General features: G+C 39.7%; 4 long non-coding RNA genes across 4 annotated transcripts; 3 read left to right on the forward strand and 1 right to left on the reverse strand.

The window, feature by feature from the left end:
• Window positions 1–28,658: 28,658 nt before the first annotated feature.
• Window positions 28,659–32,328, forward strand: LOC122998500. Its single transcript, XR_006407440.1, has 5 exons — window positions 28,659–30,380; window positions 30,930–31,001; window positions 31,319–31,439; window positions 31,615–31,769; window positions 31,871–32,328. It is a non-coding gene; the product is annotated as an uncharacterized LOC122998500 (long non-coding RNA).
• Window positions 32,329–32,629: 301 nt separating this feature from the next.
• Window positions 32,630–34,549, forward strand: LOC122998501. The gene is made up of 6 exons (XR_006407441.1): window positions 32,630–33,097; window positions 33,181–33,246; window positions 33,343–33,431; window positions 33,836–33,920; window positions 34,001–34,065; window positions 34,441–34,549. It is a non-coding gene; the product is annotated as an uncharacterized LOC122998501 (long non-coding RNA).
• A 5,813-nt stretch (window positions 34,550–40,362) lies between these two features.
• On the reverse strand, window positions 40,363–41,414 carry LOC122998974. Its single transcript, XR_006407549.1, has 3 exons — window positions 41,355–41,414; window positions 40,943–41,055; window positions 40,363–40,857 (listed from the first exon to the last, which is right to left on the reverse strand). It is a non-coding gene; the product is annotated as an uncharacterized LOC122998974 (long non-coding RNA).
• Window positions 41,415–42,598: 1,184 nt separating this feature from the next.
• Window positions 42,599–44,709, forward strand: LOC122998496. The gene is made up of 2 exons (XR_006407439.1): window positions 42,599–42,932; window positions 43,702–44,709. It is a non-coding gene; the product is annotated as an uncharacterized LOC122998496 (long non-coding RNA).
• The last annotated feature ends 27,380 nt before the right edge of the window (window positions 44,710–72,089 follow it).

Here is a 72,089-nt window from a genome sequence, read left to right on the forward strand (position 1 = left end):
ATGTTTGAAAGTCATGACGACAGTCTCGCTAAGTTGGACCCGGTAACATTTACATAACATTGTAAGACAACATGACATAAGTCTGAATTGTCATCTCATTAACATAAAAGCTATGGCAGCAGAACACAAGGTTAAATGTGCTCAGAGAGAGATTAAATGCATGTCTTGTTGTAAGAGCACTGTTATCACTTAACCATAATCTCTAATGCATAAACATGATAAATTAATGAGTAACAAAATAGGTTCTTCAGTTCTTATAGCTACTTTGTGATTGTTATTTGTGATTTGAGATATTAAATTAGTTTTCTGCAGTTTGGTGCTCATCAAGCTTGCCTTTATATTTGCTGCCTGATGCTAATATGTTGCTGATACGAATTCTTAGTAACTTAAATTACTGTTGGGTTAAATGTTGATATTATGTATTTACTCTTCTTACTGTTACTTTTGTGACATCTTTTGAATATTATCTTGTACTTTCTACTGGTCTTTTACTGGTGATACTTTATTCTTTTCATGAAGGACCCTGTAACTAATATGATATAAGTCTACACTTTTTGTGAATCCAGTTCTATTATTTCATTTTTACATAACCTTTGGTGTAAGTCTTGTTAATTGTATCTTATCTTTTTCTGATTTGGTCTAACAATTCACTATCACTGAATTTGTTGTGTTATATCCAATATTGTTTTCACAGCTTCTTTTTTTCCCCACTGCTGTGCGAGGAAAAAGAGGTGCAAAGATCCTCCTACAACCACAACTAATAATAGAAAAACACCCCCTTTCTATATATTTTTTTGTGATCAGATTTTTATTTTTCAGTACTTGAGGTTAGATTGAATATAACAGCAATTCATCAGCCTCTACATACATTTGTAATACTGGACATAGATTATTCTAACATAAGCATACAAACATGATACTCCGTGTACATTACGACATTCAGCAGTTATAAGTGCCATCGACTACCACAGAACAACAATATAGACCATATCTTGATGATGGAATGGACATTTGTATATACGCCCTCTCCATATTTAAAAATGTTTCATTCATCCTAACTGCATGGACCTGGCCCCCACTAAAGGGAGTTGATGATGCTGATGATAGCTGTGGCTCTGGAGCAGGTGACATGGTGATGACATCTCGGCCGTTGTTGTAGAAGGTGGTTGGTTCTGGTGTGAAGTCCCAACTGGTTTTCAAGCTAACTGGTTCCAATACAATTGCATGCAAGCAGCAGTTGTGGTCTGTCTCTGTCAACAGATCCGTCACACTTTCACAAATATATTACTGACATCACAAAATGGGTGAGTGCATTACTGCTTCATATTCCTGCAGAGCTTCTGGAAATATTTACATATTTCATATCTCAGTGTTCTCATTTTTACTTTGTTAGATTACCCACTGTGATGACTTATGGCCTATATAAAGGAGAAAACTCACCCTGAGCGGTGAATGATCTCATTAAATTTAACATGAAAGTCTTAGTTGATGTTATGCTTTGGTTTGCATTTAAGGTGTCAGGGCACTTTGAACTTATGGGGATGGACTTTGTAGGCAAGTTTAAGTGCCCCAACAATGTACACATAAGCATTTCTGCCATGGTGGACTATTTCACCAAATGGCTAGAAGTCTATCCCTTAAAAAGTAAGAGGGCTGAGGAGGTGACAGACTGCATAATAGATTTTTGTTTTGTAAGTATGATGCACCAAAACAAATCCTGCAAAGAATTTGTCAATGAAGTAAGTTGAATTCTGAGACACATGTGCTATTACTGTATTTTTGCACACAGCAACACTGGGAAAAACAACATGGCATGACAGAAAAATGTATGTTTTTCATTTACATATCCAATGCATATTCTAGATCAACCTGGACTTGCGTGCAAAGCATATGTATATATGGAGAATGACTGTATTTTTTTCCAAATTCAGGGATTTGAAAAAAAATGGTGCAGGATCACCCAAGTGCCTGGGACAATTATATCAAACCTACTGTGTTTGGACAAAAAAAAAAACAAACAACCACTAAATATTCTCCTTATTTTCTCATGCATGGAAGGGAGGTCTGTTACCTGTCTGAAATTCCAGACAAGCGGCAGGTATGATGGTATTTTCATGCAGTAAGAGCTGCTTTGGCAACCCTATGTGTTTCTCTGCTATAATGTGTACTTGTGTTCATTTATCTACACCAATGTCACAGATAAGTGAGACAGAAGAAGGTGGGGGGGTCATCTGATCATCTCCAGAAATATGTAGAACCACAGCCATGAATCCCTGCAAAATGGATTACCACCACTTCCACTACTCCTCCAGCACTGCAGCCCAGCCCCAAATCCCCTACTTTCACACTGAGTCTACAATCAGACCCCTTGTCCTCCAGTCTCCAGTCATGCAACACAACTGCCTTTTAACCCTCCATTTCAGTCACCCCAGAGGAGTGTAAGTATAGATGTGAATACAATTTAATTTTAGTGACAACATACTGAAAGACATCTTCATACATGCAGGAATCTGTCATATATCTCAGTAGGACTTGGGTGATCTTTTGGAAATTGATGCTACATTCAATTATAAATGAAGCTTTTGGTAAACAATTCTGTCTTCTAGTTCTCAGTAATAGCTGACATCTGGTCAGTTAAATGGCAAGGTGTAATGTGTAGCAAAGTCGGACCATATAGGATATTTGCCACAGACCTGCAAAATCTGGCACACAGAGGGGAGCTAGAGAGTGATGTAAATGGATGCATAAAGTCTTTTCATTGACATGCATGCATGCATACAATGCATTAATTTATGCTATCGTTGTGAAGTTACAAGAGTAAAGTGAGAGAAAGTTTTTATTTCCAAAATCTGTTCATACATAATTACAATATATAGGAGTATTCATTCAATATGTGTGCATGTTTTCAGCTTGACCCAATGGCCTACAGTGTCCTCATAGGACCAGACTGTGACAAACAGCACTGGCACACCACATAGAGGAGAGTATCGAACCATGCGTAGGAGTGTCCAGACTTTTGTATGGTCCTCTAGCATGATAATTTAAAGTGATAATTCATCCTCTTTACATGTCTTCACATGTATTGTGAAAGTCCTCTATCCAAAGGAGAAGCAGGCGCTTTACCTTGACCCCTTAGGTGAAACCCCTGACCACATAAACAAATGCAAGGATATGACGAGGATGAAGTTATACATCAGTGGTAATAATGTCATAAAAAGGTTCTTTGTTACAAATAGCAACAATATTTTGCTATTCTACAGAGCTTTCATGAGACACAAACACATCCACATCTCACAGTTGACTTGTGATACAGTAAGCCATCTGTGTCAGCAAGACTCAGTGTGCTGTGGGGCATTTGTCTGCAAGGTGTGAGTGCAACTGACCCTTTGTTAAATACAGCTATTGAATGTTGCTGATTGTACTGTGTCTTGTGTAGTTTGCAGAGCTTCTTCTAACTGAATGGGTGCTGGATTTTGTGACTGATGAAGCTGCTATCACTCAGTTGATGAGGGAAATAGCTTGGAGAAGAAGACTGGACACTGATTCAGACTTTTTTTTCTGTCTTCTATTATTCAGCATGTACGCTGTAACAGGACCTGAAGCTTTCTGACAACTATCAAGAAGGAGGAGGAGGAGGAGGAGGACCTGGAACAGACAACTGAGAGCCTTACTCCCACAAAGTGCCGGCCTGTTATTAAGAAATCAAGTATTTATTTTTTTCTAATGCCTTTCTTGCAATAAATGTTTGACAACTGATTTGTTATGATTGTATTTTTGGAGGTCGCTTTGGATGGAATCATTCGATAAAACTCTTAAATAACACTGTATTGATGAGCACTTAATGGCAAATAAAGAGATCTGAGTGGGTGCCTCTGTATTTTACAATACAATATACACAAAAAGGAAGGAGAATGACTCTGTAAATCATTGCGTCCATGCCTTCAGAACTGTTCTGTGGGTAGGATATTACCGCTTGTATTCTGTTCTTCCTGTGGCTCAGTGTTAGCAATTATTTAGTGTATGTTGACAGTACTGTCTGAGTGTTTCTTTGTCATAATGTGTAGGGTCATAGGGGGCTGTAATGTAGTGCTCACTTACAGTATACAATCATATTTGCTGCAGTAGATATGAGATGCGACTTGACAATCGCCACTAATATGCTTGAGAATGTGTGATGAATCTGATGACGGGGCAGACCACAACTACTGCTGTTAGGTGAACACAACACGTGCACATGTACAGTAACCAGTTAGTTTGAAAACCAGTTGGGACATAACACCGGCGAGCGCAGAAGGCTCGTTTGTTGCCATGGCTGCTGCTCCCACAGGTGTTAAGTTTTTTGATTAAGGCAAAGTGATATTAAAATAACCCGTCATCCCTGACAGTGCTGATGGAGGGAATATCTTCCCCACATACAGTAGGTGATTTGTTAATTTTTAACTGGGGGGATGGCCCAAAGGGAGAGTTAGAGTTAACCCTAGGACTGCAGGATCATCATATAGGCCTAATTGTTGGCATTATAATTGCGATCATAATTTTGATTTAATAGAATTGCTATCAGGCTAAATAAACATTTTGTGTAGGCCTATTCTTTTACTGGATGTGGACATTAAGCATTTTAATAATGCTTATTTTTAAAAACACACCTTAGTTTTAACAGTACAAACTTTACCTTGAATTATCTAACTGTAGCAGCTGCTCCACTCCCAATTTACACCTAACATCTATATTAAAAGCTATATTTGTAGTCATGTCTCCTCTAACATATTTTGTTACAGAGGTGGGTTGGTCTGGAGGTATATTTTCAGCAGGACAGATGCTACTGAATGATCATAGAAATATTATAGGAATACTGCAGGCAGCAGTGTGTCTCTATGATCCTCTCGCTCTTCAGCGACTACAAGTTGCTACTTGTCACTTTCATCATGAGGGTGACACTACTCTACAGAGTATATAGGCTACAATAAAGTATAGAATTGAGTATTTATAGTATATAGTTTATAGAATATTACAGATCCAAGATGAAACTGACAGAAGGGCAGGACTGAGAGAAAAAGGCACAATTACAAATCCATCTGCTACTTCAGCACCATGGACAGCACCATGGATTTATCAATACACAGCGCTGTTAGGTTACTGATATTTCAGAGACATGGTCGGGGCTATATATTCTAACTTGCTCGAACCTCAGTCAGATAAAGGATCAATGAGTCAGACAGACTAGACTAACATTCAACTAAACAACCTCTCTGCCCCTGCACTCTCTCTGCTACTAGGGGATGGAGAGGGGGGGTGGCAGGTTAACAAAGGGGATGCATTTTAGTGATTTTGCTAACAAGGGGGATGGCATCCCCCTTCATCCCCCCCCAAATTGCCCACTGCTCACATATCAGTCTCATTGTCAGGTACTGATTTAGAATATAAAGACTATTTCTCGAGGAGGACAGAGCAGTGCAGGTTGATTACCCAGAACTGTGCACCTGAGAGCTGCCTGATGAGGGAAGGAGTGACGCTAACGTTAACTGCTGCCGACCTTGGATTTGCATCGGGACTTGTTAGCTTCAGTGGAAAGAAAATCCACTTTGGAGGCCAAGTATCTCAACTGCTGTGGGTTAGTGGCTCTGCAGGGACACTCTCCTGTCTGCTGCAGATGTAGGCCACCTTATATTGATTTAGGAGACCTGCAAACCTTGATTGTCAGCCAAATCAGATAGATGAATCAGCAGTCCAGTGTCCAAATGGTGAGTCCATTATTTAAAGAATTTAAACCAACAAGGATGTGAGTGAGATTTGATAGGCTGATTATGCATATGAGAGCGAAGTATGGTGTGTCTGTTCTTACTGTTTTTGCTTCTGCAACCCACTTGTATCTGCAAGATATCTGATATTAATTGCTAATGGCAGTTCAGACATTTGTTGTTGCATCAGTGTAAATTCATTTTGCAGCTAGGCAAACTAAAAACAATCAAAAAGCTAACAATACGACAATAGATGACATAAAAGGCCAAATATTGTACTAAATATGTTCACAGGAAAAACTTTAATGACCAAGTTTTTCTGGTTATTAAACAGGAACTTGATGTAATGCCAATGATGTAATGATGTAACAACACCTGCACCCACATTTAAAATATGATCTGAGTCTAAATAAAAGATAAGCTGATACAACCTGGCTCCCTCTTGCAACAAAAGAGGAAACTCACACAAACATTACCTTGAAGGGTTTTACTGGGCCAAAATACGGAACAACATAAACATCAAGCAAAACATGGAAATCAGTTATATCAGTAGTGCCAGGAGTGTATGGATGAGTTTATCATGAGGTGTGTGGAAAATTAAGAATCAAAAAATAATGAAAAAGTGGAGAGCTGGAGTGTCAACAGGGTGTTGCATGGTGAGAGCGAACTAGAGCAGGTCCAGCAGCCATTTTAAATAAAGGTGAGCCGCATCTCCTCTGACAACCCTGCCCTTCACTCCACCTCCAGGCACCCAGGAACATAACCCAATATAAAACAGAGGGTAATCCCAGGGTTGTCACAGAAACAATATAGGATGTGTTAACCAGGCTTGTCAGGTCAATAGAAGCAAAGTTCTGGTTGCTCCTGAAGTCATATGTTGCATTCAGTATTGTAACTATTGAAGCTGCCGTTGCGTGCAGTTTCTGTAGTGTAGTTTCAAAATCCTCAGCGTCCCTCAGCCGGCATATTCCACAGCAGTCAAAACACCTTGCACTTCTCCAACTAACATCAATCCCACTGATTCCTGATAACGGCCCATGTGCCGTTAGTCGACCCTCCTTCACCCGACTGAGGGCCACAATTAGCCAACAAAAGGTAATCTCAATCAATTTCAATTTCACCTTTGTAGAGACGATTGAGAACACAAGGGGTTAATTATCCCTCTGCAGTATTGATTGGTGTTTCTCGCTGGCCTGTTAATTAGGGTGACTGATTTGGCACCGGGGTTGGAGTGAGAGATAAATGATAAGCGGGTGTGAAGGGGATGGTGGAGTAATTCCTCGCCCCTACTCAACAATTTCAAGCCTCCTCTGTTGCTTCCTCTCTTTCTCCCCTCCACTGTTTCTTCCTCCTGTGTGTCCAACTTTGCTTTTATCTGAATAATGTAAGGGCCACTGATTCAATCTTCTTTCTCCTCCTAGTCTATGTCTGACGAATCTGGCTTGATGGAGGCATTTTCTGTCACTTGGATGCCTGAGAATTTGCATATCACATACTATTTACTTATGACAGGAAGATGCGCTGCAATACATAGTTTGTTTCTTATGTTTTTTTTTTTTTTTGATGTGCTGCTTGCAGAAGATGGCGTAAAAGGTTATTTTTCTCTTCACTGAAAGAAGATACCTCTTCAAGCTGTCTTGTTGTCATGTCTCGTTGATGGGTGCGTGATATGGAATGAATAAAACCCATCCGCAGAAACACATATCTTTTGTAGGAGCTTTCCATGGGTGCCAGTCTGCCTGCCGATTGGCTATGCTTGGCTACACAGGTGACAGTGTGGCTTAGCTGTGAAAGCGAGGCAGGCAGAGCTGCAAGGCAAGCCTAATTGAAATCCCCTCTTATGTGAGACAGAGGAGATGGAGCTGTAAAAGGGCCTGTAATTACCGAGGCCACTAATGAGAGATAATTAGGTCATATGGCAATCTCTCTATCGGGGCTCTGCTGCAAGAGATGTGGTTAGGAATAAAAAAGGTGGGCAAACTATGAACTCCTGTTGCTCATCACCATTACACACTGCCATTACAAATGAACAGTTCATTAGTGGCAATAAGTTATGTTCTTGAAAAGCCCATTGCCAACAGAGTGAATACTACCTTGAACTGTGCCACATCTGGCATGAGGTATAAGTGAATTAAGCTGCTGTCTGTGGCCTTAAAACCACTGGAGTCTCACAAACGAGTCCCCAGATGAGCAAATCGCAAATGTGAAGTCCGTCATTTTTTATTATCATAATATAGTCACATATTCATGAAATTCTAATATTCTTGTACAGTTTTTATAGTTGCACTCACTAAATTCCTTAATTTTCTTTCCTTGAGTAATTTTTCATGTAGATATAGTTTGCAGAGATTAATTTTAAAACTAAAACCAGGTGTTAAACGATGAAAAAAAAACATTTTCTGTGAATTTGAACCATCCTGGTACAAGTGGAGAGACAAATTAGTAGCACTCTTATATGCACAAACACTCACGTAGGGTCTTTTTATCTGTAGTCATGCTCTTTAAACCGCACTTTAAACAGCCATGTTTTGCAAAAAGCCCTTAAAAATACATTTGGATTCAACTTGCATGTTGGTGAAGAGACGATGGGGATTCGGGGGAGGTTGAGAGAGACTGCTTCATGTTGAATGTGCTGAAGAGAAGGCATGACTAATATAAGAGATGCTGCTGTGATGTTCATGGTCAGAGAAGCGTGATTATGTAGAACGTTTGTGCATGAATGGATGATTCCCACACACACCGTGTATGTGGAATCCCGTTGAAAAAGACTTTATACACCCAGTCCCTTTGCAGCTGTATATATTGATGTTGCAAATCATGTTTCTCTGGCTGTTCAGGGAAACATTTGTGCATTGTTTAGTTTACCATCTCTTATGCAGAGTTAACCTGAAAGTCGATATTTCTTGGATTGGTTTTGTGTGAAGTGCTCAGTTTGAGGAAAAAATTCATTTGTTCCTTTGTGTTTTTCTTTTGGTTTCGCTCAGTGTTACGGGATGAAGTTTCTTGATAGCTTGCAGTGTATTGAATGTATGACAGTGTGTGTGTGTGTGTGTCTGATTTAGCCCACTGACACACACACACACACACACACATACGCATGGCTGCACATGTTCTTAAGATTCAGTGAAGGTAAAGCATTTAGCAAACAGGCCAGCAGCCTCCATGGAGCAGATTCAGCCATGTGTCTTTTTATTGGAGAAACATAAAACCAAAGTGGAGGAGTCATGGGTCCAGCTTTTGAAAGCCCTAATGGGCTTCTTCAGAGCTCTTCAGGATAATGACCTCTTCAGCTTGCCAACCATTTAAGTGATCTCCAGTTAATTGGGCAGGAACCTCAATCATGTCTGCGTTTTCCCCCCATCTGACCCCGCTCTCTTTTTATCCATTAGCAGTATATTTCTATTTCACACTGTTCAGGGCGCCTTCACTGAAAATCATCTGCGAGGTTGAAGCAGAGTGTCTTGTCAAAGTGTTTACAATTTGAATCACAGTTAAAGGAGGATTTTTTTTTAGGCTTTTTAACAATCTGCTTATTTTATAGTGGAATAGAACAAAGAACAGGCAGTTTGTCCGTATAATTAAACCTATTGTTCGTGATCCCTTCGGAGTGTTAAAAGATAGATCTGAGGGATCACAAGATGATTAACATGGTAGGTTAGGAGAAAAACTGCAACTGGTGATAATTTTCATGATTGATGGGTCATATCTTTTTATTTTTTAATCAATTTAGTTTATTTGATTAGTTTATCTATCAGTTATAAAGAGGGAAGTAGTGAAAATGCCCAAGATGACGTCTTCAAATACCTTTTTTGTTGTCTGACCAACAGTCAAAATGCGAAACATGTTTAATTTACAGTAATTATAAAAAACAAACAGATACAAGCAGCAAATCCTTATGACTGAGAGGCTGGAATCAGTTCATTTGTGGCATTATAAATGGCTTAAACAATGAATTGATTATCAAAATTTTTCAGTTAATCTGCTGTTTATGATGAGTTGAGCCTAAAAATTATAAAAAACAAAACAGAAAAAAAAATCACAAAATTATAAGAAAATATTCTTTTTATAATATTATCATCTTGTGAATTATTGAAGAGTGTTATCTGTTCTTAAATAGTTGAAATGAGAAGGTTGTGAGCAGTAATCAGTCTGGTGGTAACTGTATTATAACATATAGTACAGGTAGTACTGGAGAAATAGTACTGATTCCTCAGATGTAACAACAAACTAAGTTTTTCAGCTGTTTGTTTCAGTTAATATCAGTCAACACGTAAACACCGACATAAACTACACCAAAATACATCAGGGATGAAGGCTGTTATTCACTGTCCATCATCATCTCAACACAGGAGTTACTCGCTATTCTGCAGCTCAAACTTTCTCCCAATTGTGTTTCCTCCCTCTCGGCTTCTGTCTCTGACCAGCTCATATTAGATAAGACCCGTCTTAATAATGTTCGGCAAACTAATCAATTGGACATTGAAAATGATGTGACCGTGACAATATGCAAAGTGTGATGATGGGTTCTAAGTAGGCTTATCTAAGAGGAGAACATTGGGGAAGAACTTATCTAAAGCAGCCATGTGAAAGTGAAACTGAGAGTGGGTACATCTGTCTGTTATAATCCTTTATTGCATTAAAAAAAAAACTGTACGCTCACAACCATAGTAAAGTATTCTTGGTCAAAACTGAACTAAGAAGTAGATCTAATGGAGTTTTAGAAAGCACGGAGTGAGTAATACGTTTTCTTGCCTCTGTTTTCTCTTGAAAAACTATTGAACTCCTTTACACTATTGCCTCAATATATATTAAAGAAGCTCTGTCTATTGAACTTTGACGTATTAAACAATTCATTAGATTTCTTTCCCCTATCCACCTGTCTCCTCTCCTCCTCCTCTTCTCCTCAAAATAGGGTTAAACTGGGGATTTGTTTACAACCTGTGTTGCACTGTTGCAGATATCAGACATAAAGTTGAGTATAAAGCTATAACCAATAGGAATGATGACCAAAAAAAAAACTGAATTTCCCTTATAATTCATCCAGTGTTTTGCCAATCGTCTGCTGCGAGATGCACTCAAGGCCGTGATGGGCAGCAGGGAGAACAGCCGAGGACGGTGTCATCACTGTCTCAGTCTCTTAACACCCATTCCATGTTTCTCAGATGTATGAGCATGTTCAGACTCAGTGGGTGGGGCTCTTGTAGTTGTTCCCATCTCAGCCTTGGCACAAGAAACCTTCTTGTGGGTCCCGTCTCGCTTGTGACAAATAAATAGTGGCATCAGTGAGCTGGAGGCCTCTGTGCCGTGGCGACCGGGGACAGCGGCTGGCTGGACCGGATGAATATTCATCACAGGACGTCGTGTCACCCCATCAGCTTCATGCCGGCTGTTCCCTGTCCTCCGATAGAAACTGAAAGGGAGAACGGGGCAGAAAAAAAAAATGGTAATGAGAGTCAGGATGGAGAAGAAAGTGAAGCAGATTGAGGGAAGGAGAGGGCTTTGCTTTGAAAGATGCTCTGACCAGATGAGAGAGACGACTTGGGCAGGGTGGACGGTGAAAGAGGGGGGAGGTGGGGGGGAGCGGAGAAGAGAACGACTTGGGCAGGGGAAAGGATTGCTTTGGAGAGATAACTAGACAGCGACATGGAAAAGCGAAAGGTGTAGGAGGTTTGAGAGAGCGAAACGGTGTGAAAAGGGTGGGGGCTCGGAGAGAGAAAATGGAGAGGTGAAAGGGAATGCTTTGAAAAGATGAGTAAATTAAACCGGAGTGAGAAAGTGGCGAAAGATGCGGGAAAATGGAGAGGAGAAAAGGGATGACTTCGGCGAGACGAGTAGACAGCGTGAGCAGGGGGGGGGGAAGGTGTGGAAGTTTGGCGTCGGTGTAAAGAATGATTTATCCTCAGATGAAGACAGAAGCCGACCCCCCTCTCCGCCTCCCGCTCCTCCCAGCTCGTCATGCGCACTGGCTGCTTGCTTACCTGTGGACGGCTGCTGCTGCTCTCTGGTCGAGGGATAAGTAAACAAGGCTGTTGCTCGCAGATGGGACCGTCTGAGATGGATGGCCTTGTCTCAGATACACAACACACGTGCATGAACACACAGAAATCCACACACAACGCTCGCTCCCTGTGCCAAAGTTTGGCAGCATGGAGGAGAAAAACAAATACTCACACATGGACAAACTCATTGGAAAAAAAATCACTTTAGGTAAAAACATGTCTGCTCTTTTTTGGTTTTGGTGGTGGGCAAGGCCACAGAGGTAGTGCTTGACTCTGCTTTTGTAGTGGTGAAGCTGGGACAAAAGCTGGGAGCGAAGCTGCACGGCTCGCCTGCTGTGATTGACTGTCAGTGTGTGAGAGAAGGAGAAAAAGAACAAATTAGACGGGCAAACTCTGCACATGCAGGTGTGTCTGTCTGGCGTGTGACTGAGCGCTCAAGGTTTTTCTTTTGTTATACTGCGAGACATCACCTTCACGCTTCCTTTTTAGCATGTCTGCCTGTCTGTCTGTATTGTGTCGTTGTCTTGTTTGCACGGGAAACCTGTAATCTTTCAGAAATGTGCGAAGCAATAATAATGAGCAGGTACCGAAGGCAGGGATCCCGGATAGACGTCTCTAAATCACGGGAGGAAGCGCTGAGAAACAAATGAAAAAGTAGTCATCAACCTTATGTTTTTCATTTGTCAGCGAGGCACAAGCGTGACAGCGTCGCTCCCCACATGAAAAGGAAAAATAGGAATGCAGGGAACTGCAAGCCCTGTCAGTCTGCTACCTCACGCGTCGACCAGCCCTGCTCGACGGGGAGAAGCAGGAGAGGGGGAATTCATTTTCTCTAATGTATTCTAATGCACCCAAACGCCAGGTTTCATCACAGCTGATGATCGTAATACTCCTGTTTTGTTAGCGTTAGTGTGTATGGAAGTTTTTATAGAGTATAATCTGACTGTAACAATACAGCTGCTAAAAATATTTCTATAATATATGCAGCAGCTCCCTCTCTGCTGGGTCTAACATGTTTGAGCGGTTGACAGTTTAGTGATGAATGCGAGTTGATGGATGTTTTTAGCTTCATCCATCATAGAATTTAAGTCACTCCGAGCAGAAGTTCAACGGTCCAGTAATTTCAAAAAAATGACTGCACATGTGCCGTATCAACACAGAGCTATGGCAACCGTATGAAACCGTCTCCTGCGTCACTTTGAGCTCGGCTCAAGTGTTCCTGGCATGTGGCAGTTATAGTTCAGTCTGGCCTGAACGATGACAGCAAGAAGGTAAACGTTAACAGCTGACATGTTTAATTAACTTCTGTCACAGCTGTGTTCAGTTTCTATGTCTCAAGCATAGTAGTGGTTTATTAACAGCTTGTTAATAAAAGTTTGTCTTTAATAGTTTAGGCTATAACTTTGTTTTGTTATAGTGACGCTGCACTTAACTTACAACTAACGAGTATTTTCATCATCAATTAATCTGCTGATAATTTGTTCGATTACTTGTTTAATTGCCTGTTAAATATTAAAAAGTAATGAAAAAAGCCCAAGAGGACGTTTCCACATGTTTTGTTTAGTCTGACCAAAGAGTCCAAAACCCAAAAGCATCAAATCTTCACATTGGAAAAGCTGGAACTAGAAGATTTTGATGTTTTTGCTTGAAAAAAAAAAAATCACTGAAACATTGAATCAATTATTAAAATTGCTGCTGAATGTTTTTCTTTCCATCAACTAATCAATCATTAATAGTTTCAGCTCTATAATGCTCGCAGTGAACAAAACCCAAAAAGTTAGCCAAACTTATTTGGAAGAGAAAACCTACTGTACTGTTGCAAAAATGTTGCCGTCCAGTGAGGGATTGTCTCAGTAATGCTCACTTTAGGTTTCACTTCCAGATAAAAGGGGTTTAGATAATCTGACTAAACTGTTGGCTTGTTTACAATCTTTTTATCATGTTTCTTGCCCAGAAGTGACGCTGCCATGTTCCCAGACCTCAGCAATTACAGTGATTACGATGTTATCATAACAGATTAAGAAAAGTTTAAGATTAAGTTAAAATGTTCTACCTAACAGTTGCACACACAGATCTTTCAAACCTTTTTTTATTACAGAGTTTGGGACAGACTGTTATTTTTCTGTTTTGGCAATAATTACTGTATGTTCATTTCTCTGTTTTCTGTGTTAACAGAGAACAACCATCAGGGACACATGCGGCTGCCAAAATTTGACAAAATGTTTTTTTTTGTTGTTGTTTTGATGGAAACGGTGCTGCATTTTGCATCCTGAAACAAAGTTTTGGTTACTAGCTGCTACTTTAGCAGGGATCTAACACATATCAGTGTGTTCTCTTCCGATAAAAGTGAATGCAAAAAAGGTCTAAATGGTTGCGATTTTGTAAACATTAATGTTCATTTCACTGCTCTGTTGGGTTTTCATTATGGATGTATTAGATTTCATCCCTGTTATACCAGCCAAACAGGAGCAAACTTATCTCAAAGTCTGTAACAAAAATGTTGAAAACTTGAAGGAAACAAATAAATAAGGGTGTCCGACGTTGGGAAGTGCTGCGCAACATTTTCACACTGAACGCACCCTTGGATGTTCAGTCAAATCCCTCCGCCTTTGACTGTCAAGATCAGATGGTCCCGCCCTTTACCCGACCCAAAGCCTTCAGTTAAAATGGGAGTTATGTCAAGAGAGATTTGTATGATTTGCTCAGGTATGCCATGATAGAAATCCCATCTTCTAATCCAGAGTGAGTCAATTTAATACCAAACTGGTCACATTTTACCACAGTTTTTCCAGCGTGTTACCCAGGTATCTTTCTGTGTTACATCACATAAATGGTAGCGCAGGTCCCAGTGAGCTGAGCTCTATGAGGTAACATCCCAGTAACAACTGTCACTTTCATATTATCCCAGAAGAGTCTGACTCACTGAGTTTGATAATGAATTCTTATACAATTTAAGTTCACGCAGTGTAAAGTCAGCCACAATCAGCAATAAATCCAGATGGAAATACCCCTCGCTCTCCTACTACATCTGCATGGGAGAGAGGAGAGGCAGAATATCTTGTGTGTTTATATATTATATATTGCTGATCACTGCAGATTTCATCATCACGGCTGGTGATTTCATTTTTCATTGGTTTCTTCCCTACTGCGTCTCTATTTCCCCTCTTGATCTAACTAGGAGAGATGGAAACACACACACTGCACTTGTTCCCCCAATTTAAACTTGTTTTACCTCCTGTGACACAAATCAGCATTGAATGGAGTCAGGGACTTTATTTAAAGGGAATACTTAAACATTTTGGGATTTATTCTTATTCGCTTTTCTTGAGAGATGAGAAGATCAATATCAATATAGTGTTTTTGTGCGTTAAAAATGCAGCTGGAGTCTAGTTTAAGGCCTAATTCTTGGTGAACAACATCCATCCACCTTGTGCTTAGAGGAATAGACATTTTGGGAAATATGCTTATTCTCTTTCTTGCTGAAAGTCGGATGAAAAGATCGATACTACTCATGTTTGTATGCAAAGTGTAAAGAACCAGGAGACTATTAGCTTGGCTTAGCATAAATACTGGAAGCAAGTAGAAACAGCTAGACTGTCCCAAATGTAAAAAATATCCTGAATAGTTGACTTGGCATTTGGGAAAAACACGTTTTATACCTGAAGTGATGTTATTGTTGTTTATCTATGCAAGCTTACATGTTTTTTTTGTTCACTACCAGTTGATATGTTAGCAGATGTAGGAGAGATATAAATAGGAATCTCAAAAATGATGTCCTGTAGCAGCAGTGATTCAGAATCAAGAAAATCAAAAAACAAAAAAACGGCAGCAGCGGTAGAAGAAAAGGGGTTTCTGCTGAGATGTTTCCTGCTCCTATTAGATAAGCCTCTGTCACAGGGAAGGCACAGACGCGCCTGTTGTTGCTTTTTAATTTCAGGAGCAAGGTGACGCCTAATGGGTGCCGTGAAAATGGCAAGCTGTGAAGTGACAGTATGCCTAAATCTGTTCGCTCTCTGACAGTAGGGAGAAGGTGCTGGATTTTCATCACTGACATGGTGTGACTGTAGAAGGTGGTTGTGTGTTGTGTGCGTGTTGTCTCAGACCACACAAGGCGGTTAAATCTGTGAACACATTTTTGGTCTTCTTTAAAAAAAACACAGTCATCTATAGATCCTACATGCATAACCACAACATTTATAGTTTGAATACAGCAGTGTTCCCATGGCAGCTGACAAAAACACCACATATTGCATCGTTAAAATAACACGAACGCCATCAAAGGCGGGAAGCACGACTCAAACGCCATATGTACTGTGGAGTTACTGGTTCCTCATGTAATCTTGTCATGTCCTCTCACAACACTAGCCGGAGGAAACACACACTGATTCGCATTTATTGTGCAAACATTTTGGACATATGCTTTTTCCTAAAATGCTTCCTAAAAGTTAATGTGAAACTTCAATAGTATCCCTTTCGATGTTTACTGGCAGCATCTGTGTGGCAACAACAGTGGGCAGACACAACACACTCTATTTTTTGAAAAGCATAAAAGATGGAGAGCAGTGTGTCTGTCTCTGGCATCACTACTGTTAGAGAGGCTACTCAGACATTTTGCCCAGATAACATTTTTGAAGTGGACACTTCTAACAGGAAGTAATGAATCAGAAGCTGAGAGTAAAATTCAAACTGCCTGCTAAACAGCAGTGAGTGAAAACTGTCCAGACAAAGTCTGACGAACATTGTTGGATCATTATACTCTGGCTGTTTGGTAAATGTGAGAGTTTTTTTTTGCATGTTTCAGTTAGTTTACCTGTTATCATTTAGGTCTGAACAAAATTGCTCAAACAAGTTTCATTTATCACCTATAACAGTGAAAAATCATAACAATGAAGGTCAATTATAATCTCCCAGAGCGCAAGCTAGTTTCATCAAGCTGGTTGTTTTTTTTCCACATTAACAACCTAGAAGCCAAAAATGTTTAACTTACAATGATATAACACAGAAAAGCAGCAAGTTCTAACATCTGAGAAGCTAGAAAAAGCATGTTTTACATTTTTGCTTGATAAGTTGCTTTACAGATTGTTGCCACTTTAGTTTCTTGTTGAGCGGCTAATTGTTAATCGATAGCCGCTCAGTTATTCGGAGGGAAAGCCCTCAAGAATTAATGCACCAGAGCCCATCATGACCAAATTGTAGCAAACAGAACACCATTACACTTCAGGCTTTTCTTGTAACCTACAGCTTACCACAGTGAATCCATCTGAAATGAAATGCCCTCCCGTCTGAAAACATGAAACATGGGCACATTTAGTTCTCGTGCAGAAGGCTTTTGATCCTGATCCATCCTTTTACTGTGGCTTCCAGGCAGCACAGGCAGCGACTGGTATTTACTGTATATGTCTGTGTGTCTCTGGTGTACTCTGATCTGTCTGTGTGCGCAGTGTCTTGACTGTTCTTTGCTCTCTTTCTGCTGTACAAACTGGGCTGTTTTGGTGATAAAGGAATTTCTCTCTGAGGGAACAATAAAGCATTATCATCAGTCTAGCTTGTTATTTTCATACTGCGTATATTTTCTTATTTACATACATTTTCAGTTCATATATTTGGTCTCCTGCAGTTTTTTTTTAACACTCTCTGCATATGTGCTGTATATCTATTGACTAATGACACCAATGTTTTTGTTCTTTGTTCCTAAAGGGATTATTCAAGTCTTACCTGTTGGATCTATTCTAATCTGCTTCCAAAACTACTGTTGTTACAGCTGCTGATGCTAATACAACTAAATACTGTTATTATGAATTGCACTGCTACTAATACTGCTGTTTCTCCAGCTGCTACTGTTGCCCTAAAACAGTGGTACCCCAGCAGCCCTATCAGATGAGCTCTACACCGCATCATCCACACCAGTCCAAACGGCTTAGTTTGGAATGGATTTTAAACTGGATGTTACTATTCAATGACACTGGAATTGTTGATTTTTAGGTTAGGTCTCTTTTTTTTTAAAGAATTCCTCCTACTTTTTCAGTAGATTTGGTCAAGTTTGCATTTGTACTATTACTATCTGATATGGCGGTAGCTGGATGTTTCAATTTTCATGCATGTTTCCAGGTTTATATTTATATTCTGGGGCTCTACTGGGATATCGTTACATGATTTACAGTTCAAAAACTTCCTTATTTATCTCATACTGGCCCTTTATGCAGCCCTTCAGTTCATCCTTTGTCTGAAACAGGCTGTTTTAGCTCCTGTCTGTTTAAGGCCCGCCTCCCGATGAGCCCACTCTGTTCTGATTGGTTGGCTTCCAGCAGCTTCCCCTTTACAGACCTCTGCTGGAGGAGGCTATGCAAACAAACAATAGTAGTAGGTTTTCAATTCTTTTTATTGTTCTTTACTCAAAATGGAAACTTCTCACATACATCTGTACATGTTTGAGCCCAAATCCAATCCGAGATATGCGAGTGGACAACGTGAACCTGTGGAACAGCGCATAGCAACAAAGGCTACCAGTGGATGACCATTTGTGGGCATGTGCAATTTGACATCATCAGATGGAGGAAGTAGAGGTAACATTGCAAACAAAGAGTTCAGAGCAGGCTGAAGCCCTGGCTTTTGACTTGCAGGGAGCATTTTTATATACGTTCACCACAAGTTTTGAACCTTTGACCGTGTTTAACACAGACGTCCAACAACCAAACCAGACGTGAGTGCATGGACAGCAACGTGTTTTGTCAATTAATTTAGAGGACTTGTTTTTTGGATACATACATTTTTTAAACTTCATAAACTGAATTACTCCAAAATCTCTCCACATACTCCCCAGGTACCCCTGTAAAAGTGTTCACAGGTGGATGATGTACATCATGATCACCTGTAGCTGCAGTAAATATTACCGTATCTTTGTAAGACTTATGTTTTTTTTAGGTTTTGTTGTAACTTTCAGAGTTGTTGATTAAAGTTTTTGTGACATCAAAGTATGTTTTTTATCGTATTGCATCATAATTTCAGGTTCAGGTTTTTGTGTTGGGCGCTGACGGTAACATATGGAAATAACCTGCCATTAAAATCTTGTTACTATTAACTGTGCAGGATGCAGTAACACAACATCCCAAAATACTGAATTAGTTATGCAGGAACACTGCAGGGACTATTAGGGCCCCTGGAAGGATGTAACACATTAAGATCAAAGGATTGGCATAATTAAGCCTTATTAATCCAAAATTTTGGGATTTCCTCCAGATTGCAGCCCTCTTGGAATCATTGACACCTGTCCATTGGCAACATAACAACTCAGCGATGAGCGTCAACAGTCAAAATGATGCAAAATCCTTTGAAACAGATTTCTACTGCCATGGGGTTTACAGATAAAAATGTTCTTACAAACCCCAGTGGAATACACATTTCCTTGTTTTTAAAAGAGACTCTTAAAGCTAAATTGTTCTTGATTATGTGCCAATGAACTCCAATCAAATCATTGGAATTTACAACTTGTTATGGCAAGCAGCGGCCTCTTAGAGGATTAATTTTTATTCTGATAACATGCCATTTCACACCAATCAAGTCGTGGTATTTTAGACCATATTTTGTAACCCTTAAAGCAGGTTTATCGGTGCCGTTCTCAACACACATATTATTTTGTTTCATGTCATGCTTTTTTACCTGCTTTTATATTGCCCATCTCATCTCCCCCCCTTATTTTTTTCATTTCTGTCCCTTGTGATGATGTTCTTTGTTTAAATTTTTATTGAAATGGTTATTTTAATATTTTATGTTATTTCATTTATTTTTAATAATAAGAAACTGATGAAAAAAAATCAATGACGCACACGTCCAAGTGAAATTGAATTACAGAAATACCATTTGCAGTGAAAACACTGTAAATTGTTAAAATAATTGGCTGATCTGCAGTATAATCAGCAGCTCTTTTGTATTTCGTCCCTGATTTCCCTCTTTAGTGTTTTGTTAATTGAAAACACAACCTGAGCTGTAAGGTTGAAACTGCGGTGAAAAGTGTGATGTTGCAACAGGAAACAGCAAATACTTGATGTGTGGGAACAAAAAGTCTGAGTCGAAATCAATTTAAAATAGGGCTGTAACTAATAATTATTTTCATTATCAATTAATCTTACAATTATTTTCTTAATTAATCATTTTGTCTATAAAACATCACCAAATAGTATTAAATGGCCGTTGTTATTTTCTTAGAGCCCAAGGTGACACACTTATTTTCATCGCTGATTAAACTGTCAATTACTTTCTCAATGAACTGATTAGTTGTTTGGTCTATAAAATGTCAGAACCAACCAACAACTCAAAGATATTGAGTTTATATTAAGCTCACAATCATATAAGACTAAAGGAATTAGAAAATATTTATGCATAAGAAGAAATTTGCCATTTTTCATTAACACAACTATAAGCCTAATTACTTCTTACAGTGCAATATCTGTTAACGAAGCACTGAGCTTGGTAACTCTCGCACTGCTTTTACTGAAGTTGATGGACTAAGCTCTGCATGAAAGTCAGACACATTGACAGATAATCAATCTGATGAAGGTATCAGTAGTGGAGCGTTGTTTCTAATAACAGTATTGTAGCTGTAGAGTTCAGTAGACTGTCGACAGCAGCTTTGTCTTCTTCTGTGCATCTGTTTCTATGTCCTCAGGTGTGCTAAAGCTCTGCTACTTAGTGGACTAAATGCCAGAAGCTGAAGTGTGTTAAATATTCCACAGAGTCACAAACATGTCACCGCTCACTCTGATGTTTATGCATCTGAAAATGTGTCTATAAAGAATTAACATGATGAAATGGCCTGCATGTTCTGTGCTTTGGCCTTTGAGGATTCAAATACTTATTCCATGTACATCATTTAAATGCAGCTCAGATAGTTCTGTTAACACTTGAGCCATTAGCTCCCAGCCTCCTCAATTATGCACAGTTATCATTATTAAAAGATTCTTTCAAACATCTTTTGTGGCTTCTAATGGAAGAAAGTACCCCTAATGCATTGCAGCACACATCTCAATCTGCTGTTAGGAAAGCATCTAATTTTCCTTTAAGCCTAGATGGCCTTAATTCTCTTGCTAGCCTGATGCGAGAACACAAATACTAATTTCATTACTTTTCTAAAGCGAGTCCAATACGGCAGATCGTGTGCTGAAAATTGCTACTTTCAGAGTTTGTGTATTTGGTCTCTAGAAGTTCTATTATGCCCCAGTAACTTTTTGCTTAGAAAAAAAGGGTTCATTAGTGTCATTGGTGGAGTGTGGACCAAGTTATGGGCAAAAGTTTAAAGTCCTAAAGTGATATGGCTAACTTACACAGTGCATTTGTACCAGAGACAATTCTTTTTACCTTTACTCAGGCCTAAAAGATGGCAAATTAGTTGTTAAGTCAATCAGTTAGGCAGTCAGTCTTACTGTCTAATGGTTTGGTGCACTGAAGATGGTGAAAAAGACATCTCGAAACCTAATGGCCACAATCTCTGACATGGTGACAACGTGTCATGGTCCTGGAAAGACGAATCCTGATATGTCTTGTGAGCGCCAACTTTTCCCAGAGTGACAGCAGAATACTGTGATATTTCCTGAAGACTTGCATGCTCCTCAAAAGGATGAACCTTTTTTTATTTTTGACTTTTCACTCTTGTGCTACTGTCAGGTCAAAATATTATGTTTGTGCATTGCACATCTCTAACCTAACATACAAATTCTCTGTTCCTGAAAAGCTGAGCCTGAAGGTGAAGGTGCATCGGTACATTCATCTTGCATCCGTCGGGTAGAGACTGAAAGAATGAAATTATGGATACGAGTAGGGCTCACCTTTACGCTCAACACACAGCGGTGGTGTATGATGCATGTCAGAACACCCGGTGATTATTTGCTATGGATGCTTGCATGCCAGCTGCTTTTTGACCAGTATCAGCTCATAGAAAGCAACAATTTTATCACATTTTTTTCCCTTGATCAGCACATTCTGACTTCATCACAGCTATTGTGTCTTGACTTCTGTCTGTGCAGCGTGTCCACTGTGTGCTACGTGCGTCAGTTGATGCACGTCAAATGATGTGACGCTGCATGATGAAGCTGATATATGATGCACTTCAGAGCTCAGACAGACATTCAGACATAACTTGCTGCTGTGTTGCACTGTAAGGACCCAGTTGAGGTGGTTTGGGTAACCAGGACGCCTTCTGGGTTTCTCCCTTTAGGGGTTTTTGGGGAAAGAAAGACCAACAGCGAGGAGACCCAGGACAGACCCAGAACATGCTGGAGGGATGATATATCTCACCCTGGCTTGAGAATGCCTACTGGAGAGATTAGGGCCGAGCAATATAGCTGACAGATTTATCACAATAAAATGTGTCATTTCAGTCGATAAAGATAATTATTAATGACCTATTTTTAATAAAGACTTTAATCACTTTAATAAAGAATTTAATCACTTTATTTATCAAGGCACACATGCTGTCACTCTATGCTGTTTCTGCTGTTGTGTCACATGTCGATGGTGCAACCAAACAACACACCTGTTAAATGATTGGCTGTTTGCGTGTCATTCATAGCATGCGCCATTATCAAGGGATATGATAGGCTGCTTATGATTCAGGGAGGGAGCACGCTTGGTGCAGATTTGTTCATGCAACCGAACCTTGCATATGATGTGCTTTCATGGCGGTTTGCATTTAATGCATTTAAGTGAAGCTATCAAACATTCTCTAGAACAATTTTCTTATTGCTATTCATAAAGTGTCTATCGCCAGTATATATTGCTACTGTTGTATCGTCCAGGCCAAGGACAGATCCTCCAGGACTTGGAGGATGTGGCTTGAGAGAGGAATGTCTAGGCTCCCTCTCTTAGCCTGCTGCCACTGTGACCTGAACAAGTGGTAGAAAATGGATAATATGCAAGTTTTTTCAAGTGCAAGTCCATTATTTTTTGAGTTTTTGTGAGGTTTTTATATCACTCTGTAGCTTTCCAATTGTGTTCCATATGTATTCAAAACCGAAAATTCAAATTTTGGTTGAATTAGGTATGTTTTAGTGTCAAAATGCCATTTTCCCAACTTTTTCCCACGTGACCTGATGTTGCTACATATAAACCAATGTAAAACCCCCATAGCCTGCCTAGCCAGTAGCCACAGAGACGGACTGATCAGTCACTGTTGCTGCTGCTCTGCTAAACACACCAACAGCCACACATACACACACACACACACAGATGGAACACTCACTGTCGCTGTTGCTCAAAGTTAAAAAAAAATAAACTCTGAGATCTCCTCCCGCCAGTAAACGGCTGCGGATCTGAACAGAATCCGGTCTGACTTGCGGGTGTTATTTGTCCTGAAGCTCCAGCTCTGCTCCTGAGTCTCTCCTCCAGAGCTACCAGCACTCGGCAGCTGTCTGTCCCTCCGCTCCGTCCGGTGCATCTATAAACATCTCACACACACTCAGATTCAGTGCTGCAGCATCACTCGTAGTATATCAGGACAATTTTTTAGGCTCTAACATACAGTGAGAGAGTATGTTAGGAAGACTGTCAGCTAACTGCTTGTGTGTGTGTGTGTGTGTGTGAGTGTGGTGGGGGTGGCTGGAGGGGGGGGGGGGGGCATCAGCGCTCTAGCCCACATCACTGCTTTTTGCTAATGGCTGAGTGGGTGTTTCCATTTGAAAAACCTGGAAAAAACACAGATGGAGTCATCCTTTAAGCACATTTATGCTTTTTAGATGGTAAATAAACACTTTTGATTTAAGAGGCTCCTTTAGATTTCTGCCATCCCAAGTGAGGCCCTACCAATAGCAAATGCATCAGTATGTTTTTCATTTGGCCGATGCTTTTGTATTGTGGGATGTAATGATAAAATTCCTCTTGCAGCCTCTAGAGGCCACTAACAGGGCTTTAGACTTTTAGTCTCATCATTTAGGTCAGCAAAATGAATCAATTTCCAACAGAATAAACATCTCATTCCCCTTCCAAAATTAGCATATCTTTCTGATGTGCCTTCTCACGAGTTTTCCTAAAGATGACTCCTAAGAATAAATAAAAAGTGCAGTGGTAGTTCAGTGAGCATACTGTAAAAATTCTGAACTTCCGCAATGAGTTCATCTGCATGTTTCATAAAAGCAGCCTTCATCAGAAATAAATTAAAACTAATTTCATGATTTGTTGCTAACACTTTCCTCTTTCTGCCCTGTTAGCAAGAAAGAGAATTTTCCTGCAGAGATCAGCATTGACAGTGATACTTCTGTGTTTTTATAGTCTATTCATCCTGCTGTAGTTGAATTTTCAATTTGTGGTTTTTGAGGGATTTTTGACCGTTAACGACTTCACCTTGCCCCTAACTCCATACGTAGTTACTGAGAGCTTGTTATCCTTGAATCTTGGGTGTTAAATCTTTTTTTTTTTTTTACTCCACTGTGCCCCATGTTGTTGTGTTTTCTGGCAAAGGCTTTTATTGGAGAGGAGCAGGATGATGGATAAGGTCTATTCCCAGGATCCCCTACCAGGGAATGTATCATCAGTGTCAGACTTTGATAGCAACTCAAGGTGATGGGTGTCAAGGGCCAAAGCAGCGGTGAGAGGAAGGAGGTGTGGGATCAGAGCAATAATGGAATCCTCATCATGACTGAGTCTGCCCCGTGGCTCATCATGGCCTCTCTCTGCAACCGGCCATCGCTTACCTGTGGACTCCATACACTATTAAAGAGGAGGTATAATTTTCTAGTACAATTAAACCATGTACAGTATTTGACACTTTCATCCACAGTGACCTACAAGCAGGGAGGTTAGTGTTTTGCTCAAGGACACTTTGACAGGGCACATGGCTGCTGATGGATGCAACACCGGCTGTAACGGAGGCTGAACTGAACCCAGGACCCACTGCATATAGGACAGACCCCCTGAAAACTGGGCCACCTTCTTCATTGTTTTATAATGCTACAATATTGTAGATTATATTAAGTGTCCCCCCTTGTAGATAGTGGATAGCTAAAAACACATGGGCCCTATTTACACCTCTCATTTCAAGTGTCTTGTATCCACATACATTCTATATGTTTCTGAATACATTTTTATTTACACTTAGCCACATATATGAATCCCTGTTGGCCAGATCATAAATCTTATTGCAATCCATCTGGTTTTCCCAGACTACATACAAATAGGGGCCAGCCCCACTCTAGTCCAGAGGCTGGTGGTGATGCATCTGCAAATGCTAGAAGAACATTATTGGATGCATTTACACTAGCTTTTTTTTGATAGCCAATAGCAACCTGACCCACCTGAAACACATGAAGTGACTGAGTGTAAATGGGGTAATATGCTCTCTAATAAGAAATCCTCACCTTGCATTACCCCCAAGTGGCACTCAAGTAGCTCCAAGCCAGACCCAATAAGAAAAACACAAGCATTAGCTAAATGTCAGTTAGTCTATGCTAGTTTTTTTTGCTAGGTTTTGGAAAAACATGGAAAAATAAGTCTGTGCACAGTTGTCTTAGTTTCTCAATTACAGCCCCAGTGTAGCTCTGATAATAATATTTATTGACCTTTGATGCTGGTTCTTTGTCCTCAACAGTGCATTCAAAGTGCGTTCTATTGTAAAGTTTATTTTTGTAAAACAAGCGATAGTATTTATTTGAATAGTGGCTGGACAAGTAATGTAAGTAATGTCAACTAATGTGAAGTACATAAACTAATCAACTCTTATTTAATTTGCAATTTAGTCCCAAAATGGGCTTTTGTTAGAGACAGATTTTGAGAGTGCTCCAGGACGGGAAAATGAAAAGACAAAGAAAGAGTTAGTTTAGGACAACAGTAACTGAATGACTCATTAGCTTTCAGAACCAGTTTCAATTTATAGTTCAAATGGTCCCAATTACTATCAATCTTGAGTTGTGTAAATGACAAGTGCCATATGTTACAGAAACAGCTCTCTACCCAAATGCAGGTTTGAAAAATGGCCCAGAACAACAATGTTTATAGTTCAGTTGACTATAATTTAATGCAGTTATTGTAATGTAAAATGTGTAATTTCATTGGTCATGACAATGGTTTCATTTAAAACTTTTCAACGGCTTTAAATGGTTTACTGGTGGAATTTCAAAAATGTTTACCTCAACCTGTAACAATCTGTGTGATCTATCTGGGGGAAGTTAATGGCTGAAAATCACTGAAATTGGAGGTTTTCACAAAAGCTACAGTAGTGAGAATGTAAAATTTGATGTCTTGGACACATTTCACGAAGCAAATGATAAACAGCCTTTTTATCCGAAGCAGAATTATAGAGTTATATGGATTTCAGCTGACAAAAGCAGTATTCAAATGCTTTGTGTCCTATTGTGATTTGAAGGGGGATATACTACTTGTGCAGGAGATTTGCAAAAATCACTGTCCATTGTGATGCAGGCTTGTTTCTATCAATCTGTATCAGGCTTACAGCTCCTATAAATATTGCTAGCCTTAAAATACCAATTTGCCAGTTTGATCAGTTAAGAGCTTTTGACAGCAGTGTCATTGAGCAACTTAGATGCAGCGGGGATCACTTCGTTGCCCTCATTCATACTGTACTCTGTTGGTGGGATTAGCTTCAAATCCTCTCCCTCTCTAAAATCCTCTGTAGAGAGCGCAGTCATTGAACCTGCTGTAACGGAGCTCTCTTCTATTTTTATTCCTTTTGCTCTTAGTCAGCCTTGGTACGAAACATCAAAGCACATTTGTAGTTCAGCAAAAGGAAAACCAAACCTCTCATTTATAACTGGTTCACAGCCAAATTCATTATTCATTCAGATTACCATTCACCAACATGAACAACAGGAAGATAGGACAAGACACACAAACACGCACACAAATTCTCTCAAAGTGCTTCAGAAAAGTGAAGGGCAGATAATGAGAGCGGTGGTCGTGTTTTCAGTCTGCAGGAAAAGCTCTCACCTTTCAAAAATCGCCCAAAAAGAGCACAATGTAGAGGTTTACTGCACAGTTTAAGTCTAAAGGTGTTTTTAAGTAGATTAGTAGGTGTTTTGAAGCAGATAAGCATACAGATTACTAGACTTTCTCTGCAGTGGAGTTAAGGGTTCAAGCTTCAGTGTGTCTGACGGGTAATTGGGCTTCTTGCAAGACAAACAACATCATACATAATCGCAATCAATGAATGCAAAGCACATTTAAATTAAACAATGCAAAGTGCTACAGATGGAGTTAATGGGGAAGTCGATCAGGGACGTTTAAAGAGCAACTTGCAGGTTGGCGACCCCAGTGAGCTAATGTGTGGCAAAATGACATAGAGACAGGATTCCTCCCCCCCAAGAAATAAATAAAATCTCTCTCTCTATATATATATATACTACAGTAACATCCAGAGTCAATTTTAGAAGGCCGTTTTCACTTCCGCCTCAAAAAGAGTCGTTGCATGTGACGTCACATAAGGTACAGCGGTCAAGCTAGGTCCAGTTTAACAATAAGAAATCTGGATCTCAGCACTAGTTTTGACACTGCTGAGGTTGAAAATATATGTTCATATAAATGACAGACTACAAATGCATAATTTTGATCCTGCTCAGTGTCCAAAGGATCAGAAACAAACAAGGATTAAGAGAAATAATGGCCAAATCCTGTTATACCATAACTTCTGGGCAGATGTGCTGCTAGCGGCACGTAATGCAGTGTTGTTTCACCCTACAATGTTGTAGTTTGCTAATCACATATCAGGCAGTGCCAACATTAGTAGTGACTGTCTACTGGCAACAGACATCAGAAACTAAATGTGCAATGATCAGCTCGTTAAGTCAGTTATATGTCGCAGTGTCTGATTTAACTCCTCACTATTACGTTGCTGTCCCACAGGAGAGAGAGGCAGATAAAGAAAAACATTTCTAATGTAAGTTTTTAATAGGACATTACAGAGTTGTCTTTTTATCATCTTTTAATCCTTTTATCATCTCTCTATTGTTTTTCATGTCTTCTACTGTTGTCATCTTAATGTCGGACTTGTTATTGCTTTCTGTGTCATGCGTCTTTGCTTTTGTATCGTGCTGCCTTTGCTTTGTCTGTCATAGCACTTTGTAATCTCAGTTTTTAAAGGTGTTATATAAATAAAGAAGCTATTACAAAGGGTTTCAATGGCCCCATTTAGTGACAATTAACAAATCACACGCTTTATGCAGTTAAGAGCAGCTTCATAATTATCAGATACTGCATTAATGGTTAGGCCTGCAGCTAATTCTGTAACAGACCATCTGGTGTGTCAGGTTACTTAGAAGTTATTATAACCATCAAACTGATCAATAAGTGTTTTAACACACAGAGTGAGCAGCAGGCAACCACTAACCTATAAAACACTGGTATGAAATATACTATATCTACTTTTGACTAAACATACATACAAACATACTGAATGTATACTGAAAGTTTTTAAATGATGTATCGGGATATATCTCAAACATGTATGTAGGGATGGGCAAAAATATATCATGTTTTTTTCCAGGCAGGATCACGATCAACTTATCACGATTCTTCATGTTAGTTTTTAAGACTATTTTGCAAGTTACTGAACTGTACTCAAGACTCAGAAAACTTTATTGTTTATCACATAATGATAGAAATTTGGCTAGATTAAGGGCTCATAAACATAAAAACATACACCCATGAAAAACTCACATAAAATGACATGTGACAACACAAACAATTCCATAAATAAATAAGAGCAGGTGTGCACAACTGCATTAAAAAGTATTGAGAGTCTATTTGGCCTTGTTTAAAATGGATATTACTGACAAAAACCAAACAGTACAACCAAATTAATTTCACAGCATAACTAAGTCGACAGTTTAAAAAAAAGGACACCAACATAGTACACCTGAGCTGACATCACGCTAGCTTGTGGCATTAATTAATTAATTAATACTACCAGTTAGCAGGTGAGCTAACCGCTAAACTGAGGTATTTACTTGCAGCCCAGCTGTCAGTTTAAAGAGCAACTTGCAGGTTGAAATTTTTACTGGATTTACAGTTTATGCATCATGAAAATGATCCTGTGAAAGGTTCATGTATGATTTTATTAGTTTAACGAGACATAAATGCAGAAATTAAGATGGAAAAGTTAGCATTTTGAGCAGTGTCCTTAAAATTACCTTTTTTATTCAACAACACGTCATATTATGCAACAGAAGGGAGTCGCTCCCCCTGTCACAGCTGCAGTACAACGTGTGGTACTAAGTACTTATGAGTCTGAGCCAGTTTTGTTTTGCATTTTATAATTTTTCATCATCGTGAATAATTGTGTCTGTGCAGGCTGCACAAATTCTAGCCTGTCAGGACCTGAAATCCACTTTCCTAGCAGGAAAAGCAGCAGCTAGTTTTCATGCTGGTAGAGAGACAGACTTCACTGCTGTAACGGGAGAACACGGTTGTGTGCAGGCTCATTTTAGACAGGAGGGTTATGTTATTTGTGATATGATGAAATTCAGAATGGGATGTCGAAGCCGGGACTGTGCGAGGCTGATAGCTGGTGCGGTTCGTCCGGTACACACAGCTGCGTCATCAGCTCCACTCACAGCAGCAGCTCAGCGCTGACTGGTGTCACAGTTTAACTGGTGGTGAATTAACTGGTGATATTCCCCTGCATGACGCTGTGGTAGGTGACTGTGTTGAAGCCTGTTCAAAACACTGCAAACAACAGTAGCGTTAAGTAATTTACAAAATGTTCTTATTGTCAGTCTTATATTTCGTCATTAATCCAATGTAAAGTCGACTTGAGAACTGTTTATACTTTCATACAACCTATAAGTGAAACACAGTGTGAGGTATGTATGTGTTCAGCTGGAACATAGTGTGGAGTTAGCTGCTAGCTGTTGTAGCTGCAATGTTATCTACTACTGATCATGTTTTATATTGAAGGCTACAGGTATTTATCTCTCTCATCACAATGATGTTCATACACTATTCGGCATGCTCACTCATCCAGATCAGACATGACTGTTTACTCTCATTTTGCAAATAGGGACAGAAATTGGATAACTACGCACAAGTGTAGAAACTAAAAGCATGGAGGGGGTGGAATCTATGTAAGTTCGATTGACATGTCACAACTTTGTGGTTTTGTAAGGAGTTTTGATAGAAAGCGATTAAACAGCAATTAGACAGTGATAAGAGACAGTGGGACATAGTTATACTGAGTGATAGTGAGTGATAGTGTGTGACTGAGCACTGATTGTGACTGAGTGATTGTCCTTATGAGTGATAGTGGGTGAGTAATTGAGATGGACTTGTGTGTTTCTGAGAAAGGCTGTTATTGTAGGATTGTTGTGTGTCTATGTAATTAAGAGAAAAGCCGACATCTTCAGGATAAAGGGTAAGGATGCATGCCATGTGGACTTTACAAAACAATGATCAGCTGTTGTTGTACAACTCCCAATAAATCTAATATTATGACATTGAAACACCAGATGGAGGCCTGTAATACATCTGCAGGCGCAAGAGAAACAGGTCGGAGCACCTGGCAAAAGTTGTGTCGAGTGCAGAAGATGCAAACTCCATCTTTGAGGAGTTTCATTGCAGTCATTTTGGTGGACATTGTGGAGTGAAGAAAACCCAGAGTGCTATTATCATCTGGTACTATTGGCCCGGCATGGAGTAGGACATTTACAACTGGGTGAGTCGGTATCTAATACACATTCAGCGACCGCAGAGAGGACTTTACACATAATTTATTATTGATAACTTATAGTTCATCCACCTGCCATACATTCCTGTCATCCCTTTTTCTGAAACTCGACATTGAAAATCATTACTGATCATATTGTTCATTGTTTTATCATTCATTTTTATTATTTATCTATTTGCCAGATTCATTTTCTATTCTATTGTTAGATAAATAAAATAAAGATGAATCTATTTGTTAGTCTTGTTTGTTCTGCCTCGTTCGAGCCGGGCACTTAAGAATTTCACTACACGCTGTACTGTGTATGATTGTGTACGTGACATTAAAACTTGATTTGATTGAATGGAGCACAGAGGAGTCTAATGTGTATTTTTTGCAAATGTAAAAAGCCTGTCTGTGAATGTCACACTGAACTAATGTTCTGCAGCTGTCCTGGGAAAGTGTGCAGATAATGCCTGCTGATACTGCATGCTCAAAAGCCTACTATTAGGTTTGAATATCATATTTGTCATAAGTTTGAAATGATGTTTGTCTTTTCAGATTGCTCAGTGTCCACCATGCTACTCCAAGAGAGCCAATATTAAAGAAAAGAGGGAGTATAATCCAATACAGGTAATGGAAACAACTGCAAGAGTGATATACTGTAGTGCTCATGTCTTTTTTTTTCTCTGGTGGGTAAATTCATGCAAACAGATGGTGGCAACTAGTACATATGTGTCATGGTTGACTATTTCACTAAATGGGCCTAACCCTACCAATTTAAAAGCAAACAGCAGATGAGGTGACCAATTGTATCCTTGATTTCTTTACAAATTTGGTGCACCTCAAAGACTGCTAACAGACCAGGGCTCTCTCAGATATGGTAATAATTCATTATGGATCCCCAGTCCCCAACTGTTGCTGTGCTGACTTATTTCACTTTTGTCCAGCTAATCATTTCAAGGTCAACTACAGCTTGTGTGAGAGTCTGGGCATCAAAAGAAGCCTGTGCTCCCCCTACCATCAACAGACCAATGGCTTTGTGGAGAAATTGAATGGAAAAGTACAGAGGTGTTTTTTCGTTTTAATACTTGAATGGATTCTAGCTCTCATAGAAAAACATGTACAGATTTCCTTTTGTTATCCGAACATGTAATCAGTAATGATACTTTCCTAAAAAAAAGAGGTTGCTTTATCGTACCAGACAACCCAAATTCTCTCCTGCCTCCTCATGCCTTTACTTAAGTGGTGGCTGATCATCCCAAAAGGCGGGACCATTTTCTCCAGTCCACCATGTTGTGTCTTCTCACCAAGAAACAGCTGACAACAAAATACAGCCTCTATTATTTGATGTTTGGGACGGAGGCAAGGTGTTCCTAAGAGGTGCCAAAGGACTACAAAGTAAGATTCTCAGTTTTCATCCTTTTTTATCTTTTTTTAATTTGAATCAACAGTCAGTCTACTCCACCTATGTCCTCTTCATTAAAACTGATCTGTGGCAGGTAACGGAAGACAAAGTCAGCAACCTGATGTGCAAAGAGGAGATCTCTGAAAGGCTAAAAAAAAGCAGAGCACAACCTTCACAGAGATCAAGGGACACATTAAAAAAAGTGAAGACAAAGTAAATAAAAGAAGAAAGGGACCAGGAGGACAATTCTGAAGTGGGGGATCTTGTCTTTCACATTAGACAGGAGAAGAGAAAAGGGAAGAAGTTGGAAGTGGACATGCTGGGACCCTTCTGCTGAAGGAGAAAAGCACTGATCTGGTGTCAGAAAAGGGGAAAAGGACAATCAAAATAAACACTTGACACATTATTTCCAGCCAGAGGAGAGAATCCCTGCCAAATTTTTTTGGAAAAAAAAAAAAGTTGGATCCTTCACCTCTAGCTGGCCTAACACAAACCACTCCACAGACAGACAGACACACATACTGTGAAAGAAAATTGAATAGTAGGTTATCATTTTATAAATCTTTTGTATATATGTTACAAATGTTTTCAAACTAAGGAGTCCAGACTGTTTTTAGCTTTGCTTCTGGAGAGGTATAAAGCTGTCAAGTTTGAGTTCACAATCTTTAGAGAAAGGGCCAGCTGAACAACATGCTTTCTCTCCAAAAATACAAGATGATTGTATTTTTGTTTATGTTTGGACATTTGTATAATTGTTACTGATGATGTGATGGATTGTACAGTGTTTACAACTGCTTCAACAAGTAACAATGTTTAATGCTTTCTTTATGTCTCCATGTGCCTTCTTTCTCGAGAGAAAATTTCCACAACAATACACACCACACAAACATGCACCACATCTTCTGACGGGCCAACATGTGCAAGGCCATCCATGTGCCACAAGGCCCCAGAACCCTCAAATGATGCAGAAATTTGAAAATAAACTTCCAGTAAGTACACCCTTAATCATGCATTTCACAAATAACTGACACTGATGTTTATACAGTAATCAGAGACATATGGGCAGGGAGGAAAAAGGAGACTCTGTGGTCAAGGATTGGGCCATACAAAGTTTATTCAGAGAATCAGATGGACCTGGCCGCAGGAAAGGAGTTGGAGAGTGAAGTACTTTCTTTAAAAAAAAAAAAAAATATTGGTCTGATATTTCTCTTTTAGATTGTTAGAAAAACAGTGGATTACAAGTCACTCTTGTACTCAGACTGAATGCATTATCGATGCTATGACTGCAGTCTGGCAGGGCTCGCTAAAAGGTTTTAGAAGGGTGAGTAGGAAGTTTTACCCTTCCAATATAGTGATATCTCAAATTGAGATGTGTGTATATTATGAATGGTTTTTTTTTTTAAGTTGGACCTTTTTAAATATGATGTGGCAGCTGGTGTAATATGTCACAACGGACACTGTACACTCATTGTAAGTAATCTTAAATGTTAACAGATTCAGATGCAACAATGGGACCATCTGTGTGTATGACAGGGTTGGCTCTAATTTTTAATTGCATTTCCATAGATCATGTATCTTAAAGAGATGAGGTCCTTGCTTGTGGACCCATTTGAAGCCACTGAACAGCAGCTCAATCACTGCAAAGATGTAACAAGGTGAGTGAAGTATCAGCTTTAATGTGTGCATCAGACAGACTCATGTATTCATGCAGTTTGGATAATACTGAGGGAGCAACAAAGCACATTAGATCATCTTCCTTGTGATTACTGTTGACCTGGACTAACATAAGCCTGTATTTGTGAAGTCCTTTAAACAATATTCATCTGATCTTGAATTGAAAAAGGATCTTACATGGGCTGAAGTTAAAACTGGTAAACTCAATCAATCTGTGTTATCTGTGTAGAGCACTGGTCTGCAGACAATGTCCAGCCATTGGGAAGTGCAAAACAGCAGGACACAACGTCATGTGGTGTGTTTGTGTGCAAGGTAACAATGTGATTATCTCTGTGACCATCCATTATTAAGACAAGTTGTCATAATTATACATAAAATCTTGCAGCAGGACCCTGTCTAGTACCCTCTGGACCAGGAAGGTGTGGCCAGGTTGCAGCTGGACATAGCGATGTCCTTGCTGAATGATACAGGTATGCAGTACTCTACCAGGTCTACTTAAATGTTGTGTCTCTATTTGCATTATACTACATTAATGCCTGTATTTGTACAGATGACCTATCCCAGCTGTGTCGCGCTTGTGAGAAGGAGAACCCAGGGTGTGACATTGATGAATGGGTAAGAAGATTAATTCAACTCCAGATGTTTGGATGGAAAACTAGGATCCACCTTACCTTATGTCACCTCAACATCACTGGATGAACTCTCCCAATCACACAGCTATTGAAAATGTATAGTTCAATTCACCTAACTTGCATGTCTTTGCACCTTCTGAGGACACTGTTGCAGCTGAAGGAACACACTGACTCCACACAGAAAGAACCACGGCTAAGATTCAAACCCAGAATCTGACACATATTGTCACACAATCTTAAGTAATAAAATAGTAATGTCTAAAGTGCTTCATTGTACATTGTTCTCTGCATGAGAGACCTGAACCTGACAAAATGTTTGACAGTTATCTAAAGGGTTTTTTTCTTTTTCCCCTCTCAGATTGAGTGCACCACCTGCACTCTGTGGTACCACACTGTCTGTATGGACCATCCCTCCACAGAGGAAGGCTATTTTTGCAAAGCATGCCAATAAAATCCTAGATTACAAATGTTTGTTGTCTTTCCTTCAGTCACAGTAATGGGTCAATCTAGCTACTATGTAAGAAGACAGAGCTTACATTGCATATTGAACTTGAATTTGTCCACTGTGAGAGCCAGAGCTGGCGTGTTGCCTTTGCTGTAAAGTATTTGATTTTGGTGAGTCTAAATGATGTAAGATAGAAAAGTCAGCCAGTATTACTACAACATATTGTAAAGCTATATATTATCTTGTAAAGCATTACATTGTAGCAACAATAAAACCACAGTTTGCTCACATTTTAGATCATTTATTTTATTATTGTGAGGCGTTTACAAATGTGACTGTCACAGGATTAGCACTGTCTAATCACTGTCCAACCTACTCAAAAACCCACAAAGTTGTGACATGTTAACCAGACTTGTCTAGTATAGAGTACACCACTCCTACTGATTTGAGTTTTTATACCTGTGTGTAACAGTAATACAATTTCTGTCCACATTTGCAAAATGAGAGTTGACAGTCGTGTCTAATTTGGATGAAAGACTGTGCTGAGAGAGATAAATGTCTACCTGTAAAGCTGTAAACTTACCTGTAAAACTAATAACCATACCATTGCACCTATTAGTGCCATCTGTCTTTGATGGGGCAAAGTCTTTACAGGCCACTCAGGAGTAAAAATACAAGAACAACAAAAACTTTATTCACAAAGTTGGACTATTGGTAAGTACATTTTCCCATTATTTGACTCCTAGAAAAATGAGTAATCGTTCATGTTGTGACCAAACAGATAATGCTTGATTAGTTATTTTCAGTAGTTAACATTAAAAACTTTAACTTCTGAAACCAGCTTTAAAAGGTTTAGAAGGTTTTAATAATGTGTTCACAAGGTATTCACGAAGATTGCCCCCAATACCTTATAATTCTGGTGCACGGAACAGGATTAACACCCCCAAAATTGGCACCAGTATAAAACATACCCCTGCAGGTAAGTGTGAGAGGGCAGTCTTAACTGAACCACCAAACAGACAACACAAGCACATGTACAGGACAGAATCACACAGATGGACTTTTGGTAAGTTTTTTAATTGATTCATTACTTTATTATAATTTTTATTTGAATAAAAGTAAAATTAATAGTTAAAATAGAAACTAAAGAGGACAGCTTTAGAAAAGGTTGACAGACCAGCTTTAAAGGGTTCCTGAATTCATTAGATTCATTCATTCTTTTGATGCTGCTTTCATAAGGAATTTAAAAATCTTATAATAGTTATTAGCATAATAGTTATTACATATGTCTTGCATTTTTGGTATTGAGTTAATTATTCATTCAAGTTTGTTGTTGCTTATTTATTTTGTGCACAGGCAACAGTCAAAATGAATAGGTGTCCCCTGTGCAAGGTTCATTACATGATTGTCTCAGACCACCTCTGGGACTTCCTGAAGGTAAGTAAAAGATTTTCAGACTCTACAGAGGTTGGTGAAGTTACTGTACTGTGCAGAACATGTTCCTCAAATTTATGACAATGTTTGTTTAGATATGGAGGACCACTTGCCTGCCCAGTCAAGAGATACTGAAAGCAAATGTTAAAACAGGCATTTGAACACCATACACAACATCACAGTATACTTTTGCACTTTTGTGAATTGTACTATGACTGCACTAGTAGCAATACCATTGGTAGATGCAAACTGCATTTTGCTGGCTTAGTAGCAAACTGCAAAATGATAATAAAGTTGTCTCTAATGTATAATACATTCTAATCCCATGTAAAATTCTTTCACTTAATGTTCTGCATTAACAAAAAGATGAAAATAAGAACCAATAAGAACCAAAGAGGCAAAACAATAAGAAATTTGTGTTAAATTGGCAGAAATTCGGACAAACAAAAAGGGACGTGCATCCACATAAAGTGGATATGCTTGTGGAAAAGGTCTCCAAGCTTTACAGCCAACTGAAAGCACTACAAGAGGAGGCACGCAGAAGGTTCTGGGAATAAGGCCAAAAAAAAGCAAGAGGACAGAAGATGAGGAAAGCTCACCCACCTGGACACACAGAAAAAATGACAAAGGGGACCACAAGAGCCTTAGTTCATCACCGAATTGTCAAGTCTTCTAATTACTGTGTTGCCCTGACATTTTCCTAACAATTTTCCTGTTTGTTTATTGTTTCTAGACAAGCTCCCCAAGACATTCAAAAGCACTGCAGTTGGGCTCTAATCCTACAAAAAGGGTTGAGTCGAACATCAAGCAGATTTTGAACCTAACCCACGTCAGGGTGTTCCTTTTGTACATGTGGGGGGCAAGACACAACACCCCCCCCCCCCCCCTGCACTTGAGATTTGTGGACCAACATGTTAAAATAGTAGAGTAAGCTTTTTGGTTTTGGTGTTATTGTTTAGTAACGTTTTCCATCACTGTGACATTCATTCATGTTTGTTCTTTGTTTTAGCTGTGTAAGGCAGCTGAGGAGGGACAAATTGGCCTCTACCTGCAAACATTACCTGTTGGATGTAAGGAGGTTCCTCGCTTTCCTCAGGGAAGAGAACATCCCACAGGTACTATTGTCTTACTGGGAGCTACTTTCTGTGTGTGGGATTATCTCTGTCAGGATCAAGCTCTTTCTAGAACAGATGTTAAAATACCTTTTTGGATGTGTCTTTTTCTTCCTCTGGTTCATCTCTCCCAGGCACACATGCTCTCCCTGGACACTGTGATGAAGACTGAGCTCTCGAACCTGTCCAAAGAAATAGTCACCCACCGCCTAGAGTTGCATTCGAAGAAGAGCAGTAAAGAGAAAGTTTTCTATGATAGTTTCATTCTTTTCACAGTTTATGTGTAACTTGGCTTTTTAAAATGGTAATTATCTGATTGTGTAAAACTTATGATTCTTTGTGATTGATTGAATAATTTTACAGAGAACCTTCTGTTACCGACTCAGATTCGCACCTTCAAGGCGTGGGTGATCTAGCAGATTCCAAAGAGTCTTGGTAAGTAACTAAAAGGCCTTTTCCACATTTAGGTTAGATTTGGATAATGCATATGTTTAGAGGCAATTACCTTTTTTTCTAATTTGTCTTTGAGAAAAACTCAGGAAACACCCCTCAAGGGTGTCACTCACAAGGAGACATGTGGGTCTCCTTGCTGGCAACATTAATGCAGTCACATGCCACAGGAAAGGGGTCCTCTACTGCGACCGCATGAATGATGAATACATCAGCAATGTAAGTAAATGTCAACTTAACCAAGCATCAAGTGTATTTTTACATATTACTTTTGTACATTGATGTATCTTTATTCCACCTTAGCTGTAATATTGCACATCTTTTTATGTCTAAATCAATGCAAAATTCCACAAGACTGCAGCCATGTACAGTAGGGCCAAGCTGGAAGCTCCTGGAATTTTCCTGTCCGTGCCACCTCCTGCCAGGCTGCCACCAGGACATTCTGTGTTTGTTTGTTTTTTTAATTAACTGTGCTGGTGGGGGGTTTAACAAAATCAGGGAGCTGGTGACAAAGGTCTGGGAGGAGTGTGGGGTGCCTCATGTCACCACCACACTCATCACGTCCTCGTTTTCAACACTTTAAACGAAAGTTCATGTGACAACTTTTTTACTTTTTATAGTTTTGAGGTTGGTGTAGGTGCTGGGTTCTGCTTCTGCTCTGAGGATGCCCTCAAAACTCGCTCTTTCCCTTTTTCCTAAGCCCAGAGACATCTCCAACCTGGCCCTCATGAGGGCCATGTGCCACAGCGCCTCTTAGATGCTGGTCCTTCCTCAGTTGAGCCCCAAGGGGGGAAAAAAAACATTGAGCCTGAGCCCACACCAAGCAGACTTTCCACATCACACAAGGTATGCCACACCAATTTTGCCTCACACCTAGTAAATAAAATTGTTTAGACTTACAAATCAAGATTTAGGAGGGACCCATTTATCTTTCCTTGTAATAACAGATTCAAAACTCAACCCAGATTTTCTCTATCTGGCTATGAGTGCATTTACATAAAAAGTAGTAGTGTTTGCACCATATGACCAATTGCAAACATGGACAAGTCTACAACAGCCGCATATTTTACGCAAGATGAGCAAACTATAATATTAAGAATTAATAATGCAGGCTAAAAGCAACACAGTTGCTGCTGCCAAAGGCAGGGAGGAAAGCTGGCAAAAAATTACAGACTGTGTGAATGCATAAGTTAATAGGCTTATCAATATCACTTCCCCATCATTAAGTCAAGAGTAGATCGGACTATAATTACAATTGTGTATTCCATTAAATTAATGTGTTGCTTAGATGTATTCTTAGGTTGTGTAAAACAGTTAAGCCTTATTCTTTCAGCTGCAACCCTGTTAAGAATAAGAAATAAATATAAAAACATAATTCAAAGTAAGTAGACTTACTTGTGAATCTTATAAGGTCAACAAGTACAAGGCTTTAGTGCTTTAATCACTCTCTGTTTTAGGATGATATGATATTGGTATAAAAAGGCCTCTAGAACAATGAAATGGCTTTGAAACTGCTTGCAGCCAAAAGGGGGGGAAAAAAATGAAGCAAGGAACACTGGAGGGGCCCTCCTCTACAGGAGTACACTCCTGCTGAGCAGCTGGCCCTCTCCAATAATCAGGGTCACTCCTTGATGGAAGAGGTGGAAGGGGGTGTATCATCAGACCCCGCTGGAACTGGCAGCTTCAAACAAGGACAATTTGTATGGGGTATGTTTCAATAAGTCAATGTTTAAATATTGGGTTGCTAATAAAACATAATTATATAATATGATAATTACTGTGGGAGTATGTGTATTTGCTTTCTCTGCAGTTGATGGAGAGACATTGTTGCTGCCAGCACCCACTTACATGCCACTGTCCCATACAGAGGTAACAGTGAAAGTGATCTGTCATATGTCCTGGCGTGTCAGTAGTTACTGATCATGGATTAAATTGACCATTTACATTTCTTATTTTCTCAGGTGGAAGCCCTAGATGACCAAGAGACAGTGTCTGTACGCTCAGAGAGAGCTTTGGGGGTACACTTTAGTCTTTTGTTACCAATTTTATCCTGTTTTCAATTTGCCTATCTTAACACAGATGGTGAGAGTGGCTATAATTGATTAATCTTTAATTACCTGCAAATGGTGGTGGTCTGCAAATGGGACAAATAACTGCTTCAGGTACTCTCCATCAAAAAAAAAAAAAAAAAAAAAAAAAAGAATCAATTGCTTCCATTGCTATGAAGTTAATTTTGCAGGAAGAAGGATATCTTCCTTCCCCACACGCCCACCTCCACCACCCCAGCCTCCACCTTTCTAGTCTTGATTTGAGCCCACTCTACACCCATGAGCGTTTTTCTCATGGATGTATAATAAGAGCTGGATACTGGACTAAAAATGGTGCCCAGTTAGTCCAATAGGAATTGCTTGGCTGGCACATATGCCAAAAAAGTTTCTAACTTCCAGGTTTGCTTCCACGTTGTGCGGCCAATATGCGCAATAGTGTTTCCCCTGCTCGGCCCATAGACTTTACATCGTGATGACGTCACAGATGTATAAATCTCTTTTCTCGGCACAAGGAAAGTTTTACAAATATAAAACCTCCATGGATCAAAAGTTCATAATAGGCTTGAGAATAGTCAAAGTGCATCTTTCTTACAGTGAGCCTTGCAAAGGGACGATGCTTAAATGTTAAAGCCAATGTATGATTGGTTTTGTTTGTTTCAGGTAGGAGCAGACAGTGTGAGGTCTCTATATAAGAGGACATTAGAACTCAAGATTGAGAACAAAAAAATTTTTAATCAAAAAAGTGAAGCTTGAGGTGGAGAAACTAGGAGTACAAAAAGAGGGTATTCTAGTAATGTAATTTATTTCCAGCCATGGGTTACAATTAAACTAAATTGTATTTGTCTTCGTTCCTAGGAATGGGAGAACAAAAATAATTGGAAAAATAAAGACTTATAAATGAGGAAAAAAAAAGAGGCATTTTCTTAGTTTTTCTTAATTAGGTAAAAAATTGCTGTGTGATAGCCTCCACCACTGCCCTGCCAGTAGGGTGGTGTAGGGCAATGGGGTCCACAAGATCAGGGGGTTGTTGGCTGACAGGATGGATGTATGTATGGATGCTATATTGTGAAGCACAGCACATACTGTGACTATTTGGCAAGCCCGGTCTGGGGCCCCTCTGAGCCCACGTAGGCAGCTGAAGTGGGCTTTCAGTATTCCACAAGTAATTTCTATCCTGACCCTTGTTTTGGTTGTTGAATTTATTTTGTGGCCCTGCATTTGGGTCAGGATAGGCGGTATTCAAAAAGGGTTGGCTCTGTCTCCTAGCAGCAATCCCCTGAAAAGCCCTGAAGATAAAAAAGATTGTCATGATCAGTATCACAAAATGCATTAAAAAAAACAAACAAAAAATTATATGTACAGTTGCCCTACCTTTGCTCAAATCTGTGGCACAGTGCAGAATCCCTAAAGATCTGGGAGTCAAGGACTGACTCAGGCTACTTTGCCTCAGTGCTGGCGACCATGCAACGATGGTCACAAGTCATCTGCAAAAGCATTTGGGGTTAATAATACTTCCAAATGTAGCATCGATGTGCATTTGAAAGGACTCCATGGTAGAGAGAAAGATAGTCCCATTGTGACACCTGTGCTGTGTGAATAATTCCATATGTGCTAAAAAGAAATGACCTTTAATTATTCAGGCTACTGCATTTTTTGCAAACCCTTAGTGTTCATGTAGGCAATGTGCCAGTATGACCTAACAATGAGTATCCTTATTTATTCTTTACATGAAGTTTGATGCTGTGGAATGACTTGCAATTGACAAAATTGCCTTCATTCTCACCTAGACGTGCTGTGATGGGAATATGGGTGCAATCTATGGCACCAATCACTCCAGGGAACCCTCTGAAAAGGAGTAGGCTGCATTGAATATACAACAGTAAACGCCATAGGGTCTACATTATTTATAGATCAAGTAGTCAAATTAAGTTATTGTCTACTTGCTATTTCATAAAAGCCTTTTTTTTATTCACTGTGTAGGCAACTGGCCTGGAAACACAACAAACACATCAAGTAGCTCTATTAGAGCAAGAACCACCTTGTGAATTGCAAGGGTTCTCTGCATCATCCACAGCATACATAAAAACGCCTGTAGCAAAAAATACGCAAGCCAATGTATACAGTCTGCAGGACTGCTGGTGCACAACTTCAATGTGTCGCACTGGCAACATACAGCTCAAGAAGCTGACAAAGCCATTCCCTCCATAGAGAATCTAGATCATATAGATACTCGTCAGGGAAAGCCAAAGGATTTTGTCAGTCTCTGAAAACCCTTGCCTTCCTAAGAAGTGGTTTTTTTTCCACTATTCGCACACTGAGGTCCACAAGATCTTCTAGGAATGGTGACAATTTTCCAAGAGAACTGATTGGTCAGTATGCAGCGCTTTTATACGTGTTGATCTGTTATCTCGAACATACCCTGCTCTGGAGCAGGTTAGATGTGTCTAAGTACCAAGTGTAGAGAGTCTAGCTGAACTTTCCAGACTATTTGGACCATACACCTGAAGTATTCCAACTGGGACACAAAGAACGAACGTCAATACCAGCACACCATCGCTATCAACACACACACACACCTTCTGCTGTCTGATGCACATACAAACCACCACAATCCCACATAGGGCTGAAAAGGAGCACCTACAACGGATAGGGTTGGGTGAAAAATGTCTCACCTTTCAAGTTAATGTGTCTCACAAGGTTGTGCTGAAAGAATTATGGTCGCACACCATACTGATAGACACTGAAGCCTCTAAATGTGCAATCTGCAATTTTGTAGATTTGCCAGCAACAAATACAAATGACTGTCATATGTTGTCATTCCAGACTGCACCTATCCTCTGTAAATCCCCATATCAAAACACACAGTGTTCAGACTGAGCATTGGTGCCTTATATGTAAATGAGTCGACATACTGTGTGTGTGTGTGTGTATATGCCTATAAGATCGAAATCGGTTAAAAGCAAACTATGCTCATGAAGGAGAGTCTTTGAATTCTAATATAACGAATGAAGATATGAAGTGCTCTCCAGCTAAAAGATCAGTTTCAAATCCATTTTGCACTCTGTACTTGTTTTGAAGCAAGTGTATGAATATTTATGCCAAGTATTTTTCCTTTTTGTGCTAGGTGACCAAGAAAGCCCTGGGGAATTTATAAAATTTCATCCTGGCTGTGTTAAAATTGAGAAATGCAGGAGGGTTTGAGTTAATGCACATCTCTGGGACTACGGAGGAGCTGTCAACTTACACTTATTCTCTGTCCCAACGAGGGCTACACAGTCAGACACTTAAGGACTCAGGGAACATGATACACCACGCCACACTCTACATCCGGCTCCTGCAGAGGAGTTTGAGTATGGACAATGTAAGAGAAGATTTATTTTAATTTTCATACCGTTTAATCTGCTATTTTGCATCCATCAAATGAATGCCTTAATGATATTTGTTTGTGGATGACCTGTGACCAGTTTAGTTGTTTTCATGTAGAGTAGTTGGACCCCTGATGTCATGTTTTAACTGTGAGGTCACAGTTAAAAGTACTGCTTTGAGTGTAGAAAAAAACCCAGACATTGTTTTAACTTCAAGCTGGTAATTTTAATTTCTCTTTAATTACATTAGAATCTTATTGAGTACAGATTAACACAATTTTAGCTGGATGCACATTGTGCGTAACAGGAAGACTGATTGGATTCCTTATTATATAATTATTGCTGTTTAAACACATTAACATACACAGCGTGTATACTAATACTGTGGTTAGTAGGCAATGGTTTTTAATTTCTATACGGTTAAGTAATAACTCCTCACTTTAATTCTTTTAAAGTCAATCACAGAGTGAGAGAAGAGGTGAAGGGGAGAGTGAGGTTAGAGTTGGCACCAGTGTGCCTTCATCTCACAGGAGGTTGTACATTTGGTGGAGGAGAGCCTAAACACAGGTTCAAGAGGTTTAAGATACATCTAATAACCAACCTTAAAAGTGAAACTTTGCAGACTTTCAACAAGCATTGTATCTTTACAATGTGGGTAGCATATGCATATCGTGTGTTTTGGTGTTGAAAAACAGGGTGTGTTTGATGTGAAAAATGCAGTTGCCTAGAACAGTAGCTTGAAGTCATTTTCACCTCTGCTTTCAGTGACCTGCTCTGTGTGCCTGGATAGCTCCTCAACTTTGAAGGGAGTCGTATGTGTAAGCCTCCAGTACACAGCCTCTCCACCACCAAGACTCCTAGAGTGCCTCCCTGCGGCAACACATGGTAGCTGGGTATCATGCAATCCCAGACTGAACTGCATTGGGATCTCAGAGCAGCAGTGGGGCCCAGAGGCATGTTGTGTAGTCCCACCAGTAAGTGGTTGCGCCCTGGTGGGGTTAAATAGCACCCCTCCCCACCGGCCTACATGTAACACCTGCGGCCGAGTCTGCCTCTCACAGATTGGACTTCACAGCCACAGTAGACGCTGCACCAAAACCAAACTCCCAGGCACAAGAAATCTATGGTCTTCCGAGACTGCGATGCTGCTGATGATGAGTATATGCAAATGAACAATGTTTAACTCACATGTTGCCTGCACCCAGAGCTCCCCGCTCATTTGTCAGCAAAAGTTTGGAGAAACTTTGGGGATCTGCCTTAGACTACAAATTATGTTTCCACATTTTCTGTAGCGGTGCCTTCAAGGGACGGTAAAATGTGGATCTCCCAAAACACTCCTGTCTACCATGTTATGCTAGCGATAGGGAAAACCAGTCATTAAGATATCACACTACTAAATATTTTAAAATATCAGTTTATTTGGAAGAAAATTAGTTTCATGATACGAGCCCGACTATCACACTGTTGAATCAGACGCAGAGTCTGGAAGAGGAAGCGACCACTGGAGTGACGTTTCAGCCGCAGCCTGACTTCAGCTGTTGAGTTTCTCCGTGATTCTTAACACCAACACAAACTATCTTTACAACTTATGAGGACCAATATAGTGCTGTTTAGTAAGATAAAACAGAGTATGGAGGAGGAAGCAACCATGGGAGCTGTGACAGTGGCAACAGAGAGAGAGGTGCTGCAGCCGGACAGGTGGCTCATGACCTGGCTCGAGTGGCCACAACAAAAGGGAAACACACCATGATAAAGCATCAACAAAAGATATTTAAGCAAATTAACACAAATTAAAGCTATAACTGAATATTTATAATATGAGGTGTGGAATTCAGTGGGATCAGTAGTGTATGGTGATGCATGGATGGTGAGTGTGTTTGTGTTGAAAGGTTCATGAAAGCAAAGTGAATTAAATGAATGAATTACAATAAATTAAACCAACACAACCGAACTGAAAGGCTGTGGAGCAAAGCTGCAGCAGAGCAGAGAGTCAGCCAAAGAGAGAGAACTGTGCTGCAGCCAGGACTTAAATAACCTGGGGCGGGGCCCTCAGGTGTTCCACGTTAGCTAACGAGCACCTGCAAAAAGCAGACATTTAGTCTCTCCATCACCTGATGCCTGGACTGCTGCTATGTGATTGTCTTTCCTCCTTAAACTTTTTATGTCAATGACTATGTTTACATGCAAAAAAATACTCTTTGGTTTTTGCCCTTATTCCAAAAATGGCAATATTCCCACTAAGCTGTTTACATGTCTAATGAAAATGAATATTCCACTAATAATATTCCTGTTTACATGCATAAGGTTTTCAGGATTTCCCTCTTCTCCAGTAGGAATGGGAATCTCAAGATCTCCACAGGCAGTTAAGTAAACCAATGAGGTGAAAAGCATTAGTGAGCTGCTGTCTGATATTTATAAGTGATATTGATATGACTGATATTATAAATATACAGTTACAGGCACATCCAGTATCTAGGTTGTCCCCTGATATTTACTTCACTGCTGAGTGTTTCTGGTGCATCACAACGAGTCGTCATCATCAGTCAGGATAATAACCAAACCCCTCCGTCCCTGTTGTGGAAAATGACCATTCCTCCATGAATCATTCCTCTCCTCTGTCTGCCTTCCTGCTCCAGTATATGCCTGCACAGGGGTCAACAGGCAAGCGGTAAAAACCCCAATTGAGATGCATATTCCAGATGCGCTGTATACATGTCCAAAGAATAAAACTGGCATATCCCACAATGTCCTAATCAGAAAATGCCAAATTTGGAATGAGGCCTGATTCGGAATATCCAAACAGAACATGACCCTAAAAGTTAGCTACTTACTTTGTGGTCTTTTGTCTGACATTATTATTTGATTCTGCACGTCAGTTAATGTCAAATTTCACCCTCTAATCTCTGATTTATTTGTCTGTCTCATGAATGCAGCTCCAGTCTGCCTGCTAGCTTCAGCACAGATGGTTCATTTGCTTTAACACCCACATTGTAACAGCTACTTCAATGTCTCATACGAGGATATAATGTTCAAACGGAAAACAAAACGAGCGCTAGAAGCTACAACAGAAAGTGTAGTAAGAAGCCAGTCTGAGCTAACAGCTGTATAGTGATGGAAAGCTGTGTAAAAGCTATTTCAGAATTTGAGAGGTGGGTAAACGGCGTTTACGTGCGTTTAGTCTCCACTACAGCCCTGTGTATAACTAAAAATAAAAAAGGGAAATATGGGAGATTTACAGGAGAAATTATGAAAAAGGAGCAAGCCAGAAGAGGGGGTGAAAATAGAAACCTGTGAAAAACAGGAAGTTTGTCATTACAAGTGATCTCTTTCAAATTACAGTCATTTAAAGCATTGTTTATATAAAACTATTGACTAGTGCAGCTTTAAACTTGTGATAAATCTGAATAAATCTAATTTCGTTAAACCAGGTGATTTTTTTTCCTTATCTGTCTCTGGGCAAAAACATCCCCCACATCATCAAAATCCAGGGCTTTGACTTGCTCTGACTCAGTGGACATTGGTTTTTATCCATTCTTTATACCTTTGACAAAAAAAAGCACTTGCAGTTTTTGACTGCCCCCACACAATGGTTGGATTAGGAGAAAAAAAGAAATGTGCTCATGTTAAGCGTAATTACTTCCACGCTCCAGCTGAATCATCTTCAGACTCAGGAGTTTTTCAGCAGGAGGTCTCTATGTTGACCATGTATTTAACTGCATTTTTGTGTAAACCAGCTGAAGGCCTTTTAGGCTCAGAAGCGTGTGGGTACTGGCCCAATCAGCCTAGTGCAATACACAAGGCTATATAGGGTTTTTCCATGGTGCTGAGGAGTATATGGTGACAACATGTCCTGGTTTTTCTGGGATTCTCCTGGTTTCAAGCTGGGCGTCCGAGTCCCAACAAGTATCTGTAAAAAAACACTAAAATGTCCCGGTTTTCAACATTCACTATCAAATGTGTCCCAGTTTTCACCACAATTGTTTTCACCGCTTACAGATGTCATGCTCTGTCCTGTTCATTATTACCTAATGCAATATAAAAACATAAACAATACACCACGTATCTGAATTCAATTCTGATTTGTCTGTATGTGTGTCAATCAATCAATGTGCCATTCTCACAGCTGTTGCTAGCCAATGACGCTTGCGGCTCTTTCTGGCAGACCCTGTCAGTATGCTAACGATGCCACGATGGCATCTACCAAATTAATACCGATATACAATACCAACTGTATGTGCATACAATATGTTGGCGTTATGGTTGTCCGTCACAAACTGTCGAATTGACTTTTATTCATCTTTAAGCCACATTTTTTAGGTCTTGGTTATTTTTAACTATATCTTTTAAACAGATGAAGGATTTTAGCCATCAGACTGGATCTTAAATTGTGAGAGTAACAAGCTGAGCAAACGTTAGCAGCAGCTCGGCTCATGCAGAGCCCCTCCCAGATTTCCTCTATCAGCTGCACAGCGTCACACTTTTTCTCTCACACTTTTTTTTTTTTTTTTTTTTTAAAACATGAAACTGCTTTATTCAGTGTTTTTTTTTTTACCAAGTTTAGTCCCCATGTACGTTTGCTTTGGAGAGGAAGAGACCTCTGTGGATAATTTGGCTCCTGCTAGAAACCTGCTGAACGTGTGGATCTGAAGTTGTCAGAGAAACAAGCTGAGCAAACGTTAGACGCAGCTGGACCTCGCAGGCCCTCCTTATCTCCTTCGTCCGCCAAACAGTGTCAGAGAGACAGATTTTTTTTATGTGAAACTGCTTTGTTCACTTTATTAGTCTTAATCGCCGGGTCTCTTTGTTCTGGAGAGGAGGAGACCTCTATGGATAATTCAGCGGCTCCCGGTAAAAACCTCTTGAACGATGAACACTGAAGTAATCCTAACCTGTTGTGTAAAGTACTGGTGAGACAATGAAGAACAATCCAGGAGTTGGAACCACAGATTAACGTGTTTAAAGATGCCAAAACCCTGTACAGCAGTTAGTAATAGTCACAGACAGGATTTTACAACTGTAAAGTTATCACAGCAGCAACTGTTTTATCTTTCGTCATGGTGATTGCGAGGTAAACAGTTGAACACGGCCTTCACATTACAAAGTAATCCACCAGGCATGTGCGCTTGCATGTATGTGATTGGTCAACGCAGCGTCTTGCCGGATGGCGTCACGTTGCGGCAAAAGACAACCCTGCTGTACTGAAACTCCCCGTTGTGTCAATGCACTGCGCCCCCATGCGCTGCAGAGCTAATGTCAGTCTGAATGCCGCCTAACAGCACCACAGCAGTGCAGCTCGACACGGCTTTCCTCTGCCGTGAGACTGTAGTGCAGACGCACGTCACCTCGACTTGGCTTGGCATAGCGCAGCTAAAGTGGACTGACCTGCTTCCATGGAAAAATGGAGGTAATATACTTCAGTTTACAGCTTGGATAAAGCCTCTTGCTGGTGCTGAGAATTAAATAAACATATTTTGGTTGTTATTCTGCCTCTCTACCCCTTGGCAACCTACTGGCCACATTACGCAACGCTACATACCTTCACGAACAAGGCACTGACATGCCCAGATGTATGGGTATTCAAAGGCTTGTGAAGGAGGACACGCATGCCTTCTGTTTTCAAATATGGCAGAGCAGGTGTTTCTGTGCTGCTCAAAGACGTCATCGTGTTTAAACGCACCTCGACCCTGCTGCTGTTTGCATCTTATCAGCTGTTAGCCCAATAATATGTCTGCCTGACGGAGAGACAGGCTTCTGATGTGAGGACTGGACTGCATCCATCTCCGGTTCGCTCTGTCCTCCTCAGTCTGTCCTGGCTTTGATCATGTTCGGCTTTGGAATGAGTCAGACATGAACACGCACCAACACAGAACCCACACAGATCCTCCTGCTCATATATTCACACCGTACACACACACACACACACACATACACACACACACGGAGCTTAAAGTTCTTGCACTGATGCTATTACGCTTCAGTGCTCTGCCTCCTAACATGTGTCTCTCCACACCTGTCTCTCTAAATCCAGGTGGGCATATATATATTCCCTGCTGTAAGAAATGTCTGCTTTTTTTCCAAGTCCCTTAATCCCTCTATCATGTGTGTGTCATGCACTGTGTTACCCACATCTCAGCCTTTACTTTGTAAATGTGTAACACTGTTAATAAGACACAGCTAAATATGTATATCGGACACTATAGTTGGTGAACAAAATGATTCTCCAATAATTTATCCTAAATTCAGTCCTCTGTATCATCTATGTCTCAGTGAAATATATGGGGTATTGTCCGCTTTTTGACATTATCATAAATGCTCATATGAACACTGTTCACAGCCTCGGAGGAGGAGGTCACAACCTTCTCGGGAATAAATGTCCCTGAAGCCCAGATGTGTGGCTCAGGGAGCTTAATCTGAATTAAGAGAACTTTCAATTAAAGAAAAGAATCTCATCCATTTTCAGGCCAATGTCACCTTTACCTAACAAATTCTATTATACATGTAATTAAGATTCATTAATTAACCAATCTTTAAAAAAAAAAATCTTGCAACAAATCTCCTCCTTAAAATCACAACTTGTCATCTTTTCATTCTGGTTAGTGTACAGATTAAACAAGATTTAATGTGTTAATTAGTACAATTTAGAGCTACTGGCAGGTGGATTTTTTTTTTTTTTTAACCTTTTGGACAGACAGGAAAGCTGCTTCGTCTGCTTCTAGTCTTTATGCTAAGCTAAGTGAATGACCTGCTTCATAACAAGTGCACAGACATAAAAGTATCATATCTCTTAGCAAGAATGCTGAACTATTTGTTTAAACTGTATTTTTATTCTTAAGACCTGTGCTCACAACATACTCTATATGTACACATTTATTCTTTACTGTTGTCAGCTGCATTCACATTTTAGGTTACTGTCGTTGGGAATAATTAAGTATTTACTCAAGTACTGTAAGATCAGTTTTGAGGTACTTACATTTTGCTTTAGTATTTTCCAATTTGGGAGACTTTTTGCTTGCCTTCCACAACATTACAGGGAAATATTGTACTTTTTATTTGGCTAACAGGTACGGTTACTCAGTTTGTAGATAAAGTTTTACTGATTAATGTTCAGAAGTATGTGACATCACCCTTTTCTAACTCAGACCCAGAGACAGAAAATCTCTGTTGAAATAACCATTTGGCTTAAAATTATTGAGTGTTCATGTTGGCCCACATGACTCATAGTAAGTTTTCAGGGCCTTTAAGTGAAGGATTTGAGTACTTCTTCCAAACGACCCACAAAGGACTGCAATATCTATGATGTGCAAGAGCTACGATGATGATTTTCAAAAAAGTGTTTTAAACAAACTTCCACCCAGAGGGACATGTAGCATTGTGAAAACTTGTCCATTTCAAGTGTAAAGATGAGCACGTTTATGTAGCAAGGCTCTTCTGTAAAGATGTCCTCCACCATGAAAATTGGGTAGCCGCACCCCATGGGAGGTTCTCCCTCTGTGCATCAGTGGAGCAGGAAGAATCCCCATGAAAGGGTTCTTGGCAGCAGGTGAAGGGCCACTGTGGCCAAACAGGAGCAAGAGATTGGCTCTCTGTGAAGAGGTTTAGGCTGGCTTGCTCCTTGTATCTAAAAGGAGGTGTCTGCTATGCTAATGAGATACGGCCCGGGGTGAGACGATGTTCAGAGTGTGACAGCTGCCTGGGAGTCCATGACTCATAAAAAAAAAAAAAAAAAAAAAAAGATAAATCAGCCGATAACCATCTCTCATGTATAACATTGCACTTTAAGGCAGAAATAAAGCTTTTAAGTGCTGCTTTGTACTTGTCATACATATTTAGTGCATTTACATTTATAAATGTTCATAAATGTATCTTCCTTCCTGTCAAGTGTAGCCCGATAGACTGAATTTCCATTTCATTCCACTTCATTCACTCACGCTGATATTGTCTTCGTATTAACCAATTTCTTGTTGGGAGGAGTGAGAGACTTTTTGTTTGCCTTCCACAACATTACAAGGAAATATTATAATTTTCACTTGGCTATGTTTGGCTAGCAGGTACAGTTACTTAGTTTGTAGTTTAAGTTTTACTGATTGGTGTTCAGAGGTATGTGACGTCACCCTTTTCCAACTTATATCCGTCCACTTCAAACTAGCAAGAGACCGAACTCTCTGTTTAAATAACCGTTTGGCTGAAAATTATTGATAGTGTTCATGTAGGACCACATGACTCATAGTAAGTTTTAGGGGTTTGCCCGAATAAAAATATGTTATTCGGCAAAGCACAAATAGTGTTTTTTTTTATTTTTATTTTTTTACAAATATTTGTTTCATACAAATATTTTAAAAATTATTTGTTTTCAGGAAGAATTAAAAAAACGTCAAATACCAGCGTGCAGGTCGGTTACATCACTATCTCAGTCTCTCTCCTCTGCTCTGCTGTTACGTCTATCAGCTGGTCTCAACGAGGGGAGTCACATCCACCTGCTACATGATGCACATTTCCTAATTTGGACATCACTCCCGGAGTTGGGGGTGTTCCCCAGAAATAAAGCTGAGCTACTGACATGCAAAGTGCTTACAAGGGACTCTTCAAAACCTGTTGTTCCCCTTCTCCTTTCCGCAAAGTTAGGGTGTAAAAAGATAGGCAGTAGATGAAAAGTGCAAAGCAATTATCGCCTTTGAAGTTCTTCCCTACACGTTACAAAATGTGCTGTCTCTGTGTTATGGGTGTATAAATAAGTAGAGGTCTGTCTGTAATGAGGTAATCAGTATAGTTTTAGCTCAGTACTCAGTGCAGTCGTCTATGATCTGGGAGACTCCAGTTCGAGACCCGGTGTGGGAACCTCCTTCGTAAGGTAGTTTATTCATGAACACTTACTGTAACGCTTTAATTTTCTAGAATTAAAAGCGTAATACAAACAAAAACAGGATTTTTAAGCCTCTCTCTACTTTTATTCGAATACAAATACAAATAATTTTGCTGCCTCAAGAAATACAGATACAAATACAAATACTGGACCTTCTGCACATAGTAAGTTTTCCTTTAAGTAAAGGATTTGAGTACTTCTTCCAAATGACCCACAAAGGACTGCAATATCTATGATGTGCAACAACTCTTAAAATGATTTCAAAAAAGTGTTTTAAACAAACTAATAGGTCCATTTCCCCCCAGAGGGACATGTAGCATTGTGAAATCTTGTCCATTCCAAGTGTCTTTTTGTGAAGATGAGCACTTTTCTGCAGCAAGGCTCTTCTGTAAAGGAGATGTCCTCCACCATGAAAATTGGGTAGCCGCACCCCATGGGAGGTTCTCCTTCCTTGCATCAGTGGAGCAGGAAAAATCCCCATGAAAGGCTTCTTGGCAGCAGGTGACGGGCCACTGTGGCGAAACAGGAGCGAGAGATTGGCTCTCTGTGAAGTGGTTTAGGCTGGCTTGCTCCCTGTATCTAAAAGGAGGTGTCTGCCATGCTAATGAGGTACGGCCCGGGGTGAGACGATGTTCAGAGTGTGACAGCTGCCTGGGAGTCCATGACTCATATTAAAAAAAAGAAAATGATAAATCAGCCGATAACCATCTCTCATGTAATACAACATTGCACTTTAAGGCAGAAATAAAGCTCTTTTAAGTGCTGCTTTGTACTTGTCATACAGATTTTATGCATTTACATTTATAAATGTTCATAAATGTGTTCTCATTCCTGCCTAGTGTAGCCTGATAGACTGAATTTCCATTTCATTTCACTTCATTCACTCACGCTGACATTGTCTTCATATTAGCCGATTTCCTGCTGGGAGGAGTGGTTATTTTATTTTGTTTTTCCCTAACCTACATAGCAAGTTACATATCTATCTTGCCAATGTAATGTTAAGCTGAAACTGAGGTTAATGTAACTGCTTCTTTTACATCGATAAAAGAAAAATATCTGCTTTAAATCGGTAATTTAGGTAGCTACTGTATCTGTCTACAAAGTGGGGATGCAGTGGTCAGAGTTTCACACATTGGGGTATATAGATTTTAAATCGGGGCAAAAGAGGACGTTGGTTATCAGATTGGTTGTCTGTATTGACAGATACCATGAGTAGAGGTATCAAGTTAGGTTGGTACATCCCTGTTAGGAGGCTGACGTCCCCTGTTCTTAATCCTGCCTCTTAAACTGTGATTGGTCAGATGTTCTGACCAGCACAAACGGCAGTCACTCACAGATTTGAGAAAACTCTGAATCCTTCTGATCATTTTGGGTTTTATTGACAAAAATGATCTTGAACATTACCATGAATTACTGGCCTTTGGTGGATTCCAGTTTCAAGACAATGCAGAAACATTTTACAAACTACTACATTTGTACTCCATTGGGGGGAAATGACAATAGCTGGTCCACTTTAAAGGTCAGTCCATCTTATGTGAGCCTGGTCAGGTTAGGCTAATCCATTGTCGCTAGCTTCTGGGCTAACTCCCTTCACTTTTCCAGCAGTTAAGGAGGCAACAGAGGGGACTTTTCTTGGTCTTGAGAGGCTGCTTACTGCTAACCTTTTCCTCTGCTCCACTCGCATTCACCGTCACTTTTCTGCCGCTCAGTCTCTCACATTCGCTCAACCACATACATTACACACTGCCCTATTCCTTAAAGAAGCTTCTTTTATAACTAACTTTCACTCAGATGTCCTTTGAAGAATGAGGAGAGGAAGGATTCTGTGATTTGATGCACTAGTCGACTCAAAACAATTCCATGATAATGTAGGGTGTTATCGTGCTTGCACAGTGTGCAAGTTAAAATCATTAGTAGCCAACTGATATTAATGATGATGTGAAATTTTAGTGGCAGCACTCACAATTCTGCAGCGGTGCATGAATATAGGGGAAAGACTGCTTGAAGGTTTGAATGTTGTGCTTGTAACATGATGTTGTTTATCGGCTGACAGGGTGGCTGTCAGAAATCAGTGACACAAATGTCACAGCTTTAAAACTACAGCCAGGCGCTTACTGCATTAAAAATGAAACAAGTTGATGTTTGACAGAAGGATCTCTGTGTGAATATCAAAGGCTGTGTGTGTGTCCAAGTAGTATGCGTGTGCACACTTCAGTGTGAGGCTGTCATGTGGTAAACAAAAGGCACATCATTAGCACACCAATCACAACCGTGTTTCACTCAGTTCCCTTCTTGCCTGATTTTGAACTGTTGCTCTACACTGAAAACTGATGAAATGTGACAAATTGTCAAGTTAAAAGTCAGACCGCAGGGGTGTCGGTGTGGAGTCTGGGCGCTGAGCAACTTCATTTTATCATTATGAACGGGACATACCTGACAACATCTATTTAGTTTTGGCCGTTGGAACTCTAGCTCTGCATTATGTGATAAAACTCAGTTTGTGGATTGTGCTAGGCAGGGGTCTGGTCTAATCAGTCCACCTTCTGGCTAAAGCTGCTATATCTTCAATAAGTAATAATCACAGAAATTAACTGTTTGTCTCCAACCTAAAGATACTATCTGGCTCTGGTTCAGGGTGAATTTATTACACATTCTTTGAGAGAGACTTGAGGATATCTGGCTCTAAATAAAACTTTAACGTGTATCTGATTCGGTGTGAGTGTAACATGTCTCATTAACACTCTTTCCCAGGGTGCGACAGTACAAGCATTTCACTTGAATTTGCGACTAAAAATAGATGTGTGCGAACTGTAAAATGTATTTAGGAGCACGTGTGCGCATAAAAGGTAGTACAAAATGCAGCCCAAGCAGCCTCTTTTTTGTTCAACAAAAATGTTGATTACACAACAATGACAACAATAGTAGTAACTGTGCTGAACCAGTGTTCATGTCACTGCAAAGGGCCCTCTAGACACCACTTTTTCTACAAAAAAAACCCCCATAAAGAGTGAATATGCAGTGAGCTAAATTGATAGCTAAAGTTAGCTAGCAACATATACAAAGTATGAAGCCTATTTAATTTTGGTTTTGACTAAAACAGTTGATGATAACTGAAGCCCTCAGCAGCAATACCAGTTCATCCTAAACCACCAGTTGGAAACAGAGAACATATGCCGTGATATGTGCCATAATTTTTTCCTGCTTGGAGATGAACATTTCTTATACCCACATTATATAAGCAGCGTGTGAAATACATCACTGGAATCAATTAGACAAAGGTGCCTTGCTGTTTGCTTTAAGTGCATCCAACGTGCTCACCCACCTATCACTGTATGTTAATTTAATTAAATAATGAATTAATTTGAACTTAAATCCTTTTGGAACAATGTAGGGCTTTGCTCACAAGCACTTCAGCTGCATTCACACATAAAATAAAAGCTGTGCAAAAAAGAATAAATTAAGTTGCTGTGTTGGTTTAAATGTGTTGCTATGTGTACAGGTGAGAAGTTGAAATACAATCCCGCAATTTCAGTTTGAGTAATAGATCCATGAGTTTGATGACACTACACAGCAGTCTATAATATTACGAGACAGAGATTTTACAAATCTGGAAACTTAGCATCTATTTCATTTCAGTAAGCTTGCAGTTGCACCATAGATGTATTAAGGGGACTGGATACGGTGCAGTCGATCATCCTTGTTGCCAATTAGCCCATGTGGCAAGCCGTGGTACTGCAAAAACAAAATCCCTTTTCCCTATTAGACCACTATTATAAAAGAGACCACTGTAAAAGCTAATTCTAATGGGGTAATTCAACTAAAAAGGTCAATTATTATTCTTCATATTATGGATTTTATGGAGTTTTTTTTATCATATAAGAGTGTGAAGTGGCAGGAGCTATTTTAGGTCACCTAGTTCCAGAAATAAGTCACATTCATTTTTCCTACAGACAATGTTGCGTGACTCACAGTTGGAGCCGTTATGCAGTTGTTTCAATTCAATAATAAAGTATTTTGAATTTGCTACCACTCTGATTAGTGTCTCTCTCTGGCTTCTTCTCCATAGCAACGGCAGCCGAAGCTCATGGTTATTATAGTATGTTGAGCATAAACCTATTGTAGTCAGTTGGAACATATGGGTAAACAGGATGGGGAATAAACTTTTTTGCTGTTCAACACCACATTTTTTGCCAGGAGCCTTCTGCACTAACACAGTGGTCTCAATGTCAAAAGCACACAGTCTCCTCATTCTTTTCAAAGTGCGAATGTCAGTCTGAATGACTGGAGCCTCCTTCAGAACTGAACATGTAATACCTGCCACCATCCAGCTCATGCCGGAGTGACGAAACCTTTGTCTTCCTCTCTAGTGCTATTGATGAACCTGGAGAATTCAGGCTATAACAAGCTGAACTCTGCTTCGAAACTAACCTGCTGCCCTGTCATCCTTTTACAGAGAGGCTGATCCACTGTACCCTATAAGTTAAGGACACAACACTACAAAGAGAAGAGGGACTAATCCAATAACCTCAGCTGAACTTGCTCATCTTCAGGCTGTTGGAAGCCTTGATGCAGTCACTATCAGCTACTGAACAGGGACTAGTGTTTTTTTGTTGGGGTTTTTTTTTTTTTTTTGCCACAAAATTGGCAGAGTGGGTAAGTGGTAAATTGTTTGTATGAAAAGGGGGGGTGGTTATCTGTGTTTGTTTGTTTACTGTGTATGGGTGTGCATTCGTGTGCATGTGCTTATGGCTGAGGCATAATGAGGAAGTGTGAAATTGTTTGTAGAGTATAAATCATATACTGAGTGTGTGTCTGCATCATGTTGGTCTGTAGGTGTCTGTCTGTGTGTGCGATTATGTGTGCTTATCCGCAAGTAGAGATTTTAAGGTGCCCACCTCTTACTCTTCACTTACATGCGACTGTGTGTCTTGTGCCGCATGTGTGCGTCAGTGAATTTATTCCTCCTGATGTAGCTTTCCTGCTTTGATTTGTGTGACGCTCGATCCTCTTCTGATAACAAACTACAGCCTCTCTGAAAGCCGAGCCTGCAGCTGCTCCATCTCTCGCCCTATCTTCCATCTTCCACCCTTCTTCCCTTTCGCACTCACCAGCTTTTATGGAGGCAATAAATAACCTCACACTGTCTCCATGTTTAACTTGGTCTTAGAGGCCAGTGGAGAAGGCTGCGTCTGGCAACATCACACTTTACAAAACTGGGGTTCATCGGGGGTCATCAAAGATCTTCACCAAGCTCCTAAATGGACTACTTCGGCATTTTGAGAAATACGCTTGTTTGATGTCTTACTCAGTCAAATCAATATAAATTTGAGCTCTGTGCACCCAGTCCAAGGATATGTCAGAGATGTGTTTAGCCTAGCTTGGGATAAACACTGGAAGAGGGGGAAATTGCTAGCCTAGCTTTGCCAAAAATGAAAAAATACAACTTATAAACTTCCCTTTTTTACATGTTGTATGTTTAAAAACTAGAAATTAAAAACTGCAGTGATATTTAGGTGGCATAAAGACGGGAAACAAAGAAATTGCTAGCCTTCTTTCAGACCTCTGAAGTTCTTAGATTTTTCTGCAATTCAAATAAGTCTGATCTTGTGATATAAAAAAATAGCAACAAAAAAGCGTAAGATTGATGCAGATATACAGATTTGTTGTTAGTCAACTTAGATAAATAATTCTTTAATTGGTATATTTCTTTGATTGAACAAAAACAAACCAAAATAATCCTAAATAAATTATAAATTATCAGGTTAAGAAACTGCTTAATGTCTGTCAATTTCTATAAAATGTTAGAAAACAACGAAAAATGCCCCTCACAATTTCCCAAAGCCCAACAAGACATTTGAAATGCATGATATTCATTTTACATCTGTATAAAACAGACAAAAGCAGGAAATCTTTGTCTGCGATGTCAGCCAATCTGAGAGTTTTCAATCAGTCAGCTAATCAATTTATTGGTCGATTGTTTTAGCAGTAATAATAAGCTTGGCTAAATTAGATATTCCCATTGGACTTTGGGTTTAGCAGACAACAAGCATGTTTTCCATGTGTGTCTTTGGGTTTTCCAGGTCCTAGTAGACAAAAAGCCCTGATTCTTCCCTCTATGTGTTGATATAAGTTTTGTAAAAGTCCCTTTGGATTTTGTGAAATATTAATAAAGGAATTCTTTAAGGAACTTTTTGAAGTTCCCCTGAGGTTGCCCTCTAAAGAACCCCTAAAGGTTCCTCAAAGGCCTTTAACTTGGCACAGAACTTGATTAAGCCAAGCTAAAACAAACTTACAGAGTGTCTCTGAAAGGGACGGGTCCTTGTGGAGTCAGCGTGGCTAAATGGATAAAAAGGGATTCGGAGAGAGCCGAGGCGGCTCCCATTAATTGTGATCTATGTGTGTTTTAGCAAGGATTATCAAGGCAGATGGAGGAGGAAGCATTTACCTATGTGGCCATCTTAAAGCCCTCGTGGGTCTGAAAGGCAGATTTGGTTACTACACCAAAGGAGCACATCTAGGAGGCCAGGAAATCTTTGAAAAAAAGTCAGCTGTATATGAGACAGTTTGGGATCACTGCACTCTTTAAAAAAAAAGTTGAATAACACTTTTAGACTTTTCAATCTACTCTGGACATACAGAGAATTGATAATATTCTCTTGACATGCTCGTGATATTAACAGAACAAGCTTAAATGAGTACATTTCAGTAAATTGGAATAATTGTTAATATTCACATTTTAGCCTTCATCTATTGAACTCACCTTGTCTTACTGTATATTATCAGATTGAGGGTAAACCTGCTGTTTTCTTCTCTGCAGCTGCTCTTGTATATATATGAATGCAGTCGTGTGTTTAAAACTGTCACATTATAAGCTCGGTCTTAAACTGACACATCATCTCTTGTATCACTTTGTATAAATATTGATGTCATTGCTGCATTTATATAAATTCAGCATGTGTCCTCTTCACTCTTCTGTCCAAACAGACAGACTGATCATTTGCATTTATTCCTTGTGCTGTACAATTATGATAATACACTAAAGAATCTGTTAAACTAAGCTTTTCAGACTGAAAGAGACATAAGCCAGTGACTATACAACACAGTTTTACACAATTAGCAATCCCAACTTTTTCCTTACTGAAATGCGCCATGTGTTGTTTTCCCTCTTTTTTTTTTTTATTTCTTTCCTTTCATATTTTCTGTTTTTGGGTATCCAGATTTAGCTTTGATGATGAGGAAAAGCACCTTGCATGCCAGCAGTCAGCACAATTAGCCACGTTAGGTTATGATCAAACTGAAGTGCAGGTTCAGACTGAACCATTTGTGTCTTAATGAGAAGGGGGTCAGAGGGCCTCATGACCTATTTACTCTTCTAGTTTATTTTTCACTCGTTTTGCTTACTTAATTTTTAAGCAAAGTTTTAGAAAGAGTTTGGAATCCTCTATATTTTAACCACGTAGGATGATGACTGTCTGGTAATAGCATTTTTCTGAAGCGTATGCTGTTTTAGGCCACAGCTCCTCAAAAAGTCATCCCCATGAGTCATTATGACTTATGGCTTCTGACCGATTTTGTTTATTTTTCTCCAACTTTCCACACCAAGTACCTGCCTCACCCACACACATATGGACGGTGAGAATTCTGGTGCAGGATTATCACCTAGTCTGATTATGATATGAAATATGCGAAACGTTCAGCGCCATAGAATCATTAACAGCTCCTTGTCTTCTTCAGAGCAGTGGCAGTAACGTAGGCGGCTAATTATTTTCTCTCCCTCTTCAGAATCAATTGATTGCGTGTCTTTGAGTTGGTCTGAAAGCAGCCGAAAGGAAATGTGCTGTCATATTCACATCAAAAATGTTATTATTCCACACACATAGCACGCAGACACAAGGTTGACATTTTCTAATTAATCGTTTCCTTAAGCTGTGTACATCTCCCAGGGAAGTCTGAAAGACGCAGACGCCCTCACTGCCAAGATGAAAGAACTCATTATTTTCTCTTGCCCATATCGTCCTCATGTTTCTCCCCTTTTTATCCAGATAACAGAACTATTCCATTTAATCAATGTTGCCTGCTAGAGTACAGCAGAGCAGCCGTGGTCAAGAAAATGCACCTCAACAAGTAAGCATAAAATTCAATTCTGCCCCCCCTCCCCACACCCCTCACCCCCTCCCCCCCCCCACTCCTCCCGCAACCAACGCCACCCCAAAACAAACAAGCACACAGAGCAGCGGGGCATTCATCATTGCTGTTTCTGGTTTGACAACTCGCTCTGTTTTAGTATTACAATCATAAGCGCTGAATTGGATAAGGGCAGCAGGAGAGGTTGAAAAATGGAAACGCAATGGATTTGGCCCTCCACCAACAGAAAAAAAAAAAACCTTTCCTGTGCAGTTGGAAATGATAGCACTGCACAGAAGTTGCAAGGAGTCAGAGATTATATTCTAATCCTCAACTCTCACTTTAGTGGCTCTGTTCCAGTGCAACTCAGGGGCAAAAAAAAAAGCCTTAATATGGAAATGATTTAACAATGCAAAAGAGAAAATGGTATTCAAAACTTATTTTTGATTTTTGTTTTATTCCTGGTGTAGGGATTGATGAGTAGCAGCAAAAGATTCAAATAAAAAAAAAAAACCTCAGCAGAGAAAAATTGACATGTTTAAAAAAAAAAAAAGAGGATTAACTGCGATCAGTGACAGAATAAGGAGGATGGAGCGTTGCATCAACTCTACACCATATCAAAAGCATAGAGATGAACCAAATGGTGCTCAGTGTATAACACACATCATGGGATATGTTTCAAAACCCACCACATCTCTCTCCGCTGCTCGTAGGATTCAGTTCAGAAACGGCATCAGATATCCCACTGACAGGCAGGCAGTCATCAATCCAAAGCTGTGCGCATTAGGCTGCATTATCTGTCGCTGCAAACTGTGCAGCTTCTCTAGTTCACAGGGGAAGAAAAGTTTCTTTGTTTCTCAGAAAAAAAAGAAAAAAAAAAAAAAAACTCCCATTGTTCTTGCAGATAGCAACTAGCATTGAATTCCCCCGATTAGTCGCATTTAAATCAGCACACCCAGCAGGAACATAACGGTATTAAAGTTTGCTTTGGAACAGATAGCTGTTATTGCAAACATATCAGTTATCATAGTCAAATATTATTTTAAAGACCTAAAGGAAAGAAGCTTTGTGAGCAGATTCCAGGAAAATGCTTTAGCGTGTTCATTCAGGCAAATAGTAAGTGACTGTTTTTGGTTCACTTCAGTCCAGCTTTTTATATTTTCAGCTCACTTGCCAAACAGAAAGATGATATGAGATAATGTTTATTATCCTATGAAATATTTCTACAATATATGCAGAAATATTCAAGACAGTGAGTATGGTTATAGACAGATTTTATTTTTGATGCCAGGAAAACAAACAAACAAAAAACAGACCTTGGCATATTTACAATCTGACAAATTATTGCTATATGAAGAAACACACAGAACAATGCAGGTGTTCAACTGTAGTCGTGTTTCTGTCCGACTGATGAACATCCAATAAGTCCAATATTTACTCGTTTTAGTTCTGCTTTAGTCTTCACCAACTTCTGAGAAAAATATCTGTCTTTTGAGCTGCTAGATATTCAGCTTTCATCAACAGCCAGTCTCCTAACTCTGCTGCTGTTCAGTGGAGGGCAAGTCACATACAGTGGCTTTATCAGAGTTTTATTGGCTGAAAACAGCTGCCTGCTGCTGCTGGAAACAAGGTTGAAGAGAGATTTGTCACTGAACCACAGTTAATGTGTCTTAAAACCAGAACAATGAATTGCAAAAGGGCTAAAAAAACCCCAAAAAAACTCCTAAGGGCTACAGAGTCGGGTGATGTATTCTGTGTAGGTTTGTCACTGCGGGCGACCTCTGTCACAACACATGTACTCATCACAGTAAAAATATTTATCAGCGGAGCTTTATCAGTAAAATTTGAGATCATTTTCATGGTTGATGTGAGTAATAAATGTATTACAAATGTACTTTTAGCCACACTACATGAATATCACTGTGCAGAGGTGCTGAATGTTGGCTTAATTGTGAATTGATGAATTGTCCAATACGACCTGTTTTTAAGCAGACTTAGATGATATTATTGGGGGTATTTTTGAATAATGCTCTTAAACTCTTAAATCACTATTTTAAACACTTCCAGTGAGACAAGTATACATGTCAGCACGATTGTCAAAGCACAAAGATACGCACTGGAAGAATAACTAGGGTTCACACTTAAGCACAGATGGACAAAATATCTGCTGCAGAAATCACAAAACTGTTTCTTTAACCACTGAAACACCTTATTGCAAGATTGCAATTTTTTTTCCATCAGAACCAGCATACAAGCTTCTGCTGTTATCAGTATTTTACACATCTGACTACTGTAGTTTTAAAGTGCTTAATGGAAAACAAATGTCAATGATTCTGCAGGGGTCTGGGATTCTGTGCATACTCAAAATGTAAGCACTTTAGAACAGCTGTGATAAAGGCCACATGCATAAAATGGAATATGTAAAGAAGTTTAGCAGGCAACATTTAGCTGAACACAATGTTCATTTAATCGTGTTCACAGTGAATCAAAGAGACTAGAGTTGTTAAGGTACAACTTTCAAATGCTGCTCAGCTCACAAAAGATTTTCCCACTTTCCCACGTGGTGTTTTTCCAAAGTAGGTGCCGTTTAAATTGTCGGTAGGCTATATTCATTGTGTTTGCAACTGAGATAGTCTAGGTGTAATCACAGCGAAGATATGAGCCATCTGGGCATCCTAAAGTGTAAATGCTATGTTGATTTCAAAGAAGGTGGAGGGCCTTTTTTTTCTGGTTTGATGGTAGATGAAAGAGTCACAATGGGAGCAGACTTGACTTGCATGTTCCTCCAAAGCGATTTTGGCGATTTTAAATTAATCATACGGCATCGCTGAGCAGTATTGAACTGCCATAGTCACGTTTCATTGCAGCTGTTTCTCATCAAACTGTTATATTTTTCTCATCACAATAATCATCAATATGAATCTGATTGTATGCACAGAAAATGTGAGTAATGTCACACTGGAACGTAACGTTCATGGTACTTCCTGATGAACATTGTTGTTCAGTCATAACAGGGACCCACACAAAGAGAAAAAGACATCCAAGCAGCAGACTGTGGATGCCACTCATGTCTATATCCATGTAGTACTCTGCTGTGTCTGTTCAAGCAGCATGGCAGGCAACCATGATCGAAATGCTTCATTGAGGCAGGAATAATTTAATTGGTTTAATTAAAGCTCAGGGCAAAATGTAAATGAGGCCTTCAATCAGATTTGAGCACCTTTAAAGGCACCAGGTAAGGGTTATGTCTTGCTCTAGGGCACTTAAAAAGAGATAAACCTCTCAGTAAGTATACTCTCACCGTAGTAGATAATAGAGCTACGCTTTGACGTTTTCAAGTTAACACTGGATCAACAGCCTGCATGTCGTTTTAAAGGGGCTCTCCATCGATTTTGCACATTTAGTCCAGTTTACTTGTGGTGGTGTATACTCATCCAGTTGTATAATGTCTTCTGTGTGCTCGGGGGGGGGGGGGGGGGGGGGGGGGGTCTGAAAAATGATCCCAGCTTGGGTTCAGGGCCTAAAATGTGTGGAGGTGTGGAGGTCACCCATACTAGGCACTAAAAGCCAGGATATCTCTGTCTCTGCTGCTTTAATTTTGATCTTTTTTTTTTTTTTTTTTTTTTAAATGTGTGCCTTGTGAGTCCTCCAGCTTTATAGAAGTACATTATTAAATTGCTGGGTAAAGAGATGGTAGTGGTGCCGGGATGAGTTTTGAAGGTGGGGTGGGGGGGCATCCAGCTTTGGATGACGTAATAGGCTAGTGAACTTTTTCTCGTCAACTTCCTTTCAATCTCAGCCTAGCCTACCATTTTTGTAGAAGTAACTAGTAAGTAGATAGTAAGAAATGCATTCCCTCTATTCATTTTTATTCCCGCTATTCAGATCAAAATCGTAGCAGCTTCTTTTTTTTTTTTTTTTTAGCATAGTGGTCCGCCAACAAGCGGCTAAAAAGATTTGACTAAAAAAGGAGCATCCTGGTTCCTGTGTGTTTTTAATAAGGTTCGAAACAGAACACAAATTCATGCCCTATTAAAACAGAGTCTTTACATCCAATATACAAATAGACAGCACTGCAGCAGAGCGAGGTTTAGTCCCCTAGGCTTATTTCCCAAAGTACTGAGTGTGTCTATCACCCCCAAAGCAAAAGTTATTCAACACTTTGTTCAAGTCTTCGGTCAGGTATTTAGGGATGTGTAGGAAAAGTAGATTGTTAAGCTGTTTCTCTGTCATTGTAGATCGGATGCAGCAGGTCTCCAAACGACGGAGACTCGAGAAACTCTGCTCGGCCGTGGCGTTGGACATCAGCGCAGTGAGGTAGAGACGCAGTAGCTTGTCCACCTCACTAAAAACACCTGATGTGCAGTTAGGCAAACAAACACGACACGTCACACACACACACATAATTCATAATCAGATTTTATGAGATGCAGATCACTTTGATTTCATTTGAATTACACAATGATTGATTGTGATTTACTATGGATATAAATATCCAACATGTTTAGAGTAGGCTAACCATAATACCTGGCCTAGACTTTATTACCACTTTATTACCATAACACCTTAAAAAGGGGGGATGAAAAGTCTCGCTGTCCCCCCTATTCCAGCACCAGTGGGCAGTGGTGCTGATCCCAGTGAGAATCAACACTTAGTCTGCAGCTTTAAGCCATTTTGAGCACATAGTTCGTTTTGTATGTTTTGTTTATTGATTCTATGTATTTGTATTCAGATGAGTGACACAGGGGATCCAGTGTTTTTGTACGTAGTGCCCTGTATTGTATTGGCCTTGTATTCAACAGGTAGAAACATTTTGTGACATATTTTCTACTCAAACAATTTGTCTTTTTCTTTTTTTAAAGTAAAAATCATATATTTTGAGTATAGTATGAGGTGAAACACCATTTGCAGTGCACAAAACGTAGTTTAACTATAAATTGTTTTTGAATTGCTTTGATGGGCTCCTATATGTCATTATCTACTTATTTTTGATTTTTAACTTTCACTCAAAGCAGTTTTTGAGCTATCCAAGAAGATCTGTAAAAATTACATCAGATAGCCACACAATTTCGATGCATGAAATACAGGACAAAATCATTTTGAATATAATTCCTCCTTTTGAAACATTTGAGAAGATTTTCTGTGAAATTTAGCGAAAGGTGTAAACTTCAGCTTGTTATGGAGTGGTCAAATATAACTTAATGCAGCTTAAAGTTTGTAAATCTATTCGGGGGAGAAAAAAAAGTGTCCAGCAATGTGAGAGCGGTCAGCAGTGTGAAAACGGCACTGTTTGAAGTAATTTAGCTTTACTGCCTCTGCGCTTGGTGCAGCGTTTCTCCGTGACTGATCCATTCTACAGGCGGTAAATATATACATCACCCTCCCATGGTGAGCTGTGAGGGACTCGCTGTGGAGGGGATAGCTGTGTAATGGTGGAGCTCATTTTGTGTGTGCATGCCAGCCTGTGTGTGTCTTCGAGTGAGCATTTGTATGGATGTGGGTGTGTATTCATATATGTTTATGCATGCATGTACACCCCTGTGTCCTGCCCACTATTATGGTGTGTGTGACTACTGTGTCAATCTGTGTGTGTGCAGCTTCAAAGCCATATTCATGGAATAATGTTCTGTAGGGCAGGCAGGTGTCGCGGGATTTGACTGAGTAGAAACTGCCTGACTGTGGTAATAAGTGTCTTCCTTGTTGGAATAATGCTTAAGTCTAAAAATGACTGGAATGAATCAGACTTGCCAGCATGGTCCGCTGGGCTCCCACTCACCACAGCGTGAAAATATAGGCAGCAGCAGCACAGTGAGAAATGTTATGGTTTCATTCTGTTGTGCCTTTGTGTATGGGAGGCAAAAGGCAATGAAAAAGGCCTCACACAGTGCCTGGCACAATCCAGCTAGTAGACTTACCCCTGGAGAAATTAGCACATAATGTTCTCAAATTATAATTCATAATGTTCTTTTAAAGCCTTGTTAGCGCCTTGGTTGGCTGTTTTAAGAGAAAAAAAACGGCTCTGTAGAGAACATGGCGGTATTATAGAGTTTACATATGAGCTGCTCAATCAAATCAGTTTTGTTGATTTCTGAAAAGATGGCATAATTTAGGTAAAATCATGTCTTTGTTTTTGGAGTCCCTCCATTCCAGTGTTCTTTAGAAAAAAAAGGAAAAATCATGCACCTATGAATGAGTCATGGATGTGTTAATGGCAGAACTGTCAACTCTCCTGTTTTTCCCGGGTTTCTCCCAAGTTTCCACCAAGGGTGTCCCCGAATACAAATACATATTCAGCAAAGCAAATGGTGTTTTTGTTTTTTTTTTTTACAAATATTTGTATGAAACAAATATTTGTAAAATAATTTGTTTTTGGGAAGAAAAAAAACATGTCAAATACCAGCACACAGGTCGGTTACATCGCTATCTAAGTTTCTCTCGTCTGCTCTGCTGTTACGTCTATCAGCAGGTCTCAACGAGGGGAGTCACATCCACCTGCTACATGACGCACATTTCCTAATTTGCACATCACTCACGGAGTTGGGAGTGTTCCCCAGAGATAAAGCTGAGCTACTGACACACGCAAAGTGCTCCTACGGGACTCTCCATAACCTGTTGTTCCTCTTCTTCTTTCCACAAAGTTAGATTGTAAAAAAATAGGCAATAAATGAAAGGTGCAAAGCAATAATCGCCTTTGAAGTTCTTCCCTACACGTTACACGGTGTGCTGTCTCTGTGTTAAGGGTGTATAAATAGGTAGAGGTCTGTCAGCTATGAGGCGATCAGTAAAGTCCAGTTCGAGACCCGCCTACCAGTCTATTTCCACTTTTATTCAAATACAAATACAAATAATTTTTCTGCCTCAACAAATACAGATACAAATACAAATACTGGGCTCTCTGCACATCCCTAATATCCATGCCCTCTCCTGCCATTCTCCCAGTTTGTAATGTTCGTCATAAATCTCCCTTACTTCCCATTTTTATTTTTACAGATATACACAGGGCTGAAGTGGAGACTAAACACACGTAAACGGCATTTACCCACCTCTCAAATTCTGAAATAGCGTTTACACAGACTTTCCATCACTTCACAGCTGTTAGCTCAGGCTGTTAGCTTCTTTCCGCAGTTTTTGTTGTAGCTTCAAGGAACGCTTGTTTTGTTTTCCGTTTAAACATTGTATCCTTCTATAAGAGACAGAGACAGCTGTTACTTAGATGTTAGATGCTACGTGGGTGTTTAAAACAAGCAAACCCTCCATGCTGAAGCTAGCAGGCAGACTGGAGCCCCTTTCATGAGAAAAAAATTGAATTCAGAGGAATATTATATGACATTAACTGACATGTGCCAGCAAAAAAAAAAAAAATCTCTGTGTAAATATTTAAAGTTAGAGTCAGTGAAAGATTGTTCAATACACTTTTTGTCAAATTCAGTGAATATCTCCTCACAGTCCGCTAGCTGTCCGTTCTGTGTGCGCGCTGAAAAAAACCCGGTGTTCATACACAGCACTGGTTCTGTAAATGGGAAACAAAATGGCTATTCCAGCCAATCAGCAGGGAGCGTCTGTGCTAATGCACAGGACAGGGGTAAGTCATCAGAGCAGCTGTCTGTGTGAGGACATGACAGTCTCCCATCTCCAGCAGCCTGAAGAACGGTGGGGCAGAGCTGGCGAACTGGAGAGAGAGAGGCCATGGCCAATTCACATAGAAAGTGTTTTCTCATGGTACAGATACGCTTCCATTTTATTAAATGTATCAATCCACACTGAATTCGAGACAGTCTCACAGAGACCCCCCTGCGTTTTGCTATGCTCCGAGTCCATTTCTGTCGCGTTTAGTGAAGCGTAATCTGAGCAGGCAGCTGTTTAAATCACACAAATATCCCGCTGTATATGTCTTTTGAACTTATTAACCGTATCAATGAATCAATAAATACAAAGACTGTGGAGCCAACATGCAAACTATTTTGGTTCAGTAAATTACTGCTGTCAGTCAGACTGGTGAAGGCAGATTGTCCGGCCGCCGTCCCCAGGAGCTGCAGCTGACGGACGGCTGCTTCTGTGGACAGAGATGCTGAACGGAGAGACAGAGAGTGTGGATGGACTGTTGTGCTCACATGAGACAATTTTTTCTCTCTGCTCATGATAATGTATGAGACGAACAGAAGTGACTCTACAGCTGACGCATTGCTCTGGATTTCTCTTTTGGTCGTTGCCTTGGCAATGCACGTACATCCATGAATTTGGGGGGGCGGAGCTTCTGAAGGAGCATGAAGGGAAGGGTGTATTTTTCAGGGTGTTTAGTTCAAATATCAACATTATTTCTCCAGAATGACCGACTCTACCTCTGAATACTTGGGAGACTATTTTCCCATTCCTGATGTAAGGCATGCAAGGAAACGACCATGCATTTTCCAAGGTGTGTAGGGTGGATTCTAGTGTCGGTGGGAAAAATTATGTTAACCAGCATGCTAGGTCTGTTGAATATAAGCAGGAAGGGACACATCAACCGTCTGTTCCATTACAGCAGGGTAGGCATTAAAGGCACCTAGTGATTAGATCTCGGAAGCCAAGAGGGGAAACCCTTCTTAAAATGTAAATTTATGGTCAGGTGGGGTCCTGGAAAATCTCCCTTATTTTCAAAGCCCTATGTTGACAGGTATGGTTAATGGACAAAGGAGGCGTGAAAAGTATGCAGCAGATGAAGCTCCCCCTGCCTCTGAGTCTATCTTCAGTAATATATTTCTAGAGGACTTTCATATTTCAATTATAATATATAATGTGTTTTAATTTAAAGCAGAATTCAGGCCCTGAATAATGAATGGGGTTCTGTCGATCAAAAGCACATTTCTCAGAGTTGTGTTGTAGCTTTTCATTCGCCTTATAAAACCTTTCAACAACTTTTTAATATTTTCATGAGCTGTACTGTCTTGTGGAGATTTAAATCCACAGTTTTAAGATAGCTGAGCATCTTTAAAGGCTTCTTGAACTGCAAGAATATAGTAATCTTATCTAGGTTAGCTAGTTAGCTAGTTAGTTTAGTTAGTTTAGTTGACGTACCAAAGTAACACTAGCTGCACTAGCTGGCTAGGTAAGCAGGTTAGCTAGCTTAAAGACCCTTAAAGACCATGAAAGCAAGGGTTATAAACGAGTGAAGGAAGATATTGCCATTTGTTAATTTTGTTTATGTTCTGACCAGAGTTTCTTTGTTGTCTTTCAAGTTTTGTTAAAGCTGACTGCATAGCTAACTTTCAGAGCAGCTCTGCCTTAAAAAAAGTGTGTGTATGTATGTATGTATGTATGAAATGTACTGAAACTCCACTAAGCATTTTTTTTTTACTAGCACACATTAAAAAGAATCATCAGTGGGTTTATGGGACAAAATAAATCTTAAACCAGACATTAAACCAGACAAGAAACAGTTTGACTTGACACTGGAGAAGGAATGTTGTCAGATTATCTGTCTGTCTTGTTTCTTTTGGGTCAGCGATCAAATTAGACACATTTTTCCTTTACGACACTCCAAGCATAACAAACATAGTCTTCAGCTCCAAGTGTATGTTTTGAAAAATCTTTTTTTTTTTAATTTAATAATGAACAAGCAAATGTTACTCCCAAAACAAATAGCATCCTTGACAAATGACTTCATCACTCATATCTTCAAAGATGTTGTTTACTTTCATGTGAACGATACTTTCCAAGGTTAGAGGTCAAGCATTTTTCACATGCAGGATGTCTCAAATTGCAATGAAATGCCAAAAAAGTTTAAAAAATTAAAGACATTAGATTTGTTTTGGGTTTATACTAAATCTTAACCTATTTCTGTTGCGTGTGTATGTATATATACACACCTAATATTTTTTTTCCCATGCCAATAAAGTCAGTCAAAAACTAATCTTTGCCAGAAGAAGAGTAAAAAATTCATGACCATCTGGCTCAGAAATTTTTAATCACTGACATTTCAGTCGGGGACCAGAATGGAGGACTACTGCAGTCCTCTGAGGCTTTCGAACTGAGTTACATGGATGTCCAGGGGTCTTCTAGGGCTTCCCAGGGAAAATGGAAGATAGTTTAATTACACAATGAATTCATTTAGAATAAATTATCGTGGAGAATTTCTAATCAGTCTGCTGAACCTTTAGTGTTAACAATTCAAGACTAAATATTCTCAAATGGCATTGTGCGCCCTCAAATGTATTCAGTACTAAAATAAACTTGTATTCATATTACATGGAAAATATATTTCTTGACTCAAGAAATAATCAGTAGTTTAAACTTCATGGTTTATTAATTCATTACCTCCCGTTTCGCTGTATACTCAGTGTAGTCCACAAGGATACAGGCCTTTCATGCACCGTTAAAACGTTAGTTAAATCAAAACAAACCCCGACTGGAGCTGAGACAACCAGACCAGCCCGTCCAGTCAAAATGCTTAGATGAGTTCAGTGAGTTTAGGGTTCCTCCCCTCTCGCTGTCTGTTTCTCCCCCCTCTTTAGTTCTAAAGATCAATCAAATAAGGAGATATCTTCTAAGCAGATGCAAGCGACTCCTTCTTGGCCATATTCGGAGTCACAGACACAAACAGTGCTGTCGCCTAGGTTCTGCCCTTCACCTCCCACCCTGAGGGTGATAAGTGTATCCCCGTCTTTGAATCGTCGTATCCAGTGAATAACAATAAATCAGGACAGTTCTCGGGATAGCAGAGACAGCGGAGGGCGTTGTCACGCTTCAACGGTCAGCCCTTTGGATCTCCGGGTTACATTTGCTCAGTGATGTGGTCAGACTCAAAAAAAAAACCCCCAAAAAAACACACACACACACAGCCTGGCCCAAAAATGTTATTCTATCTCCCAGCTTGTCTGATGTTTTTCAATTCTGTTGCTGCAGACAAAATAATACACCGTTTTCACATTATATTATGCAGCAGCCGAAACTGCTCAGAAGAGAAGGAATGGTATTATGTACTAGGCTCGAGAGGACAGTACAGTTATCTCTGCTGGTAATGACAACATGAAACTCTACTGATACCATTTTAGAGCTTATTTTATCCCTTTGTGGCACTGACATGCCCTGTTGCGTCATGTATATTTGAATTATGATATTTTCCTCTGCAAAGTGTGATGCTCTTCCCTCAAATCCAATAAGATGTATTATTTACTGTTTTCTGAAGGAACGGGAATCCTTGAAGGCCCCAAGCTCCTCTCTGCACCATGTGGTGTGTGCTTAGAATATCATTACGGAGAGATGGCGAGTGTTTAATAGGCAATACTCAACTACAGTTTGGATCACTTATTAATGAGGGAATGTACAAAATACACAAAGCCTGCAGTTGCTGCAAGACTGATAACACATTAAAGTTAGATCATTCCTGAATAATGAATAAAATAAAAAATAAAATAATCAATAAATTATATTCTTTGTAATTTCAATTCATTCCTACATCAGTGTGAATCTCCAAACTGGCTCCCCTGCCTGCCAGCTGTCAACTTCAGTGTAAGTCCATATACACTGTCCAGGCACCAACACAATCAGACCTATGATTAAACAATTAGCTCAAGTTACATTCATCCAGTCCTATCAAGGCTCTTTTCAAGGGAATAGTTCCTTGTCAACACATGAGGTTTTTAAAATGTTTTTGTAATCTGTCCTCTATACAAAAAAAACTATCACTTACAGTGGAAAGAAATGCCCAACTTGCTTCATTTCATCCAAATCATCTGGATGGAACAAAAACTAATAGCTAAACTGTCAGTTTGACGTCATTCTTGTTGGCTGCTTTGCTAAAACAATTCTTTTTTTTTTTTGGTTGCAGTCATAAGGTTTCTGGCAGAACAGGAAGTCTAAAAAAAAAAAAAAGTTTATTATGTGACTCATTGTGTAATACTTTCCCAATGGTCAATGGAGAAAATGTAATTAAATTGTCAAAATCTGGATCCTAGAGTCACGATACCATAAGATCGAGACGAGTAAAGATGTTGATTATTATTTTTATTTTTCCTTTTTTTCAGATATGTACCAAACAATGTTTTGTTTCCTCCCTTTTACACATCTGGCGCCTCAAAATCTCTAAATCCTACTCTGTGCGCTCACAGCAGCAGCAGCAACAACAAGAGGCAACAGGCGCTTATTCATTTCAGATGAGTGCAGGGATACAAAGAGTCACTGAGTCGCTGAG

This window comes from Thunnus albacares, chromosome 15 (assembly GCF_914725855.1).
Source record: "Thunnus albacares chromosome 15, fThuAlb1.1, whole genome shotgun sequence".
Classification (NCBI taxonomy): domain Eukaryota; kingdom Metazoa; phylum Chordata; class Actinopteri; order Scombriformes; family Scombridae; genus Thunnus; species Thunnus albacares.